The 72,089-nt window shown below is 31.7% G+C and overlaps 4 protein-coding genes, 1 long non-coding RNA gene and 3 other non-coding genes across 13 annotated transcripts; 6 read left to right on the top strand and 2 right to left on the bottom strand.

Annotated features, from left to right (window-relative positions):
• Window positions 1–425: 425 nt before the first annotated feature.
• On the top strand, window positions 426–499 carry TRNAV-AAC (transfer RNA valine (anticodon AAC)). Its single transcript has one exon. It is a non-coding gene; the product is annotated as a tRNA-Val (tRNA).
• A 4,601-nt stretch (window positions 500–5,100) lies between these two features.
• TRNAV-AAC (transfer RNA valine (anticodon AAC)) lies at window positions 5,101–5,174 on the top strand. Its single transcript has one exon. It is a non-coding gene; the product is annotated as a tRNA-Val (tRNA).
• An 80-nt stretch (window positions 5,175–5,254) lies between these two features.
• TRNAV-AAC (transfer RNA valine (anticodon AAC)) lies at window positions 5,255–5,328 on the top strand. Its single transcript has one exon. It is a non-coding gene; the product is annotated as a tRNA-Val (tRNA).
• Window positions 5,329–17,878: 12,550 nt separating this feature from the next.
• Window positions 17,879–19,659, top strand: LOC145631586 (ethylene-responsive transcription factor CRF4-like). The gene has a single exon (XM_081683695.1). It carries the CDS (start codon window positions 18,119–18,121, stop codon window positions 19,328–19,330), a length of 1,212 nt encoding a protein of 403 aa, XP_081539821.1. The 5' UTR covers window positions 17,879–18,118; the 3' UTR covers window positions 19,331–19,659.
• Window positions 19,660–26,135: 6,476 nt separating this feature from the next.
• LOC145631587 (uncharacterized) lies at window positions 26,136–31,163 on the top strand. 5 transcript variants are annotated; one of them, XM_081683697.1, is made up of 10 exons: window positions 26,136–26,340; window positions 26,441–26,500; window positions 27,272–27,569; window positions 27,669–28,629; window positions 28,933–29,516; window positions 29,609–29,783; window positions 29,907–30,038; window positions 30,132–30,269; window positions 30,384–30,575; window positions 30,678–31,163. In XM_081683697.1, exons 2-10 carry the CDS (start codon window positions 26,455–26,457, stop codon window positions 30,978–30,980), a joined length of 2,829 nt encoding a protein of 942 aa, XP_081539823.1. In that variant the 5' UTR covers window positions 26,136–26,340; window positions 26,441–26,454; the 3' UTR covers window positions 30,981–31,163. The 5 variants fall into 5 exon arrangements, with proteins under 5 accessions (XP_081539823.1, XP_081539825.1, XP_081539822.1 ...); XM_081683699.1 differs by having other exon boundaries at window positions 27,290–27,569; XM_081683696.1 differs by having other exon boundaries at window positions 26,136–26,500.
• Window positions 31,164–31,859: 696 nt separating this feature from the next.
• On the top strand, window positions 31,860–35,573 carry LOC145631590 (uncharacterized). Its single transcript, XR_014112405.1, has 5 exons — window positions 31,860–31,957; window positions 32,175–32,315; window positions 32,879–32,934; window positions 35,026–35,106; window positions 35,207–35,573. It is a non-coding gene; the product is annotated as an uncharacterized LOC145631590 (long non-coding RNA).
• Window positions 31,995–33,339, bottom strand: LOC145631589 (protein FAR1-RELATED SEQUENCE 5-like). Its single transcript, XM_081683701.1, has 2 exons — window positions 32,871–33,339; window positions 31,995–32,790 (listed from the first exon to the last, which is right to left on the bottom strand). Exons 1-2 carry the CDS (start codon window positions 33,222–33,224, stop codon window positions 32,047–32,049), a joined length of 1,098 nt encoding a protein of 365 aa, XP_081539827.1. The 5' UTR covers window positions 33,225–33,339; the 3' UTR covers window positions 31,995–32,046.
• A 15,253-nt stretch (window positions 35,574–50,826) lies between the features above and the next one.
• On the bottom strand, window positions 50,827–55,559 carry LOC145631591 (plastid division protein PDV1-like). Of its 2 annotated transcripts, XM_081683703.1 has the most exons (3): window positions 54,808–55,559; window positions 52,177–52,242; window positions 50,827–51,723 (listed from the first exon to the last, which is right to left on the bottom strand). In XM_081683703.1, exons 1-3 carry the CDS (start codon window positions 55,165–55,167, stop codon window positions 51,208–51,210), a joined length of 942 nt encoding a protein of 313 aa, XP_081539829.1. In that variant the 5' UTR covers window positions 55,168–55,559; the 3' UTR covers window positions 50,827–51,207. The 2 variants fall into 2 exon arrangements, with proteins under 2 accessions (XP_081539829.1, XP_081539830.1); XM_081683704.1 differs by lacking the exon at window positions 52,177–52,242 and having other exon boundaries at window positions 54,808–55,540.
• Window positions 55,560–72,089: the final 16,530 nt, after the last annotated feature.

A 72,089-nucleotide genomic window follows, 5' to 3' on the forward strand; every position in this document is an offset into this window, starting at 1 on the left:
AGCTTAGTTATTCATAAAATGTCAAATAATTGTGTTGACTAAAAAGTAAAAAGCTGTGTTTTTGTCTGATAATATTATCTGCAAGGAGCTACCCAAATGATTTTCACGATAATTTTACATTAAATGGAATCCCTATATTAAGATTTTTAAAAAAATAAAAAAATTGTGTGGAAATGAAGTTGATCAGCTTAGACTGCATGCTTAGTGAGTAACTGAGTTGAATGTGCAACTAAAATCATGATTAAATGGAATTCCTATTATTTCAAATTAAATATAGCACAAGTTTTCGTTGTGTGTCAACAATGAGTAGGAATATAGAAGTTTTTTAAAGTGCATGAAAATGAAACATTTTGAACTTAACGGATACATGCAGATATGAGATTATTTAATAATAAACAAATTACAGTATTAAATATAAACAACAAGGTTTCGTGGTGTAGTTGGTTATCACGTCAGTCTAACACACTGAAGGTCCCCAGTTCGAGCCTGGGCGAAGCCATTTTGTTTATCCTTTTTGATACGAGTTTGTAGATATATTTCTTGCGATAAAAAACATAAGGGATTTCTTTTTAATTCTGACAATAAGTACACCGTAATCTTTTAAATTATTTTTACTACTCCATATTATGGAAAATAACTTGTAAAAAAGAACAATAAAAAAACTCTTTACATTTAGGGCTATAAACAATCCAAATTGAGATGTGTTTTGATTTTTCGAGCTAAGCTTGATAACAAATATTGGCATTCGAGCTATCTCGAGGTTGAATGAGCTTGTAAAAATCGTGTTTGATCTTAGCTCGTTAAGGATTTGGCAAATTTGAGCTTTGTGTTCACGAACGTGCTCGTTTGTATAAATTATGAGTTTAAGCGTAATTAAATAAATAAGCTACCAAAACAATTTTCTTAAAAAGTTTTAATACGTCCACTTAATCTTATATGAGGGGGAAGTTTCCGTGTTTTGTAGAGAAAAGGAAATGTTAGAGTTTTCACGTTTAAAGATGAAATAATGTTTTGATTGTTCGAGCTAAGCTTGATAACAAATATTGGCATTCGAGCTATCTCGAGGTTGAATGAGCTTATAAAAATCGTGTTTGATCTTAGCTCGTTAAGGATTTGGCATATTTGAGCTTTGTGTTCACGAACGTGCTCGTTTGTATAAATTATGAGTTTAAGCTTATTATGCGTAATTAAATAAATAAGCTACCAAAACAATTTTCTTAAAAAGTTTTAATACGTCCACTTAATTTTATATGAGGGGGAAGTTTCCGTGTTTTGTAGAGAAAAGGAAATGTTAGAGTTTTCACGTTTAAAGATGAAATAATGTTTTGATTGTTCGAGCTAAGCTTGATAACAAATATTGGCATTCTAGCTATCTCGAGGTTGAATGAGCTTATAAAAATCGTGTTTGATCTTAGCTCGTTAAGGATTTGGCATATTTGAGCTTTGTGTTCACGAACGTGCTCGTTTGTATAAATTATGAGTTTAAGCTCATTAAGCGTAATTACATAAATAAGCTACCAAAACAATTTTCTTAAAAAGTTTTGATACATCCACTTAATTTTATATGAGGGGGAAGTTTCCGTTTTTTGTAGAGAAAAGGAAATGTTAGAGTTTTCACGTTTAAAGATGAAATAATGTGTAAGTTTTACAAATATGTATGAGTAAGTGATATATAATCATACTAAAAGTAATTTAGATATAATAGAGCTGAGATTTTTTGAGCTTGAGCGAGCTATGATCAAGTTATAATCGAGCTTGAATAAACTTATAAATTAATTCAAGCAAGTTGTTCATAAGCATTATCGAGTCGAACATGATGTTGTTCGAGCTTTGTTCATTTATTTGACAAAGTTAAGATTTTTATCTGAGTTTGTTCACGAATAGTTCTTAAACGTATCGACTCATTTACACCCATATCAGCAAATTTTTTTAAACATAGGGAAAAAAACAATATATTAATCATAAAACAAATTACACCCCAAAACATTAAGAGGGTGTTTGTTTAGGGGGATAAAAGGGGTGGGACAAGGATAAAAGGAATGTAGTGTTTGTTTAGAGGGATGGGGATTATAAGGGGGTTAGGGATAGGGATTAAATCACCCACTTATCCCTCCATTTCTATAACTAAGGGGGGGTGGTATAAGGGAAAGGGATTAAAATGGGTTTTAAAAGACTAAATTACCCTTAATGAAATTGAAAAAGTAAGGAGAAGGATAGAAGTTAGTAAGGGTATTTTTATAAAAATTTTACTTATCCCTACTTTCTTTCCCCTACTTACCAGACATGGGATAAAGATAATTTATCCTTGTCCCACCTACCCCTATCTTTATCCTCCCTTTTTATCCCTCTTATTTCCATCCTTCCAACCAAACGCCTCGTAAGGGCGGGACCATACAATAATCTCTTTCTATTGGGAAAACAATTTTAGGAGAACCAAGACGCTCTTCTTTTAGAGCCACTCATCCTGCAAAAACAAGGACTTAGTAATAATACCGGAGAGAGTTTTCCTTCTTTGACAACCAGTTTTAATTCTAACTCTTGAACGGCGGGATGGAGGAGTCAAGTATCTTAGACATATGAGAGGAGCACGTTTTGGGTTCACAATAGACTTTAACTCGGAAAGGGCCGAAACCTCCAAAATTTCTCAAAAAACGTGGATAATTTGACTTTTTTTGCACGTAAATAAAAATTGCCGAAATGTTTACCATGGTACCTAATACCCTCTGGGAGTCCAATTGGATAGGGAGAACTATACAATTTGCCTTTAAACGACCAATTTACCGGTTTACAACTTGCACCGATTTAATTAACTCAAGCCTACCACGAACATTTATGACAACATATAATGATCATATATGGTTCCAAACAACATTATATGACCCCGACATGTATCCCCCAAAATCTCAAGGATTTTCGACACTGGGCCTCGAAACCTCCAAAATTTCTCAAAAAACGTGGATATTAGCCTTAAATTTTGGAATTTTTTGACTTTTTTTCTGACTGTAAATAAAAATTGCTGAAATGTTTACCATGCTCCCTAATATCCCCTGGGAGTCCAATTAGGTGGGTGGAACCATCCAATTTTCCCTTAAATGGTTAATTTACCAGTTTACAACTTGCACCAATTTCATTAACTCAAGCCTACCACGAACATTTATGACAACAAATAATGATCATATATGGTTCCAAAAAACATTATATGATCCCGAGATGTATCCCCTAAAATTTCAAAACTTTCCGACACCGGGCCTCGAAACCTCTAAAATTTCTCAAAAGCGTGGATATTAGTCTTCAATTTTGGAATTTTTTTTACTATTTTTCGCCCGAAAATAAAAACTGCCGAAATGTTTACCATGGTCCCTAATATCCTCCGAGAGTCCTATTGGGGTGAGTGGAACCATCCAATTTGCCTTTAAACGACCAATTTACCGGTTTACAACTTGCACCGATTTCATTAATTAGAGCCTACAACGAACATTTATGACAACTGATAATGATCATATATGGTTCCAAACGGCATAATATGACCCCGAGATGTATCTCGTATAATTTCAATACTTTTTGACACTGGGCCCTGAAACCTCCAAAATTTCTCAAAAAACGTGGATATTAGTTTTCAATTGTGGAATTTTTGACTTTTTTTCGCCCGAAAATAAAAATTATCGAAATGTTTACCATGGTCCCTAATACCCTTCGGGAATCCAATTGGGTGTGTGGAATCATTCAATTTGCTTTTAAACGGTCAATTTACCGGTTTACAACTTGCACCGATTTACCGGTTTACTACGGCTAATTTAATTAACTTGCACCGAACCCGACTTGAACCGAAATAGACCCAAACCCGTTTTAACCAGTCAAAACCCGAATTTAACTCGACTTGTTACTAACCTGACCTGAATTCAACCCGACCCTTATCTAACCCAACCTGTTACAAACCCGACCCGAAATAAACCCGACTTGTTATTGACCTGACCCAAATTTAACATGACTTGTTATTGACCCGACCCGAATTTTACCATACCTATTACTTACCCAACCCAAAAATTCAACCCGATCTGTTACTAACCCGACTCGAAATAAACACAACTTGTTATCGACCCGACCTAAACCCAAATTATTCCTTACCCGATTTCAAATCACCTTAAATGCAATTTAGACCACCTTATTATTGTTGACCCAAGCATTTTGTCTTGGGAAACCAAGCCGGTCCAGGCCAACAAAAGAAAGGAGCATCATCCTCAAATTTAAGAGTTAAATATAGTATATATTTGTTGTATGGTCAAAGGAGATAATTATCTTCCTAAATTATAGACTATATTCCAAAGTTGCGAGTAATTTGGACCGGAGGTAGTATATTATAGTCAAAGGAAATAATTAGCTTGATAAAAATGATAATTACTATTTACTATAGTTAATTGAATCCAAATATGACCTGACTTGGAAATAACCCGACCTAATTGTAACCTGCAAATTATTGACTTGAACATTACCCGACTTGAAAATGACCTTACCTGATTATAACCCGCAAATTATTGACTTGAACCGAACCCGACTTGAACCCGAGAATGACCCGACTTGATTATAATCTGCAAATTATTGACTTGAACTGAACCCAACTCAAACCCGAGAATGACCCGACCTGATTCTAACCCGCAAATTATTGATTTGAAACGAACCCGAGAACTATCCTAACCCGTTGTAACTCGTGAAAACCCGAACTATTGTTCACCTTACCCGAATGTAACTCGACCTGTTATTAACCCGACCTAAACCCGACCCAAACCTGATAAGAAGTATGACCCGACTCAAGCATGACCCAACCCAAACCCGACCCACATAGGTTATGGAATTACTCTGAATTGACCCAACCCGAGTTGACTCGACCCACTCTTACCCGACCTGTTTATTCAAATTGATAGCTCTAGGAATGGTCATACTGGAAGTGGCATTAGCAACAATAAACAAAATTGCAATATAAACAAAGTAGATTAGAAAAAGTATTGAGTATATAGATTCCAGCTGTTAGCATATTGTCTACTCCAATTTGTCCAATTCCGAATTAGATAAAATATAATTATAGTTCATGCAAATAAACAACAAGGTTTCGTGGTGTAGTTGGTTATCACGTCAGTCTAACACACTGAAGGTCCCCAGTTCGAACCTGGGCGAAGCCATTGCGTTTTTGTTTCAAGCAAAATCCAAATTACTATATGTCCAATTATTATTTTGTTTAAAACAAATAACGTTCACAATTGGTTTCGTGGTGTAGTTGGTTATCACGTCAGTCTAACACACTGAAGGTCCCCAGTTCGAGCCTGGGCGAAGCCATTATTTCCTTTTTTACAAAAAAAAAAAGTTTGCAATTTTGTCAACTTTTAAATTCTGCATCAATTTAATGGTAAGTTTTTCCATGTAAGAAATGGCTAGTTGCTTGTTTTACTACAATTTGTCAATTAAAAAAAATGAGGAGATTAAGTAGACATTGCATTTTCACTAAAGATTCTTATTTATAAAGGAATTCCACATTTTTAGTAACTACTTTTCTAAAATGTTTTTGATCTGATTGCATTATTTATTTAATTTTTTCTTGACAGAACTTTCAATCAAATGACAAAAAAATTCTTTTACTAAATTATCCTGATATCCTTTTCACCTTTAATAAAAACAAATATCACCATGAACTAACAAAATTGAATACAAAAAAAATACAGTAGATTTTTTCATGGAATATGTAGTTTACTTAAACTAATTAATTAATTAATTAATTAATTAATTAGAAAAAGAAGAAGAAAATCTTCTTTTCCCCTTCTAAAAATCTATGACAAAGGAATTTCAAAGTATAATGATAAATAAAATTAAATAAGAAAAAAGGTGGAAAAGCCACAAATAGCAAAGTTCTGAAACTTACTTTACTTGGTCAAAAGAAATAGAGTATGAATATTTGACTGCAAAAATAATAAAGGGTTATGACTTATGAAAGTGTGCATGTGATCTCCTACAGTTTATGTTCACTCGATTTACTTAAATTAACTTATCTTTCATCAGTTGAGCGTGGAAATTTGCTCAAGCTTCTTATCACATTATTATTCATGTCTATTATGTTTAATTAACTTGAGAGATAAGTTTCTATATTTACCACAATTAATTAGTAGCCACTCTCTTGATATATGGGTTTAAAGTTTAATCATTTCAACCTATAAAAAAAGGAGTTAATTATATCATTGTTGTAAAATATCAATCACCTATCATATGGTGATTTACATTTTAAAATTATAATAATAAATTGTTATGGCATCCGCTTGTAATGTTGTGGTACACATCTCTCTCTCTCTCTTATATATATATATATATATATATATATATATATATATATATATATATATATATATATATATATATATATATATATATATATATATATTGGTTTATATATTTCCTTTGTTTCATAATGACTTTAATTGACTAATGGCCTGTTCTGAATTACTGAACTGAACTGATTGGAGCTGAACTGAATAGAGTTGAAATGAATATTTTATGAGAGAAGAAAATTAGAGAAACTGAACTAATTGGACCTAAACTGAATTGAATTGAAATTAAGCGGAAAAATAAAGAGAGGAAATGAGGTATTACAATCCAAAGCATAACGCTATGTATTGCTTAATGAATGTTATGTGTGTGTCGCATTTTGAAGTTAAAAGTTTAGTGAACAAGAGCAAGAGATCCAACAAGATTGATCAGACCATATGATCCGTATATACTTGTGTAACGAAGGAATGAAAATTGGATGATCTACATATATATGAAAAATTAATGTTAATTTGTTTATATATATCTTATATTCTTATGTCCTACCATTCAAGATGTTTCAATTTAAGATGATATTGTCTCATAAAAGAGACAAAACTTTTTACTTCCACTATTAATTTTTATATTCATCAAGTTAAAAAGTTTAGGGGTCATTGATATACTGTAAACAATATGAACGTGATGAATCAAATAATATGAGGAAACCCAAGTTAATTTATGAGATTGATATTCCAACAATTTAATTTCTCTCACAATTTGATGCATTTATTTATGTGCCATTTCATTATTTTATTTTTCTTTTATCATTTCAAACTTAATGGTTTAATTAATGGAAAATGTTATACATAGCCCGGCTACATATAAGCATTAAAAACAGTCTTGAAAATGTATAAATTTAAAAAATCATGACAAAAACACACTTATTGCACTGATCTACGCGTGTTTTTGTCATGAATTCTTAATTTTATACAATTTCCAATATTGTTTTTAATGCTTATATATAGCTATTAAGGCTATGTATAACATTACCATTAATTAATATATAGAGTGCACGTCACTTTATCATCATTTTTGTTTATTTACGTGTAATTTCAAATAGTTTTGGTAGAGATGAACAATGTTATATCTTAGGGTTGTTTGTTCATAACATCATGTATTTATCGTTATTATATTCACAAAAGAGATTAAGAGGAAATACAAGGATAATAAAGAAGCACATCAAGTGAAAGGTCATCACAAAATATCTCTTGATTGCTTGTTAGAGACGTTTGACACACAATTATAGATTGCCAAAATATAATGAAACTAATACTCAAATAAACAAAGGCGTCACAATAGTAAAAAAAAAGTTTCTAAAATTAGAATATTATGGAAATAGTTACTAAAATAAGCAAGTTTTTTTACTGTTAAAACGTGGGCATCTTGTGATCTCAGTTACATTTTGATGCCATTATACTTGGGAAGGGTAAAATTTTATACTCCACATTAAAATCCGAGCTAAAAAAATGCAGCTGTCCCAATTTAAACGGTTAAATGAAAAGGGTCCATCTTTTCATAATAGATCTTGTTCGTTAATGCTAGTATTTGTTTGCTTAATTTGTTTTTCTTTGAGATTATTGATCGAGGAAACATAGGGATTAATTCTTGAATTACTGATTAAGAGTAAGAAATTTCTTAATTATATTCAGTAATTTTTTGAACTATTTTCCGTAGGTCCATAAGTCTTCACTACATTATGTTATAAATATTCATCTGTATTTTATGGGTTTCTCAAGATGAAGATTCATTGAAAATATTGTTCTTTTGTTTTCATAATTTTTCTTTGTTGCTTTGCTTTGATATTAGTAAACTACATATATTTGTACCTTAGCTTTAAGTAGGTTAGTAGTGGTAATATTCTAATGGAATTTAATTTGATGGTTTAAGTTATTTATTAGCAATCTATTTAAAATTGGTTATTTAAGAGTAAATAATTAAAAAATAATAAAAAATTCCAATGTGTTATGATTTAAAATTATGTCAGTTCTATAAAATTTTAGATTGATGTTGTTTAACATATTTAGATTTTAGCCCTTATTAATTTGGATTTATTTAAGACCTTGTTGGTCACTTTAACGATTTGGCGATTTAATCATATTTCTCTTTTAAATTTTGATGACTATAATTTTGGGTTAAATTTAATTTAGGTCTATCTTTGGGAGTACTTACGGTTTTGTGAAAGAAAATGTTTTAGGATTTATATGTTTTATAAGTAGGCATTGTTTTGAACAAGAATACTAAAGACTAGCACTTTGTATATTTCCTAATGTTTCTCCATTAAAGAAAATGATTTTATCTTTTCTCCAAACGCAATCCCTGATCTGTTGGTGGATTAGGAAGGTTATATCGACTTAACCAGACAATTAAAATCCTCGTGTAACTTGCTTTTTTGCCTTTTGAATTTATATGTTTAATTGTTTATTCATTGTTTTTGTTCCACATGATAGTAAGTTCCAATTTCATTCTCGTAATTTTTACCTCAATAAAGTTAGAAAGAATAGGATGGACAAATGGTGAAAAATATTTGTATTTGTATTTTTTTTTTTGGATAGGATGAGATTAGATCCCCACCTAAAATCCCTTTGTTCATTGCCAAATGAATCAATGCTCTTCCATCCAATGGGAATAAACTAAAGATAGAACAAATTTAGAACGTACATTTGATTCTCATATCAATATCAATTATAAACACACCAATTAAATTGTACCCCCATAATGCCTCAAAATTCCATGCACCCAAAAATGTGGCTATCCATTCTAATATAATGCCATATGCATCCATATAAATTAACGGAGAAACATGATGAGTATGATTAGCCGGTTTTTGCTAAATTCGAAGCATATTCTAATCTATGCTTACGATTTCATGTTTATTATCTTTTCATTTTGATGGGAGATTATGATTCTCTCTCGAATCAATGCCATGACGCTTAATTTTGGGGTTTGGCGCAATATGTGCCAACTTTTGCACATTTTTGGAAATCCTTATCTATAAACAAACATATAGAGATATATTAGAATCACAAACTTTTAAATAAAACGGATGTTCAGTAATTACTGAACATCAGTTATAAAGTGACAATAAAATGCGCAAAAGTTACACTAAAACGCATAAAAGTTACCCTGATATATATATGAGTTATTTATGCTTCATTGATAAATTTGACAAAAGTGACACTAAATTTGACAAAAGTGACATTAAATCTGACAAAAGTGAACCCGTTGTACAGTAAATTACTGAAAATCGGGTGTATACAAAACTTTTCCTATTAGAATAGGACTATTTGGTTGATTCACCTTATAAAGATAAGGAAAGTGATAAGAACCGTATATATAAAGGTAAAGAGGTCGAACTCACTGACATGTACTGTCAATCCAATTCAAGTTAGCGAGTTAGATAAAGCCATATAGCCATATAGGCAATGAAAAAGGATAAAGGGACACCCTCCTTCTAATGGATATTAGTTAAAACCCAAACTTTAAGGTTGAAAGGTGCTCTCCATTCAAGTAGCTAGGTCAAGCTTAATTTAATTGTAGATCATTTTGCCTAAAGTGAGGTGGTCACTTTATCAAAGAGACCTCTCCTCCGACTTGGAGATGAAATTAGAAAAGGTCTCTTAAGCTTAAATTAGACATGTCTCTTTATGAGTTTTTTTTTTCTTCTTCTTCTTTGAAGTACTAATTCAGCAATTGTACTAATAAGTATACATACGTATTACTCGTACCTACTATAACTCTATTAGTCTATAAGTGCAAAGATTTATTGATGCATGATATGTGAAAAAAAACAACCTTGCTAAAGAAGTAAAAAATTAGAGAATTTAATGGTGCATTGGTAAAACCATATACAAAAGTGAGTACTATATATCATAAAAATATCTTAATATTTTACAATCTATTAACCTATACTAAAAGCAAATCCATCTATAACACTTGTCATTACCTTATAAAAAATTTTCCCGCCTTTCTCACTTATCTCTTTTTCTTTTTTTTTTTTTTTTTTTTTTTTTTTTTTTTTTTTTTTTTTTTTTTTTTTGCAAAATCTTTTTTTTTTAATCCTATTTTATATATACCTAAATAAAATATATTAACCTATACTAAAAGCAAATCCATCTATAACACTTGTCATTACCTTATAAAAAATTTTCCCGCCTTTCTCACTTATCTCTTTTTCTTTTTTTTTTCTTTTTTTTTTTGCAAAATCTTTTTTTTTTAATCCTATTTTATATATACCTAAATAAAATATGTTGAATATATTTTATATACCTTATATTTTGATTGTAAAAAATATTTAACAACCGTGCATTATTGCACGGGATTTTAACCTAGTACTCAATTAAATATTAAACCAAGCCAAATGAAATACTCTGTATAAATTTCTCTAGTAAAGACCTTTCAAGTGTCAAAATTTGAGATAATAGGAAATGAAATTGGGCAATTCGAACAATAAGATGGAGAGCTTGATCCACAAATAAGGCCCAAGAAGAATCTATACTAAAAACAATTGATGATAGTATGAGTAACTTTTCTACCTTATAAATGAGAATATCTCTCATTCTTCTTCAATATGAGATTTTCACAGGCAGGCTTACAATGAATTTCAACAACAAATATTTGGAATTAAGTTAATGACTTCATAAGGAGGCGCTTCAAAGGGATTCGAACCTAAGATCTTGATGCAATTATGTAGTTAGGTTCCAAAGTCGAAGATTTGGTGGATGTTATGGTGTAAATTTAAAACGCAAGAGTATGAAATCAAAGTTTGTCATATTAGAGGTTCACTTGGCTCAAAGTGGGGCCCAGCGTTCAAGGGAGCTAAACCTTTTTTGTCTTTGTTATTGGATACATACATTTTATTTTAGATACGTCGCTTATCTCCACATCAAACACACATAGGATCTAGGCGTCTAGTTGTACCCATTTTTTTTTTATTTTTTTTATTTTAATTGTTAAATATTATAGGTACAATATTTTTTAATTGGGTCGAACGTTTTAGGCAAGGGAAAACCTCTATCTTCCTTGGATTTTTAGTACTTTGTATTTTTCTAGTTTTCTAAATATGTTGTATTAAATGATGTTCTTTTATTTTCAATCATTGTACATAAATAAACATTCAAAAGAAATGAGGAGAGAAAATGTGAAATTGTATTATTTTTTGTTTTTACATAAGAGAGATCATATAATAATGTGGTAGTAATATTGTGAAAGTGTGTAAAATTCAGCTAGTCCAACAAATGAGGTAAGAAATTAAGAGATGATAGACTAGAATAACAAAATTACGGAGCGAATAAATTTAACAACAATTTAAAATAAAAAGTGAACAACAAATAATGATCGAAAAGAGGTCAAGTAAAACTTGGTGAAATTGGTGAGGAACTCACCCTTGTAATTTTGAGGTCACAAGTTCAATCGAGCCCCTACAACTCCATTTACTCCCCAATATAAACCTACCTCCCATTTCTTCTCTTAAGTGTTGACCTGTGGAGTTGGACTAACTTAAATTGTGAAAGATGCTGATTTAATAGGATTTTTCATCTTTCTTTTAAAAAAAATAATAACAAAGAATGAAATGCGTACGTGATAAGCATGGAGAGGCAAGATAGTCCGTGTGGAAAAAATAGGTACCACAACACACCATGCATAATGATTTATGGCTCATACTTTAATAGTTAAATCCCTGGTCATAAATTCTTTTGAACCCTCTTCTTCCCCACCCCTTTTGCTTTTTTCATTCTTCGTATGTGTTTACGTGCATGCGTGAGACTAATATATAGTTGGCGTGGCCCTTAATTACTTTGTATATGGTATAGTACCTTCTCTTCTTTCTTATTATTATTTTTATAATTTTTCTTTATTGATTCTCTTTTTCTTAACAATGCACTTCGTTTTCTTTTGGGGGTGTTTAAAGGAGGGGATGGAATCGTTAATCAAATCTCAAGATTCATGGTATTCCACAAAAGAAATACTCGTATAGTTTATCTTTTTATCTTTTTCGTATAGTTTAATAATGCAAAAGTAGTAGTTTAATTACTACATACATAGTTTACTTTATCAATTTTTAGCCCTATTAGGATTGTATGGATTATTCATAAAACAACATTGTCTCATATACATTACACTAAAATATGAATATATTCCGCGTAATATAATGGATGTTTACTAACTTTATTGGTTGCAGTATTGTTTGCTAGACTTGATATTCTGTTTGCTATTTCTTTTATTTTCACATAATAAAAATACATATAGAATTTTAGAAATGATGATCAAATGCAATCTTACATTCTCTAATCATGTATTCTTACTAAATTAAGTAGCATTGGCATTTACACAATGTTAATTGGTGATTATTTACTGATTATAAATTATTTATGATTAATTCATTTGAAGTTCAAAAAATATGTTTAGATACACGGATCAATTCAACTTTAACTTTCATCTTATTATTAAAGCTTGATTTAATTTTAATATGAATTGATTGATATTTACAACATAAATCTAATGAAAACCCTTTATTCTACATACTCTTAAATCAAACTTTATGCAGGTAATATGAATTAAAAGAGGTCTTTTTATGAAAATCAATTATATTTTTAGAGTCCCTTGGAATCATTACTTAAAAAGCAGCCTCTTTCTGCAAATTAAGTGTCAAACGTTTTACTTTGTCCTGTTTTATACAAAGGTCTGTTCAATTACTGTCTTAACTTTGCATCAAATGGTCAATTAATATAATTAATCAACAAAATAAAGCGTAAATTAATTATACATTCAATGTTAAACAAATTAATTAAAATCATAGAATAATAATTTAGGAAAAATGAATTTAAACATAAAAAAATAATTAGAAATATCACGTGAGAGGAGTCGTGGATTATAAGAAACGTACAAAACTACTAAATTGTGTAATTTGTTTTGATTGAGTTTAAGAAAGATATAAAAGATCCTGGTTGAAAGAATGTTTGCATAATATTAATCCAAAAATAGCTTAATAATCAAGATACTGCTAAGACCCACAGCTGGTGTACCCAGTACGTGAAGAAGAAATGTTAGACAAAATCTCTGGTGCTTTTTTTGTCTTCTTTATTACTCCAACTTTTTATACAACTATTCTTTCATTTTTTTGTGGTGAATCCAAGTGGTCAAATACTAAGGATTTAGAAAATTGCATTGATATTCATACTTTTCCATTGATTATCATGTTAAGTTGAATATTTGTAGACTTTTTAGTGGTTGGTAAATTATGTTTGGTTTGGTGACATACGGGAAAATAAGTACGAATAAATTATAGTATACTGTAAAATATATCATTATATTGACCAATTTTACTTTTTTTTTACTCGTATTTTTTATTTGTAGATGTACATAAAATTGGTCCAAATTCAATTAGACTAAAATTGGAGTTAACATGATAAATGAGTTGCAATTTTGATCAAAATTGTTCATTCAACCGTCATCTTCCAATTGGTTCAAGTCTGATCGTCAAGTCATCAAGTATCAGACTTGTGCACAATCCTAAGGGTAACACATGATTCACGTATCCTACCTCGAGCTTATTATTAAGAATGCAGTTGATATACATATAAATCATTTTCATGCCCTGTTGCAATCAAAAATAGACTAATGTTGGATCACAAAACAAATTAGTGTTTTCTTAGGTGATCCACGTGTTTACACAACTATAAATAGTCAAGTAGAAGTAGCAACACTCCTTCCTCTAACCAACGTATACTTTAAGTGATCCTCTCAATCCATCCCATATATGCTAATTTCACTATAATTTCCCAAACAAAAAAAAAACAAAAATATTAATTTTATGAAAAAAAATTTATATAATATATTATATATATCCATATGAAATACTATTGTTCTCTCCAACTCCAAGACAAGCATGAGTACTTGTACAAAAAGCCTTGAGCCCCAAGTAATAAGGAAAATTTTTGATGATCATCATCATCATTTGTACTAACCATTAAAAAACACACACAATACACAATTACACAAACACAAGAAAAAAATAGAACATTGATGTTTGGAATCACTTATCATTTGGTCCAAAAATTGTAGGTATCTCGTTCAGAACACCATCCCATGTCCATACACATGAGACACTTACACACATCTTCATCAACTTGCACTTACACTTGCCTCGTCCTCCAAAATGTCAAAAACGGCCCTTCCGAACACTATACTTAATTTGAAATGAACAGGTCCCATCTTCAAAAATGTATTTCTCACGCGCTACTCGGAACAATTGGAAGTATCACTACCGTCGGTCAAAGAGCGTGGGTACACGCATGAAGGTGATACGTTGTAGTGGAAAACAAGAAATGATGAAAGGCCGTACATTTTAACCGAATTATAAATGGCGGTAAATTCTAGGTTGCCCGCCACGTTACTTCTAGCTGTAAAAAGTACGAGTAATTTTATTTTTTTTTAAAATTTTAGATTTATCATTTTTATTTGTTGCCCTTGTTAACGGTTCGCCAGCCAAAAATGCACTGGTTTAATTTTTACTTATTTACGAGTATTTATTATTTTGTTTTCATTTGGTTGGTCAATTAAAATGTTTGTTATATTTTTTTGGTACGAAGATCATATTTCCATGAGCAGATTTTGCGCTACAAGTTTAAGAATTTGTAAATACTTACTCGTGTTAAAATAAAATAAAAATACAAGTGCTTAAATAATTTTAAAACTAAATACCGTAGCTCGGTATATATCATATTACAGATGGACAAATTTTAAAAGTATTTTCTTAACATCATTTGGATTTACACTAATGTGGCCAACCATCATAATAAAGGTGTATCGTTAATGTTACAGGAGTTATTGAAGGTCTATTCTCATCAACTTATTTTCAGTTCACTTCCTAATTTTTTTCTCTTATAAAATATTCAGTTCAGCTTAGTTTAGTTCAGCAGTTCAGTTCAGCAGTTCAGTTCAGCCCATTTCAGTCAATGAGAACAGGCCCTCAATCAGTGTTATATAGATTACTTGGTCAATTATAGGGGTTATTCAATCACCGTTACAAGGGTTACTTGATCAGTGTTATAAAGGTTATTTTTTCTTTTATAATTGGCCACACAATGTGGCCACCCGCACACAAACAAACTGCTGATTAGATATATAAACTAGATTATTATTAATAATAATAATAATAATAATAATAATAATAATAATAATAATAATAAAAGTAAATTATCTTATACCAATAGTATAATAATATTATATTTAATAAACTTTAAAGATATCAATGATTTAATAGCGCGTTTTTCGTGCAATTGAACAACTTATATGATCGCATGTGAAAAATAAAAAAAAATAAAAAAATATGACAAAGTAACCTCTTATTATGCTTAATGAATAACCCTTAATAAATAGCAGATATAATAACCCCTGCAACACTTATAGATGTAACCCTTATATTACTAACTATGTAATTAAGGTTATAACTGTAACTGAGTACCCCTGCAATACTAACTGATTAAGGGCCTGTTCATATTTACTTATTTTCAGTTCAGTTCGGTTCAGTTCAGTTCAGCTCCAATCAGTTCAGTTCAGTTCAGTTCAGTTAAGCTCTAATCAGTTCAGTTCAGTTCAGTTTTATGCATTTTAATTTTTCAGTTCAGTTCAGTTCAGCTCCAATCAGTTCAGTTCAATTCAGTTCAGTTCAGCTCCAATCAGTTCAGCTCAGTTCAGTAAATATGAACAGGCCCTAACCCCATGGTGGCTGGGCACATCGTATGGTCAACACATATAAAAGTTAGGGCCTGTTCTCATACGTTGAAATCCAGTTCAGTTCATTTCAGTTCAGCTCCTAATTTCCTTCTCTTATAAAATATTCATTTCAATTCAGTTCAGTTTAGCTGAGTTCAGTCAATGAGAGCAAACCCTTAGTGATGATTAGATACTTTTATTTTATTAAATTTTTTTATTTAAAAAAAAGTGAGGCCATGTTCTTAAAAACAAGTAACAAAAATATAATTTGGTTCAGCAAATATGAATTTAATCTTTAAAATTATGGAGTACTCATAACTTTGTTAAATCAAATTTAATACTCGTAACTTTATTAAATCAAACTTTAATCTATAAAAAAAATTTAAGTTCAACAAAATAATTTAATATCAATATAAGATAGAATACAACAAACAAAAAAGGATCTAATACTTTTTTTCCCGGGGAAAAAAAATAAAAAACTTTATGAGTTATGATCAAGAATAAGTGTAATTATGAACTTTAATGGATTTTTTTTTTTTTTTTTTTTTTTTTTTTACCAATTTTAACTTTTACAACATTCACATTCTCTAGTTTAACCATCTTTTGTGATTTGTACATAATAAAAATAGTAATATGGGGTATTTTTATAACTACACATGTCAATACATATAATAACAAATTAGCAAAATCTAGGTTGTTTAAATTTGACTGATTGAAAACTAAGGATATTGATCTCACAGTATAAATTACTCGTATGTGTTGGTAAGTGTGAAAAATAAAACATGAATTAGACTCCTAAAGTTCCTATAATGTTGCAATAAAACTAAATTTAAAATTTTTGTACAATAGTAAATTAACATTGCATATTATTCAATAGTCTCATGAATTCACAACATAAAAATATCTAATTTTATGTATGTGGAAACACAATCATGATTTTTTGTTACTATTTATAATGACTAATACGTTACCAAATTAATTAATTGTTATTCAAATGATATTGATTGACTGTACTTGATTCATTAATGTCTCAAAGCCAGTCTGTAAAGTTAAATCAATAACCGCGTGATACTCCAATAATTAGAAGCAACGTCATCAGGTCAAATGTTGACCAAACTTACCTTTCATTTTCATTTCTTAATCCTTAATTAACAAAATTTAAAAAACTTGAAAAGTAATTACCCCTTTTAAGTTTAACTACAATGAGAGATTTTTTTGATAGTAAGTGAGAAAAAGTGATGGAGCATGAGTATTGAGTGAAGAGTGACGAAAATATTTTTGACCGACAAGTTAAAACGAAGAAGTCTGGGCATCTTGGTTCTCACGTGATAGGCAAAAACACATAAACCAATGTTTTTTTTTTAAAATTAAAAAAAAAAAAAAAAAAGAGAAAAAACTCATGTTTTGCTGACTCAGCCGTAACTATCAACCTCCACACTACCCAGTTGGAGCTTACTCCATTGGATCATAAACATGATTTCTCTCTCCTTGGACCATCTTCCACGTGTTTAAATCGTGTCCATTCAATAACCCTATGCGGCGGTTCGTATTGTTCTCCTACTTCACTGTGACAAACACCACCCTCACCGCACTGTCACCCTATCACCTCCTCCTCACTATACCCTTTTCTCAAGTAATTTCTTTAATTAGAGATATTTTTGCCCCCTCTCTGACCCAATTATACAAACCCAAAAAAATTACAATAATTATATATTTTTTTTAATTTAATTTACATTTTACCGTTTTCCAATTTCGGCTGATGGTATCCTATATAAAACCCAACTCAAGAGTCACTTGTTTACCTCCTCCTTTTATTGCTCCTCTTCACACTCCCTACTTTCTCTCTCTTCACTCATTTTCTCTCTCCTCTCTTCACATTACATTTTCACAAAATTAAATAAATTCCCAAAAAAATTGAACTTTCCCATTACATTGAATCTTCCTTTCTCACTGTTCCCAAATTTTTCCACCAACTTTCATCTTTGTTGACAATTTGTTCTTCTTAATGCGAAGAACAGAAGTAATTTATATTGTTTGAACCAATCCACCCTTAAAAAAGATGGATTATTCTCACTTGCTATGCCCGGTGAAATACACCGAGCATCGCAGCGTGACAAAGAAGCAGAACCTTATCAAAGTATCAAAGAAATCGATACCGAAACCTCCACCTAGAGTGGTTCGTGTATCGGTTGTAGACAACGACGCAACCGACTCATCAAGCGATGAGGAGTCCGACTTATTCGGCCGTCACCGTGTCAGGCGGTACACGAATGAGATATTGATCGAGCAAACCACCAGTTTGAGTAATGCTGCGGTAGCAGCAACAACAGCAACAACTACGGCTCCTATTGTCGCCCCTCTTTGTAAGAAGGGCGGGTCGAGGAGGAAATCATCAGCAAACACGGCCGTGCCGACCGGTCAACCCGGTGGCGCGTTGGTGACTTCCGGTGGTGTTAGGAAGTTTCGAGGTGTCCGTCAACGGCCTTGGGGGAAATGGGCTGCGGAGATTCGTGACCCGGCGAAGCGGGTTCGGTTATGGCTTGGAACGTATGACACTGCTGAAGAGGCTGCAATGGTTTACGATAACGCTGCGATTAAGCTTCGTGGTCCTGATGCTCTGACTAATTTCGCTACTCCGCCACCGCGTGAACCACCGGCTCCGGTGGTGGTTGAGACTCACGCGCCGTCGACTTCCGGCGGGTATGAGTCGGGCGATGAGTCTGCTTCACACAATATTCTCTGCTCACCCACTTCTGTCCTCCACTTCCGGGGCGGTTCGACCGGGGAAGAAGTCTCCCGGTTCAAACCGGACATTGTTAAAAATGAAAATGAAATGTTGTTTTGTCCGGTTCAAGAAACAAGCAACAGTGTGAGCAACAGCTTGATGAGTATCAGCAACAGTATGAGCAACAGCAGTAGTAGCTGTCACTTGGAGGAATGTCAAGGAGAATCATCATCAAATATTGGCGATTTCTTAGATACGCCGTATTTGAATGATTTCTTCAACTTTGAGTCACCGGAACCCATGATTTTCGAGGATTCCAAGCCGCTGGACAATCTATTTGCTATCGGTGATGATTGTGATAATCAGTTCCATAACCAGTTTGATTTCGGGGACGTGTTCGTTGATTCGTTTATGGATGATTTCGATTTTAGTACGATGAATAACAATAACAACAACAGTTATTCATCGTCTAACTTGTTACAAGTGGACGATTATTTTCAAGATATCAATGAGATTTTTGCAGCGGATCCTCTTGTAGCCTTGTAATCTGACTGAAAAAACAAAAGAAAAAAAAAAAAAACTAAAGAAGAAAATGGGAGAGAGTCATCTTTTTCCGGCCGATTGTTGATTGGCAAGTTTTGTACCGGCGGCGAGTATTAATTAGATTTTTTTGTTTAATTTTATATTAGTAGTACTAATATTATTCTCTGTTAGAAATATAGCGGAGAATTTTTGAGGAATTAATAAAATTAATTATATGAGAGTAATTATTTAGGCCTTTAATTTTGTTTTGTGATGATGAGTTGTATACAGTAAATTCAATTTTGGTTGAAGAAAAATGGAAATACAGATTACAATTTGTTTCCTACTTTTAACTATTTTCCTAGCTGTTCTGCTTGATTTTCTACCATGTAGTTTTATTCCTTTTAACTCTGATTTATTTCTTTAAAAACAAAAAAACAACTGTAATTATTTCCTTAAATTATAAATCAAGGTGTAAAAAATTGTTCAAAGGAACCTGTTTCCATTGACCATTGATTAATTTTCAATCGTCATCATAACTACGAGTGTAGTTCGATGTTAACATTACTCTACTCGTGTCTATATAATGTTCGTTGATCACTATTCACTTGAGTGAGGTGACTGAGGTCAATTGAGTCATACTCGATATGTACTTGCAAGATTTTTGTGAACTCGTATTATAATATTATAGAGTATATTATAATCGCAACATAGAGTGAGTATAATTTAGCAGAAGTATTTAATTCGGTAAATTAAATATTTTCAAACAAAGGTATCTACAAAATTAAAAAAATTGTAAAAGGTTAGAATAAGGGAAGGACGTGGGATTGGCAGCTAAGATACTAAAGGATCTTACAAGTGAGGTAAGGAATTGACTATAGAATGAAAATAATTCCACTTCTAAGTCACGAATATAAATATATGGTACAATATTGGTACATTGTATAATTAGATATTTAGGTAGGAAAATTTCATGTATAAATAATATGGACCCAACTTATTATTATTACTATAACTGTTATAGTAATATTTGTAGTAGGTGCAGATGAAGGAGGAGGTGAAATTAATTTTGGCGAGTATTATAAATGTTATTTAAAAAAGTCAATTAAAAAATTTGGAGGTTGGATGTGTATTTATTTATTTTATTTTATTTATTTACTGAGATTCTGTCCCTCTTGTGTCGTTGTAATAGTGTTAGCACGTGGATTCAAGATTTTACTGACTTTTTTATTTTAATTTTTTTATGAATATTAACTTTGAAAATAAATAAAGAAAATTGAGCAAAAGAAAAAAGAAAAAAAAAAAAGTTGAAAGAACAATAGAAAAAGGAGTGTGGAGAGAGAGTATGGGGATGCCAATGTGGCATTCTTTTTGCCGCTCCAACCCACACGAGTAGGCGCAATTTCCGCTTTTTAGGCCGTTTATTTGACCCTCCAAATAGCCCAACTTGCCAATTTTTTTGTTTAATTACTTTTTTATATTTAATTTTAATTTTGAATTATACTTCATATCAAAAACTCTAATCGTTTAAACTCTTATACACATAAATCTGTTTAAAGTATAGTTTCTTTTTGTTGTTTAGTTCACAGATTAGCCCCTAGATTGAGAGATAGATGTAGGTGGTTTAGTAAAGCTAGTTAGCAATGTAGTTAGATATTAGTTTTAGGTCCTAAATCCTTATATACCCAACTTAGGGCATGTTCACATTTATTGAAATGAGCTGAACTGAACTGAACTGAACTGATTGGAGTTGAACTGAACTGAACTGATTGGAGCTGAACTGAACTTAGCTGAAATGAATATTTTATGAGAGAGGAAAATTAGGAGCTGAACTGAACTGATTAGAGCTGAACTGAACTGATTGGAGCTCAACTAAACTAAATTGAACTAAAATTAAGTAAATGTGAACAAACCCTTATTACATGATGAATAAGTTTCATTAACATTCATTTGATAAGTAAATTTAATGTGTGTTTAGTTCACCTAAAAAAATACTTGTAAATAAGTTTAACTATCAAAGGTTATAAATAACATGACAAAAACACTTGTAAATAAGTTTTGATTCAGAAAAGAGTAATTAAATTTAAAGTTTTGATCAATAATAAAGATTAGTTGAGTGAAGTGTATAATCTCTCCAATTATGAATAATTGATGTAATTTTGACTTGATCATAATAATCAGTGCACTAGTGTAACCTAGGGATGTCAATGGGGCGGGTCGGATGCGGATGATGGTACCTCCATATCCATCCCCACCTAAAAATCTTATATCCATCCCCGCGCCCACCACCCGTGGCAGGTACAATATCCACATCCATACCCCCCCCCACCTGGTACAAGATAGGATCCATCCCCGCCCCATCACCCACTTGGATATTCATACCCACCTCATAACCGCCCCAAAATTGTCCCAAACCCTTTGCCATGATGCTCTATTGTATCACATTAATGACAATTATATCAAATTAGGTTAAAAAAAATTGGGACTTTCACTATTCAAGCTTATTGGGTCTTAGGGGGTATCAAGTTTCGTAAATTCTCAACTCTTCTAAAAGAAATATGGTGCGGGTATAAGGTGGGTACGGGGCGGGGCGGATCTACTCTAAAATCCATACCCGCCCCACCACCCATGGCGGGTACACATTTATACCCATCCCCGCCCCATCACCCGCCAAACCTCCCTCCATCCTCGCTCCACTTGGGCGGGGATGGGGCGGGTTTCCCATTTAACCCGACCCATTGCCATCCGTAGTGTAACCATCAATGTATATACTTTGTACGGAGTATATTGTAAAAATTATAATCCATATATAAAAATAATAGTATGATGTACTGTATACTAATATAGTATTTTATATGAAAACATTTATGATTTATACATTTGTATAAAAAATAAAAAATAAAAAAAAAATTGTCAAACTTATTGTATAAATCACGCAAAAGTCAACCATATCAATTATCAATGATTGGAGGAAATAATGTAAGACATCAAACCTCAATACTACGTTGGTGTGATGTATATGACAAACTAACTTCCCAAACATTTAAATTTTTTTCATCATCAAATTTCATTTGTGTCAATAAAAAAATATAATAATAATTTGATTATATAATCTTCCATTCAGAATAGGGTTTATTCTCATTTATTGAACTGAACTGAATATTTTATAAGAGATTAAAATTGGGAAGTAAACTGAACTGAACTGAAAATAAGCTGAAGAGAACATGCCCTTATTGTAGACGTAACATTTTGCTGTTATAGGGTTATAACTTCTAAAGTTCAAATTAGTCTCAAATTAATCTTTGATAATAAGACTATATATATTGAAGATCAACGAATAAAATTAATCTCAAAATTAGATGCAAACAATCAACTATTTAAGTAATAAGGATATATAGTACCATGCAATTTTAGGGTTGTGTACTACAGTGGTGAGCTTAGTAAAGGCTAATTTATATCGACTTGTAAGCTAGCATAATTGGGGGGCTAAATGGCTCATTATTTTGGTTACATAATTTGATTAAAGTTTAAACATAATAATCTGTAAAGTTATATGTATAGATGGAATGCATTATGCAAACAAATACTACTACTAGTCTATAATTCTATATACTATACTAAATAACAATTTAAGATGTTTGTTTAGCATAACTAATACAATAACTACCTAATTTCATGTTAAAGTAATCTTATTGTCTGCCATTTTGTGCCAATGAGTGAAGAATTTAAGTTCTCATTGGTTAACCAATAATTAATATCATATAATGACAAATTAAGGAGTGAATTGCTGAATTGCTTAGCTCAAAAAGGCAAAAGATGTGCTAGCAGTAGTATCAAATTAGCTACTCCATAACTACATATATATCATGTAGTATTTGTAATTTTGGGTATAAATTAATGTGATTAGTGTATAACATAAAGTTGATTTTGTTTGACCATAGTTGTATATTTTTAGGCTTTTATGAAATTGTCGGTCTAATACTAGCCGAATTATATTAATTCAAAACTTATACTTGTATTTGTCACTAGTCAAAAGTCAATTCGAAATGTTATTAGTAATTTAAACTCCTTCATCTTTCCCTATTTTTTAGGAGATTATCACAACTATCATGAGACTACAAAACTCTTTTTTCCTATTTTTGTGGCTAATCATTTTTACTTGGACTCGAGTATTATTAGTAGATATGAATTGCTATAGTTTGAATATGACTTACCTTCATTCGATGTGACAACTATGTATATGGTATTGATTTTCTTTGATTAATTTTGCATCTTTATCACAAAATTCTTACAAATTTATTATTGAAGACACTCAATTGTGAACAAACTTTATGAATTGATTATTAGATGACTTTTTTCTTATTATTATTTTTTTTTTTAAAAAATGATATTCATAGTATTTTGTATAATCCATAGTCTATAAACTAATAAAAAAATCGACCAAACTGCAACCTATGTCGTATTCAACATATCTAGATGCTTCGTATTACATATTGTTGATTTCATATATAGGCCGCTCATGCGCTCACTAAAATTTGGCCCGACCTACTTGTAATGATAGCCTTGAATAAAAGGATACCCTCAGCTAAACAAATAAATTAAAAGTAATGGATATATATACACGAAGCCAAAGATAAAGGAAAATATAATGGCATGGGCTCCTAAGATATCTGATCTATATTGCCAGAAACCTAACGACTCCGTGATTATCAATTTAATACATATCTCGTATTATATTTTGAAGTTAGCATGATATCTACGTGACACTCAAAATCTCAGACCCCTTACTAGATCCACCTACTATCATTAACACAATTGGTCAATTAGCTTTGTGTTGACTTGTTTAGTTGGAGCTTGAGTATCCATAATCTTCAAATATATGATTTAATTTGCTTCATAAATTATATAGTTGTATATATTGGTGGTGGAGGCCCTAAAAACTTAAGGTGTATGGGATGCAGCTGACATATTATTGAGAACAAGTGTTATGAATAATCTAAGACACGTTATTTTTTCTGTGATTTTCAGTTTGCTTATATTTCACTCAAAGTTGCATGGCATGAAATATTTGTCCCTCCTAATAATTATTATGTCTAAAAAAACAAATCAACAAGATAACGTAATTTATTATTCATATTTATATTTTTAGTAATTGTAGGACATGGAACACCCTACTGAATACTACTACTACACTAGATTACGCTCACGCTTACTGCACATGCTTACTATTTTATCAGAATATAAGAACATTCTACAATTATTATGTTCATTCTAATATATACTCGTATTATTCTACTATTATACTGCAATTACATTAATTATACCTTCCATTAGTTAGCTTAATTAAGATATTATATAAAAATCTTAAGTTACTAACTTTATGTTAATAGCGTGCATAAATTGGCAGGCTAAGTAAAGATTTAGGCAAGCATGTACGATGTACTTATGTATGTAGGGAGCTTTTTTTGAATGTTAGTTGCGTTAGTTAGAACTTATGGTTAGATTTGTAAATGCTAAATAAGCGCGTGATTTTAAGGGCTGTATATAAATAGGTAAGGACTAGATACTTATCATTCATTAATATCAAATGACACTTGATTTTCTAATAAATTTCCAACTAATCTAATCTAGCTAGTGATCTAATTTAAGTATTTGTACCTAGATATTTTTTAATTTTATCACGTTTCATAAATATATAATAGATGTAATATGTAACAAGATCTTAGTTTATTGGTGTGTGTTTATGTCGTCATTCAATTCAATTCGTTTTTTTTTTGTGCTTTATGCATTTATTATTTGAAGATATTTAGATATGCAATATGAAGTAAAATTTGTTATATTAATCTAGATATATTGTACACCCAGGTGTACAGAACAGACTCTCAACATGAAGTTGCTCGAGTGAAAACTAGGAAAAAATGCAATCAATTAAGAAATTAATTCACTCACTAGCTAACAGTTAAGTTTATCTCTTTAGTTAAATCCAATGTCAATTACTAATTCTTTATCTATATTGTACTGTATAATAAATTGTTTGAAAAAGGATTAAACCCCCTCCCCAAAAATTTTTGCTGATAATTGTATATAAATAAATTTATCCCATGTTCTACTTATTAAAATTCTTTATAAAGTACCGCAAATTGGCCACATTAACATATAGTTATAACTATCACTAGCTCGTAACATTATATTTACATTAACAAAAAAACAAAAAAAAATTAATATCCTTGTCCTATGCAATTACATTTATATACAATTAATATGTTGCAACTTAAAATTTCATCCTTAGATCACTAGCTAGTCTATCTTAAATGAGCTAGACACTCTCACCACACTTTTGTAACTTTTAACCTCTTTTACAAGTTAATGATCAAATATTTGGAATAGGATGACTTGCACACACCCCTACCACTAGCTTAATTCCTTGTGTATGTAAAAGCCATCAAATGATACATAAATAAACCTAAACACTCGTTGAATTTTGATAGTCCTATTTTTTTCCGATTTATATATTTTACTATTGTTTAACCATGAATAAATAAAATATCGTCTTAATTCTCTTGAAAAAATGCTAAGCTAACAAAATGGTGTCTAATTGTAGCATTGACTATGTGACCTTAGCAAGATCACTCTACAAATAACTTATCCTCAGTAGTTTTGGGTTTTGCTTATATAAATAATACAACTTAATTTGCTTTCAAAAAAAAAAAAACAATACAACTTAATTAGTGGCGACTAATCAACTGAACACAAATTTTTAAAAAAAGCGGGTGTTCAATAATGATATTGAATGGCGGATTTTAAGGACAAAAAAACTGTCCTGGGCACGTGCTTTCCAAAATTAAAGAAAAAGAACTTTCTCTCTCCTTGATTTTCTCCTTCATTCACTCATTCACGCTTTCTCTCTCCTCGTTTTTCTCTCTCTAAAAACCAGTTAACTGCGATTTCTCTCTCCTCCATTGTTGCTTTTCGAGCTTTTTCGAGCTTTTTCTCACTTTTCTTTCACTTGTGAAGTTGTTTATCGCTTAATTGTGGTTAGTTTACTTATTTTTTTGAGATTTTTGTTAGTTTAAATTGTTTTGGTTCTTCGATTTTTAGGTTTTTTGATTTTGATTTTGTTTTCGTTTTTTGTAGTGTTAGTTTCAGCAATGGTGAAGAAGAAGATTACAAAGAAGGCTGTAGATGCTGAAGAAGGTGTGTTTGTTTAATTTTTCATCATTTTTTCGAATTTTCAATTGAATTTTCGCTTATATATGTCGAATTAGTAGTGCATGTTATTTTTTATTGTTTTCTGTTGATTTATTATGCATATTATGATAATTGAATTTCAATTTTGAAGTTATTATGTTTAATTTTGCTTTATTTTATTGTTCATTGTGATAATTGGTTCAAAATTTGATATATATGTGTTGTGGTGTTGTTACATGTTAAACAAATTTTGCATGTTTGTTTTCAGAAGTTTTATTCATTATTCTTCAAGTTTTGATGTTAGGTTTTAGTTAGATTATGAGAATAGTATGCATATCTGCATTGTGTTTGTGTATATGTGTTTGAGTACCAGTAATATGTGCATTGTGCATTGTGTGTGAGTAATATATACATTGTTATTTATATGCATGACAAAGGTTATTTTATGCTTTGAAAAGGGTCACTTTATGCTGTGAAAAGGGTCACTTTATTCTGTCAAAAGGGTCACGTTTGTATTTAAAAGGGTTACTTGTTGTAGTTTAAAGGGTGACTTTATGCAGTGAAAAGGGTCACTTTATATAGTTAAAAGGGTCACTTTATATAGTTAAAAGGGTCACTTTATGCTTGTTAAAGGGTTACTTTTTTATTTAAAAGGGTTACTTGTTGTATTTTAAGGGTGACTTTATGCAGTAAAAAGGATTTTTATGCATATATTCTAAATTTTCCCCTGAGTAATTTGTGAATTTGTAATTTATGGTTATCCTCTGTATTAATTAGATATAGGTGGTTCAATAGGTGGATATCGTTATAAATCGCCTTCAAGGGGAAAAGGAATGGGTAAAGAGCCTGCTAAAAAGAACAAGACAGGTCCTGAGAAGGACAAAACAGAGTCTAAAACTGGGAAGTCTAACATTGTGAAGGCTAAAACTGTGAAGGCTAAAACTGTTCCTAAGAAGGCCAAAGCAGAGTCTCAGAAGGTTAAAGCATCTCCTAAGAAGTCTAAAATTGTATCTAAGAAGGCCAAAGCAGATGCTGAATTGCAAGTAGTTTCTGATTCTGATTCTGATACTGTTGTGTAAGTATAAATGTTTTTTGTTTTGTATTTTTTTAATCATATATATCATGATTCTGATTCTGATTCTGATATTGTTTTACTTATATTATTATTATTTAGGGAAAAAAGACCCTTGATTGCAAGGTGCAGACCACACACATTGGAATTAATGATGAGTAATTTTAGTCCTAATCAACAAAAAGCTGTTGAAGAAATAGGTTTTGGTGGTTTATTACATCTGAAATTGAAAACTTTGAATCGTCAAATGCTACATTGGCTGGTTGAACACTTTAATGGAGGTAGCTGCATGTTCACTATTGCTGCTGGTAAAGAGTTTGTAGTTACTAAAAATGATATATGTGATGTCTTTGGCTTGCCTATGAGTGAGATTGCTGTTCCTGAACTTCAGAAGAATCCTGAAGAAGGTAGTGTAGATAAACGTATCATTCAGTCATGGAGACATGATTATGGTCTTACTGAGAAGCAACCTCTACATTTGTCAAAAGTGGAGTCTAGGATGGTTGATTTGGATGATGGTGGTGAAGAATTCAAGAGATGTTTTGTGCTACATGCTATGTCTAGCTTCTTAGCTCCTACTACTAATAGGACTGTTTCATTGAAGTTGCTGAAGGCTGTGGAAAATGTTGATGAAATCAAAACATTTGATTGGTGTTCATATGTTTTGAAAAAATTAAAGAAGGCTGTTGTGAATTATAAGAATGATGAAAATGCTCAAAATGTAAGTGGTTGTTTGCTAGCTTTGCAAATTATGTATTTTCATCGATTAAATTTCCAAGGAGAAAAGGAAAGTAGTACCCTTCCTTTGATTCAACATTGGACTGATGCGAAGATTAAGAAGCGGATCAATTTGGAGATTAAAGCTGGTGATTTTGGGCAGGGACCATTGGATACCCTTACATATCCCGTTTCACAGCCTGAAGTTAGGGATCCTATAACTCCTGTTGTTAAGCAAACTTGTGGTCAAGGGGCTTCTACAAGTGGTAGAAGTGGCCGCATTCTTGCATTTGATCTTCCAGAAAGTGTGATGACTGATGATGAAATTAAAGAAATTTCAACTGATGTAAGTGCTCTTTTTTTTTTTTTATTTAGTTATTATCTCTTTATATGCACTAAAGTTACCCTTTTTGTGCACTAAAGTTACCCTTTTTGTGCACTAAAGTTACCCTTTTTGTGCACTAAAGTTACCCTAAATATTCAGTTATAAGGGTTACTTTATGCATTTTAAAGGGTAACTTTATGCATAATAAAGGGTAACTTTATGCATTTAAAAGGGTAACTTTATGCATATATCATGAATTTTCATTTGTTTTTTATTTTTATTTTTTACATTTGTATAGTTTCTTATTGGTTCATATGTTTGCAGGCTGTTCATGAAACATTTCTTTTGGTCAAAAGAAATATGGATGTATTATTGTTGGTTCAGTCACAGGGTTTTCAAACCTTGAGTGATATGATTGCTTCTCGCAGAACTGAATCATTATCCTCTGATGATCCTGTTGTATTTTCTCAAACACAACAGTTACTTTCTGATCCTCATTACCTGAAGCTTTTAGATGGTTTAATTGAGGAGTGTAACAAGATGAAGTCTATTCATGAAATGTTTCGTGATTTTTATGAACCTGAATGTCATAACAATGATGATCCTGATAATGAATCTGAAGAAGATTTGAATTTGAATAGGTCTGAGGATGATGTCAATGGTAAAGGAAAAAGTGTTTTGATGAATAGGTCTGAGGATGATGCTGGGCCTTCTGTAGCAAATGCTTCTAGACGTATCGTCAGAGGCAATAAATCTTTTTGCTCACTCGACTGTGGGCCAGTAGGTGTGGATGTTCCTTTTCTTACTCTGTTTTTGAGGTCTAATGCTCGGATTTTCAAGAAATTGCCCAAGTTACATCAGGAAATTCTTGATTATTGTTTACTGAAGGATGATTCAATGATGAGGAAGTTAAATGTCATTTTTTATAATAATTATATTTTATATGTTTTTTTTCCTTTATTTTTTTGTTTAATGCTTATCTTATTTTTTATTGTTGCAGTGAGAATCTTGTTACTATTGGGATGAATTTTTTAATTCCAAGAGAAGACATGGTATCCCTGGTAGCTCCACTTAGAATTAGATGGTGCATCATTGATTGCTACTGTCTGTATTTGAACGAGAAGGCATGTTTTGATTCTGGTCCTCGAAAATTCTTCTTTGGTGTGAGGCAAAGTGTAAGTAATTTGATTTTTTTTTTTATATGCACTAAAGTTACCCTTTATGTGCACTAAAGTTACCCTTTATGTGCACTAAAGTTATTATCTTTTTATATAAACAAGTTCTCATACTTTTAATAGTTTGCATTCTTGCATGTTTGTGAAAACATTGGCAAAGGTGAAGTTTCACAAGCTGTTAATGATTTGCACGGTTTATGGGAAGGTTGGGTGAGCTATGAGAATCCTGAATGTGATATTATGGATGCTGAACTGGTATATTTCATGATAAATTACTATCAAAACTTTAAAAAAGTTCTGTTTTGTGTTAAACTGTCTAAATCAGTGTTTTAATTTTTTCTGTTTCAGATATATTTTCCTGTTCTTATTGAGAATCACTACATTTTGTTTGTTATTGATCATACAAAAGAGGTGGTATATTATCTTGACAATATCATCTGGCGTGATGATGCTCTTGAATATACCAAAGAATTGTCTTCACACTTGGTATGTTTATGTTGATTTCATTGTTATGTTTCTGTTTACTTATTGTTTCCATTTAAATTTTTTTTTTCTTTTTTCTTGTTTTATTTTATTCTAAACTTTTATATTTTATGTCAGTGTGATCAAATGGGTGTTTTTCTCGGAAAAAGAAATCATCCAAAGAGTGTTCAGCTACCTTCTTATAGGTTTCAAATTGTTGAGTTGGAATGGAGAAAAGAAAAAGTTGACAATTTGGACTGTGGGGTGTTTGTTATGTATCACATGCTCCATTTTGTTGGCGAATCGTTCAAATTAAATGAACTCAAAACAGTAATTATTCATCTATTTTGTATGTATTTTTTCCCTTTCTAATGCTTTTATTAATTACATATTGATAAGTTTTTTTTTTTTTTTTTTTTTTTCTGTTGTGAGATTATTGGGAGAAAATTTCTGCGAGGTGAGATTTGTACGACACTGGTGCTGTGTGATTTGAATGAATCTAGGAATGATGTGTTGTCAGAATTAGAGAAGTTCAATGAGAAGAAGAAAGATCCTGCTTATTGCCAAGAAATTGAAATGAGAAGAAAGGATGCAATTGCTGCAAAGAAGAAGAAAGATAATGAAGAAAGAATAATGGCAGCTGAAGTAGAAGCAAAGGCAGAGGCAGACGAAGAGAATCCCAAAGGAAAAAGGGCAAAAAAGAAGACAGACAAGTACACTCCTTCTAAAGGGTGAAATGACTGTTAGAAGCAAAGGTTGATTAGGTCTAGGAGCATTTTTTGAACAATGAAAAAACTTAATGTTTGTGCATATACATCAAGTTAAATGATGTAATTAAACTTAGTGGTTAGTTTTTTGTTCTTTTGGAATACTGATGTATGTGCATACATTAAGTAATTTGAAAGGTTCTTGTGTATGTTTTTTGGGGTCACTTTTGTGCATAAAAAGGGTTACTTTGTGGCATAAAAAGGGTTACTTTTTATATTTGATAAGGTATACTTTTTTGGGTAGATAGGGTAACTTTTATGCATGAAAAGGGTAACTTTTATTGACAAAAGGGGTAACTTTTATTACTTGAAAGGGTAACTATTAACAAAGAGAAGGTTAATTTAGTGGATAGAAAGGATAAGGTATACTTTTTTTGGATAGATAGGGTAACTTTTATGCGTGAAAAGGGTAACTTTTATTGACAAAAGGGGTAACTTTTATTACCAGAAAGCGTAACTTTTAGTGGATATAAAGGATAACGTTTATGCATGAAAAGGGTCACTTTAATTCATGAAAAGGGTAACATAAGTTGATGTTTCCAAGAATTAAATATCTGCTAATAAAAGTGTCAATCACATTTTCATTAAACTTGTCATAGAGTAAAAAAACAAAAGAAAAATAGTTTAACAATACAAGGTATATTAATTTCAAAAAAAAAATGTTCAAAAAAAGATCTTAAAAGAGTCGTAAGTTAGGTGTTTTTGATCCAAATTCTGAATTTGGAGGTGGCAGTGCTGGTTTTCTTTTTCTCTTGCTTTTTTCAAGTCCTCCTTTTGCTCTCTTGCTTCTTCCTTTTGTTACAGCCGTTTTAGGATCAAGTATTTGTGGTACACTTGTGCTTGTACTCGATGCTGAAGAAACATCAGTATTGCTTTGAGTGCTGTCTGCCACATCAGGAATGTTAGAAGCAGCTTCTGTACTTTCTTTCTAAGCAGCAATAGCAAGTAAGTCTTCCACCATTTTAAGACTGTTTCTGAAGCTTAATAATACAAGGTATATTAATTTCGAAAAAAAAAATGTTCAAAAAAAGATCTTAAAAGAGTCGTAAGTTAGGTGTTTTTGATCCAAATTCTGAATTTGGAGGTGGCAGTGCTGGTTTTCTTTTTCTCTTGCTTTTTTCAAGTCCTCCTTTTGCTCTCTTGCTTCTTCCTTTTGTTACAGCCGTTTTAGGATCAAGTATTTGTGGTACACTTGTGCTTGTACTCGATGCTGAAGAAACGTCAGTATTGCTTTGAGTGCTGTCTGCCACATCAGGAATGTTAGAAGCAGCTTCTGCACTTTCTTTCTGAGCAGCAATAGCAAGTAAGTCTTCCACCATTTTAAGACTGTTTCTGAAGCTTTCTTCCATAAATGCTCTTGTGTCTTCATTTTCTTGACTTTTTAAGATTAGATTGTAGTATTTCCTCATCATTGTTTGCCTCCATGGAATATATTGCTGTTTAGGATCCTGATTCTTCAACCTATCCCATGCCTCTGTTTTTGCAAACTTAGTCCATCTTTTTGAAACATACTTATCTGGTATTCTTGTTACTGAATGCAAATGTAGAATTCTGATGCAATGATAACATAACCATCCAGATGCTTCAAAATTTTTGCAAGTGCACCATACAGTTTGGCTCTCATGTATATAGTTTACTTGATGTGCAGACCATGGCTTGTCTTCTAGTGTTACTTGATAAAGTAGGCATTCTTCATTACTGCCTAACATCTGAACAGTTGTTGCCATAGAGTATCCAAACTCCTCTTCAAAATCTCTAAAGAGTGATAAAGTGAAAACCTGTACATCAAAATCATGTAGGTTCATTTAAATTGCCATATATTAGGTGTAATTTATGTAGTTGTCAGTTAACTTTTTACCTGTGCAGCATGCTTTAGCATTCCAGAGAGAGGCAATGAAGTGAATGCTATTGACTTGCTACAGGTAAACTCATCATATTTCTCTGTGCTTCTCCAACGATTGGTTGTCTTCTTAAATATGGTATAAAATTCTGTCAAAGTAGTTGTTTTACTTGCTCTGAATCCTATAGCATGATTAGTGCTTTCACTCCTTTGTGACGATAAGATTCCTGCTGAAAAGAAATCTCTACTAAGGGCAGGACACCATTTGTCTTTCAACTCATACACTCTTTTGTACCAAGAGTGTTCTGTCAACTCATATTTCTGCAACATTGCCTGCCACTTTTCTTCGAATTCTTGTTCTGTCACACACATCTTTAAGCACTGGTTGAATGCAAATTTGAATTCTTTGTCTTTTTTAAGAGCTCCAAATCTGGTTATGGCATTTTGCTCCAAATGCCATATACAAAGTCTATGCCTTGTATTTGGAATCACCTGCATTGAAAATAAAGGGGTCACTTTATGCTGTTAAAAGGGTTACTTTATGCACTAAAAAGGATAACTTTATGCAGATAAAAGGGTAACTTTTATGTGAAAAGAAAAACTTTATTGTCAGATCTCAAATCTGTAAGATGTCAATATAAATCTTTTACCTCCAGAATTGCATTTGCCATTGCTTGGTCCTGGTCAGTGAATATTGAAGTTGGTTTTCTATCCTCCATAGCTTTGAAGAAGGTTTGTAATAACCACACAAATGAATCTGTTGTTTCATCCCCAATAAAAGCACATGCAAACATACAATTATGCCAGTGGTTATTTATGCCAACAAATGGAGCACATATAAGATTATATCTGTTGGTTCTGTATGTTGTATCAAAGACAAGAACATCTCCATATATCCTATAGTCTTCTAGCATCATTGAATCTCTCCAAAAGATATTGCAAATTCTTCCTTCTTTGTCAAACTTCACTCTAAAAAAGAAGTTTGGATCCTCTGATTGTTCTTGACTTAAAATGTTCACTAAAGTTTGAGCATCTCCAGCCTCAATTTGTTCCATTCTTAACCTTGAGCAGAAATTCAGGTGATCTACAACACTATGGCCTACATTCTGTTCTCCTCCAGCCTCTGTAGCCATGTAATAGTAAGTGTCCATTGTAGTTAAACCTGAAGATTTCATTGTTTTGATTGCTTCAGTTTTTTCCTTTGTCATTTTTCTTTCAGAACGATGCAAATAATGCCACTGTGGCTTTGTTAGCTCGTGGTTATGCTGAATAACATGAGACACCACCTCAAACTGTCCTTCTTTATTCACTTTTGCTCTTATGCATGCCTTGCAATTTGATCTTGTAATGGCTACTTGTCTTGGCTTTCTTGCTTTTACATTTACATCCTCTTCATCAACCATTTCAACTAACTTTGTTTTCTTCTGACCTGAATGTCTCTTTCCCTCAGCAGAACACACATAGTTTTTCTCAGTTACTATTTTTGTGTGTTGTTTGAATCTAGTTGTATGTTTTCTTATTGAAAATCCCAGTATAGCAGCATGTTTTTCATACAATTCCAAAATTTCTTCAAAAGTTTCTCTTACCACACCAACAAATGATCCTCTAAGATCTAAACCAGAAGCATCAATTGGATTTGTATCTGTTATTTAATACAAACAAATCAGATAATAACCACAGCCAGCATAAAAAAGGGTAGCATTCGTGTGAAAATAGGGTAACTTTTATGCATGAAAAAGGTAACATTTAGGCATTCAAAGGGATACTTTCTGCATACAACTTGAATTTTCAGCATACAATTTGAGTGTAACATTTGTGCATAAATAGGGTCACTTTTAAGCATGAAAAGGGTAACATTTAGACATTCAAAGGGTTACTTTTTGCATACAATCTGAGTGTAACATTTGTGCATAAATAGGGTCACTTTTAAGCATGAAAAGGGTAACATTTAGGCAATCAAAGGGTTACTTTTTGCATGCAATCTCAAAAGTTCTGCATTCAATCTGAGGGTAACATTTAGGCATAAATAGGGTCACGTTTATGCATAAAAAGGGTAACAATTATGTATTCAAAGGGTTCTTTTTAGCATACAATCTCAAAAATTTATAGAAATTACCTTCAGTTGCATTTGTTTTGGTTGTTTGTTCTGAATTTGAATCAATTGATTTATCAGGAACCACTTGATTTTCAGCATTGTGTATTGCGTCTTCTGCATTATCAATTGCTTCTGCATTGTCTGGATGGTTGAATATTGGTACGAATTCATCTCCAAAACAATAAGTTTCTTCTTCTTCTATAATCGATCGATTTAAATCGATTTCAAATTCAGTCTCAACTTGCCTCTGTTTTTGTAGCAATTCGTGAATGAGATTGCTGCATTTTGTTGTATCGAAAGTCGAATTCTCCATTGATGATCGATTTCTGCAATTTGTAAGTTTTCTCACCTTTTTTCTCCTCGATTGATGATCGAATTCTTCTATTTGTGCGTTTTCTCACCTTTTTTCTCCTTTATTGATGATCGATTTCTGCAATTTTTGCGTTTTCTAACCTTTTTTCTCCTCGATTGATGATCGTTTTTTGCAATTTTTGCGATTTCTCACTTTCTCTCTCCTCCATTGTTCTGCGTTTTCTCACTTTCTCTCTCCTCCATTGTTCTGCGTTTTTTTGATTTAGGTATAAAATTCCGTGATTTTAAATTAAGCTATTTTAAAAAAAAAAAAAAAAAAAAAAAAAAACAATAAAGAAGTTGCACGTGAGAAAAACCCGATGTACAGTAAAAATACTGTACACCGGGTACATGCAAATGGAGTTGTCAACTGAAATGCTTAAATTCATGGGATAATGTTGTACCATTTGCTAATCCTACAGTATAATGATAAAATTCAAAGTGATTAGACATTAACCAATTTAATCAAATAAAAGTAGACAAAGTTAAATACATATAAAAGCCAATAATCAAAAGGCCGTGTGCGTCTTTGCTGGTCCCGTGTTCCAAATGATAGTGGTTACCGGTCGGCTAAAAAGGCTAACAAAAAAGTTGGAATAACTAAAAAAAAAGTCCCTATCAAAGTATATCTAATATGATCAGAACAAAATATAAATAATTAAGGATATAAAGAAGAAAGATTTTCCAACAAAATATTTATCATTAATAATTAAATTAGGGACCCATAAAATAGGAAAAATGTAGTTACATTAATATTGTCAACTGTCAAGTCAAAATTTCCCAGCCTCATGTAAAATGTGGTGCTCACAATTTGTTGTTGCTTTAATTAATTTCCTTCATTTACACTCAAATTGGACCCCTTCAGAAAAAAATTAAAATGCCACCCTTTAAAAATTGCGGTTATACAACTTGTGCGTGTAATTTTATAAAACATCAACTTATAAATTGAAATTTCTTCCTCTTACCTTTTTTTTTTTTTCATATCGTTCTACCAAAATACGTACTTCGTATTAACTTGATCAATGGTGTATTTGGTTGAAGGCCGATTATTAATTAGATATGTTATATGTACGTACTTTACACACAATGTAGTTTTTATAATTAGTTCAATTTATTTCACTTAGCTTGAGGAATAAAGTTTATAGGAAGTACGGGGGTAATATAGAGTACTCAATACTCTGTACTATTTATAAACATGAGAATTATATTATAGGTAAAACTATGTACTTGATCAGCTCACCCAATAATGACTGTTTATTTCGGTAAATAAAATATAAGTTCAGATAAATATAATTTAGATAATTGAAAACCGAGTGACATAATGCCCTTACACATTACGGAGTAACATATTAACCCACTTAGAAGAAATTTAAACTTTAGGTGTAAAAATTTGTACTCCTACTTCATATTGAATGATTGCAATTTTGAATCTTGATATCTACACTCTTAATTATTTTTTGTATCAAAAAAAATATTATTGAATGAAACAATAACAATTTAAAAATAATACTGTATGTTGTTAGTTAATCATAAATATTTTAAGGAAGCTCCTCTGTTAAATTATTACATTACTTTTAGCAGAATGAAATACAAAACCTGAGCGTAGAATCAGAGATTGTAACAGCATGGTTAGACATCATGAACTTGTATTAAATCATGATCATCATCACAAAATGATTGCAATTTTAAGCGTTACATTATGGTACTATTTTTATTCGTTATCTTTATAGCTTTAAGAATATTACTTTAATTGAATTTTAATATTAATACCTACTTAATTTTAATATTAATTTATAGTAATTATTTATCAGTTATTTGTACATGTACTTATTAACAAACCATATCCCATGCACGTGGAATAGAATGGGAACTATCAGCTTTTATTTTTCCTTTCAGACTTTCATTTATAACTCTGTTGATTTTTATTGGGAGAGGTTTCTTTGACAGAAAGTGTTTTTTTTTTTTTGGTGGATGGGGATTAGGCAATGGTTTCCTCTACCAATTAGGACCTTTTCCGATTTACTGAACTGAACTAAACTAATTGGAGTTGAAACTGAAGTGAATAGAGCTGAAATGAATTGTTTATGCATGAGAGAAAGAAATTAGAAACTGAACTGAACTGAACTGAAATGATTGGAGCTGAACTTAACTGAATTGAAATTAAACTGAACAGAACAAACCCTTAATTAACTTAGATTGGTTTGTGTAAATATGAAATTAACACCTATACAATATTTGTAATCAATTCTGGAAATCAACATAATATAAAGTTAATGAAAGACATATCTATTTCGAAATGGAGGGATTAACTAGCTATTTGAGTGGTTGTATTCAAAAGTTTTCAAAAAAAAAAAAAAAAAAAAAAAACATATGAACAACAATTTTTAATACATGCACTATAATTTTTAGTTGTTGGTATGTACGAGTTACAAATTATGTTTTAAAACTACATTTAATATGAAATTAGAAATTAAAAAGTAAATTGTTGAATTTATAAATACTAGAGCTCTATTGGTTTGACAAAAAAATCAATTACAACTCACATAAAGTTGTACATATGAAATTAGAGTATATTTGTAAATGTTGATCATTGTTTAGATTCATCTAAAAACATCAAACTAATCAAGCATGAAAATGATGAAACGAAGAAGGTAGCAAACAACCAACTAGTATGTTCAAATCTTAATTATTTAGAAGCATTTTTTTTTAATTTTATTTAATTTGTAGAATAGTACAACTTACAATATGTGCTAACCTTTTGTTTAATTGATCCGTACTTGATGTTAGCTTTAATTAACAAAGCCAAAGCATGTTTTTATGTGACTTTTATTTAAGTATTGCTACTAGCCCTTCAATATCTTTTCTAATATTCTTTTAAATGCACCCTTTTGTACCATATGAGATCTTTGAGGATTATATAAAAGTTACCTTATGAAAAAAAAAAAAAAAAGGTTTGACGTAAAGGTTAAAGTGAATTCAATTGTTCAAGATGTTTGCAACGTTTTGAGCATTTTGTTTTACTCCTATAGCTGTAATTTATCGATAAACTAAGCTATTAGGTTCTTCTGTAGTCTATACTACGTAGTATATATATTGTATAATACTCGTAATATAGTTTCAAACTTTCAATGTTCAATTAATTATAAATTCTCCTAAAATATCTAGGCATGCCATTCTTTTATCATATGGTGTTAGCTTTAAAATCTTTACTACTGCATGCACAAAAGTTCTTAATATACTTTTTTGGGTTTTGCTTAATTATATAAATAATAAATTACTTTGTGTGAAGTATATACAGTATACAATGTATATATATAACCCCTAATAATAAATTAAAGTATACTCTGTAATTTTTTATTCTCTTTATAATTAGTATACTAGCTTGAATTGGTGTTGATCATCACCTGTTTTTTTTTTTTTTTTTTTGAGGTAAACCTGTTTATTATTTACTTATTTCTAAAGAGGTGAACTTATCTTCACCATTTTATTACTCTCTTCTCACTTTCCATAAGAATTAAACTCGTACATCAGTCAAAATGTAATCAAAAAATGAAAAGATCGAATTACCACCCCTTTTCTCAAGGTGATCCATGATCACATAAAACTTAAACATACTATACATTAGTGTCTTTTACTCTCAATTAATTTACATCCTTGTGTACGTCATATATTAAACTCTTGATAGATGATTCTTAAACAAAAAATATATATATATATATATATAAAATATAAAAAAATATAAAATTAAAAATTAAAATTAAAATACCTATCATATCAAAACCTAGCATATCATTTCGTAATTTAGAACATGACTCTTAAATAGTCTTACCACCAGTGATGATGTATAACAAAACGTGTCTCATCAAAATTCAAAGATGTTTTGATCATTACATTTGTTACGTGTAATAATTCAAATTACACAATAACCACACAAACACACTCACACACACACACACAGTGAACATACACCTAGTAATGAGTATAGTTTACAATATTACATAAGAGTAGCTAGCTAACAACAACCAATGACCAACAAGTGATTGCATGGTGTACATACATACACCACCAAGCGTACGTGTATCCGAGTATAAATAAGTATTGAAAAGAAATAAAAACAGTGACATAGCAATGACTGCATGGAAAAGGAGGGGGGGAAAGGAGTCACAAGAAAGCAGCAGCCTTAAGAAGAAGCTAAGCTGTAAAATACAGAGAGGGTTCAGAAACGGCTAGATCGGTCGATGTATTGAGGCGGGTACGTACAAGTTGCAATATATGAATATGATCTGCAATAATCTGCAACAATCGCAAAGCTATATTTAAATTAATGGTATAAAAGGGACAACACATTCTACTCTGAAACATATATAAGCTAAGCTTCATTTTTTGGTCCCCCCAACCCACCTAGCTTGTTCTTCAGGCTAAATTCCTAATCACATTAATATGTTGTCCGTACTACAAATCTACAATCCATCTTATACTTATAGCTAGCTTCTTTTTAAGGCCGGTTTTATATAATCGACATTTTATTTATTTTTGTAAAATTGTAACAGCTTGACTTTCATATTTTTGCCGACTCATAAAAATTTGATCTGATCATTTATACGTTGACTTTTTTTTTTAATTTTAACAAATTCAATTATCAAAAGTTGAATTATGCATTTAACCCAATCAAACAACATTTCATATATAGACTACGGGTTTGTTCACATTTACTTAATTTCAGTTCAATTTAGCTCAGTTTAGTAAATGTGAACAAACCCGTAATCTATATATGAAATGTTGTTTGATTGGGTTAAATGCATAATTCAACTTTTGATAATTGAATTTGTTAAAATTAAAAAAAAAAGTCAACGTATAAATGATCAGATCAAATTTTTAAGTGTGTAGTAAAAATTTATGTCAATAGTAAATGTGAACAGGCCCTACGTATTAACTTATACTTGTACGGATTATAAGTTTAAGTGTGTAGTAAAAATTTATGTCAATAAAAATTTAATTATAGTTGTATTTGTTTTAGTTGGGAGTTGTTTGGTTTGGTGTTTGGGGGGTGGGGGAGAAAGGAGAAACACAATTTGTCTAAATGAATTTGCATATCTTTAAGGCAGCTTTTATTGGTTCCCACTTGCTAATGGTCAATTGGCCCACTTTATTTACCTCCTCCATTTTTTTTGTACTTCTAATTTCTGTAGTAAAGTAAATTATTCACTAAATACAAATGGGTACTCAGTACACAGTGACTCAGTGATAACAAAATTCTCTCATATCGAACTTAGCTCCTTCATTTTATGTTACAAGTACAACTTTCATAACACATCCCAATATAATTCCTATAAGTTTAAGGTTAGGGAAGAATTTAAGAATATACGAAATACTTTGTATAAACGTCGAGATACATACATACATGTATACTCGATTTACCATTTACGTAGTATAATTTTTTTACTATGGAGTATAGACTTATTTTAACGAATCAAAGCATAATTTTTTTTTCGTTTATTTATTTATATTCATCAAATTTTAGGGAGAGAAATTGAATTTGGTGTTTTCAAAATAATAGGCAAGTATAGAATTAAATTTAAGGTATTTTCAACCTAAGTAGAACAATCGTAATCAAGAATTACTTAGGGACCCACAAATCAAACATTTGGTAACCTAATTATTAGTCGTAGTCTTCGTAGCCTTTGGGTTGGGAATTTTTGTATGGTGCTTGAGAGTTCCACATGTGAATTTTCCTTTCCACGTGGCATGGAAAAAATTAATTTAAAAATGAAAAAAGAGGTCTAAATAGGGCTATTTTATGGGCTAATCATGAATTGGTCAACTTTAAGCCCAGAATGAATCATAGGCTTTTTTTGGCTTTCGATTGGGGCGGCTATGGAACGGAATGTGGGCCTAAATTGGCCCACCAATTAACCTGCCCGCAAGTAAAGGAATTGTCAAATTTACTATATTGCTCTCAATTTTATTTGGGACCCACATTAAAGAAATTTTTTTTGTCAATGTTTATATTGGATACATTCCTCTTAAAATAACTTTTTACTCATCAATATTTAAATGAAATGATGTCAATGTGTTTGATGGGGTGATGTGAGTTTGTGGCATATCGACATATCATACGTATACATGTTCTCGGTCTTAACAACTAAACCATGACTTTTATTGGTTGGATATTTAATTGAAGTTTTCAATTATGTATTATTTATAAGCTCTAAATTAATAATTATACAATGTTATTGCGAAGTATATAAACTATCATTTTTTTCGTGATTGAATTTTATACGGATGAAATGAATAGTATCACCTTGACTTCATGGCAATATGTTTGAAGAAAATTTCCATTCTTCCTACTAATGAGGGGTCATACAATATAAATGAACGTGGAAATCCTTGAGAGAAAGGGAGATAAGTAAAACACCCTATCTTGCTTGATATACCACAAATAATAAGTATTTATCAATATAATGTGTCATGCATATACTATGAAGTTATATGGCACTATCACCAATTAAATGTGAAACTCTAAATTTTATTTTCTTTGACTATTCTAAGATTGACAATATTAATCGGCACCGAAATGATAAGAAGAAAAATCAAGAAATAGTAAAAAAAGACTACAAAATAAAAGGGTGGCAAAAGTAAAGGATTTGATTGGATACAAATGATGATTCATGAAGATAAAAAGGTGAACAAAACTAGTAAAGATGTTTAGTTGTTGTCTTCTAAATCAAAATATATTCACACTTTTAACAAAACAAAAACAGTTGTTTCTACTCATTTGCTAAGAATTATAGTAGGATCCAATGGTAAGTCAAAAAGGAAGAAAAAAAATGTGATTGTCATGATGTTTACACTTATCAAATTTTTAGCTGTATTATTACTATATTTTGGGCCCTTATTCTTAATTAACAAGGTCAAATTTATGAGTTATCCGACATCATAAGAAGCAGTGTAAACGTTATGTTTATAGTGGGGAATGATTGGCATTTTGAAGTGATTGAAGGCCAAGTTCTATTCTTCCGCCGGCGTTGGGGCCTAAGGCTGCTAAATTTGAATGGATTGTTCTAGTCATGGATCATGAATCTGTCTTGTTTGTGTGCGAATTCGTTCACGGGCCAAACATAGCAGGGTGACAATGCACGTATCTTTCATATTAGATAATCAATAATACTACTATAATAAAAAAGAGTTCGCGTATAATATGAAGAAACGCGATGTAGAAGGTGAAGACTGAAGAGGGAACTACGTGAAGTTTAATAACCTTTTCTAATTTATGTTGTATTAAAGTATGAACTTCTCAAATAACATAAGTAACTATGAAAGTGTCTAGCATTCATAAAAGATAAGAGAGTCAAACACATTAAGATCAGAGTTCACTTTACAACTCCGATGAGATTTTATCCCAAAGTCATAAGAGGAGTAGTTTGAGCTGTCAAAGGTTGACCCGACTCGAAATACCGACTCAAACCCGATTATTAATCGACCCATCTGAACCCGAAAAAACGGTGACCTAAACCCGACCTGAAACCAACCCTAAACCCGAGTTGACCTGAGTATGTGAGACCTGAACCCGAATGTAACCTGTAAATTATTGAACTGAACCGAACCCGACTTGAACCGAAATTGACCCAAACCCGTTTTAACCCGTCAAAACCTGAATTTCATCCAACTTGTTACTAACCTGACCTTAATTCAACCCGACTTATTCCTGACCCGACCCGAATTTAACCCAACTTGTTACAAACCCGACCCGGATTCAACCCGACTTGTTATTGACCTAACCCAAATTCAACCCGACTTGTTATTGACCCGACCCGAATTTACCATACCTATTACTAACCCGACCCAAAAATTCAACCAGATCTATTACTAACCCATCTCGAAATCAACACAACTTGTTATTGACCCAACCTAAATTCAACCCAAATTGTTCCTAACCCGATTTCAAATCACCTTAAATGCAATTTAGACCACCTTATTATTGTTGATCAAAGCATTTTGTCTAGGGAGACCAAGTCGATCCAGGCCAGCAAAAGAAAGAAACATCATCCTCAAATTTAAGAGTTAAATATAGTATATATTTATTGTATGGTCAAAGGAGATAATTATCTTCCTAAATTATAAACTATAGTTTTCTAGTATATTGTCATATATATTATCTATTTATAGTTAGTTGAACCCGAATATATATGACCCGACTTGGAGTTGACCCGACCTGATTGTAACCTGCAAATTATTGACTTGAACATAACCCGACTTGACTTCGAGAATGACATGACTTGGAAATGACCCAACCTGATTATAACCCGCAAATTATTGACTTGAACCGAACCCGACTTGAACCCGAGAATGACCCAACTTGAAAATGACCCGACCTAATAATAAACCGCAAATTATTGACTTGACCGAACCTGACTCAAACCCGAGAATGACACGACCTGATTCTAACCCGTAAATTATTGACTTTAACCGAACCCAACTTGAACCCGAGAATTACCCCAACCCGTTTTAACCAGTGAAAACACAAATTAGACCCAACCTATTGTTCACCCGACCCGAATGTAACCCGATCGTTTATTAACCCGATCCAAACCCGATAAGAAGTATAACCCGACGTGTCCCCACTCAAGCATGACCTGACCCGCATAAGTTATGGAATTAATCTGAATTGACCCGACCTGAGTTGACCCAACCTGAGTTGACCCAACTTCCTGAGTTAATCTGAAATAAAAAAAAAAAAAAAAAAAAAAGTGGATAATAGCCTTTAATTTTGGAATTTTTTGACTTTTTTTCACCAGAAAATAAGAATTACCGAAATGTTTACCGTGGTCCCTAACATCCTCCGGGAGTCCAATTGGGTGGGTGGAACCATCCAATTTGCCTTTAAACGACCAATTTACCGCTTTAAAACTTACACCAATCACATTAACTCAAGCTTACCACGAACAATTATGACAACATATAATGATCATATATAGATCCAAACGGCATTATAACTCCAAGATGTATCGCCTAAAATCTCAATACTTTTCGACACCGGGCCCCGAAACATTCGAAATTTCTCAAAAAGCGTGGACATTAGTCTTCAATTTTGGAATTTTTTTACTTTTCTTCGATTGGATATAAAAATTGCCGAAATATTTACCATGGTCCCAAATATACTCCGGGAGTCCAATTAAGTGGGTGGAACCATCCAATTTGCATTTAAACGATCAATTTACCAGTTTACAACTTGCGTCGATTTTAATTTTAGAATTTTTAACTTTTTTTCGCCCGGAAATAAAAGTTGCAGAAATTTTTACCATGGTCCCTAATACTCTCTGGAAGTCCAATTGGGTAGGTGTAGCTATCCTACTTACCTTTAAACGACCAATTTATCGGTTTACAACTCGAACCGATTTCATTAAATCAAGCCTACCACGAACATTTATGACAACATATAGTGATCATTTATGGTTCCAAACGACATTATATGACCTTGAGATGTATCCACTAAAGTCTTAATGCTTTTCGACAACGGGTAAACCTCCAAAATTTCTCAAAAATCGTGGATATTAGCCTTCAATTTTGGAATTTTTTGACCTTTTTCGCCCGTAAATAAATATTTCCGAAATGTTTACCATGGTCCCTAATACCTTCTAGCAGTCCAATTAGCTGGCTGGGTGGAACCATCCAATTTGCCTTTAAATGACCAATTTACCGGCTTACAACTTACACCCATTTCATTAATTTAAGCCTACCACGAACATTTATGACAGCAAATAATGATCATATATGGTTCCAAACAGCATTATATAAGTTCGAGATGTTTCCCCTAAAATTTCTAGACTTTTCGACACCGGGCCACGAAACCTCCAAAATTTCTCAAAAAGCGTAGATATTAGTCTTCAATTTTGGAATTTTTTGACTTTTTTTCGTCCGGAAATAAAAATTGCCGAAATTTTTACCATGGTCCCTAATATCCTTCGAGAGTCAAATTGGGTGGATGGAACCGTCCAATTTGCCTTAAAATGACCTAATTACCGGTTTATAACTTGCACCGATTTCATTAACTCAAGCCTTCAATGAACATCTATGACAACAAATAGTGATCATATATGTTTCCAAACGACATTAAATGATCCCGAGATGTATCGCCTAGAATTTCAACACTTTTCGACACCAGTCCTTGAAACCTCCAAAATTTCTTAAAAAACGTGGATATTTGTCTTCAATTTTGAATTTTTTTTGACTTTTTTCCCCCTGGAAATAAAAATTGCCGAAATGTTTACCATTGTCCCTAATACACTCCGTGATTCCAATTGGCTTGGTGGAATCATCAAATTTGTCTTTAAACGGCTAATTTAATTACCGATTTACTACTTGCACAAATTTCATTAACTCAAGCCTACCACGAACATTTATGACAGCAAATAATGATCATATATGGTTCCAAACATCATAATATGACCTCGAGTTGTATCCCCTAAAATTTCAAGACTTTTCGACACCATGCACCGAAACCTCCAAAATTTCTAAAAAAGAGTGGGTATTAGTCTTCAGATTTGGAATTTCTGAATTTTTTTTCGTCCGAAAATAAAAATTACCGAAGTGTTAACAATGGTCCCTAATACCATCCACGAGTCCAATTAGGCTGGTGGGACTATCCTATATGCCTTTAAACGATCTATTTAATTATTACCGGCTTACAACTTACACTGATTTCATTAACTTAAGCTTACCACAAACATTTATGACAGCAAATAATGATCATATATGGTTCTAAATAGTATTATATGACCCCGAGATGTATCCTCTAAAATTTCAAGACTTTTCGACGCTGGCCCCTGAAACCTCTTAAATTTCTCAAAAAACGTAGATATTAGTCTTCAATTTTGGAATTTTTTGACTTTTTTTCGCCCGAAAATAAAAATTGTCGAAATGTTTACCATGGTCCCTAATACCGTCCGGGAGTCCCATTGGGTGGGTCGAACATTCCAATTTATCAGTTTACAACTTGCACCGATTTCATTAACTCAAGCCTACCACAAACATTAATGACAACAAATAATGATTATTTATGGTTCCATACAGCATTATATGACCTCGAGATGTTTCCCTTCAAATTTAAGTACTTTTCGACACCGGGCCACGAAACCTCCAAAATTTCTCAAAAAGCGTGGATATTAGTCTTCAATTTTGGAATTTTTTGACGTTTTATCGCCCGGAATTAAAAATTGCCTAAATGTTTACCATGGTCCCTAATACCCTTCAAGAGTCCAATTGGGTGGATGGTACCATCCAATTTGCCTCAAAACAACCTATTTCCCAGTTTATAACTTGCACCGAATTCATTAACTTAAACCTACCACGAAAATTTATGACAACAAATAGTGATCATATATGTTTCAAAACGGCAATAAATGATCTCGAGATGTATCGCCTGGAATTTCAAGACTTTTCGACACTGGCCCCTGAAACCTCCAAAGTTTCTCAAATAACGTGATTATTAGTCTTCAATTTTGGAATTTTTTGACTTTTTTCGCCCGGAAATAAAAGTTACCGAAATGTTTACCATGCTCCCTAATACCCTCCGGTAGTCCAATTGAGTTGGTGGAACCATCCAATTTGCCTTAAAACAACCTATTTACCGGTTTAAACTTGCACCGATTTCATTAACTTAAACCTACCATGAACATTTAGGACAACAAATAGTGATCATATATGTTTCCAAACGGCATTAAATGACCCCGAGATGTATCGCCTGGAATTTCAAGACTTTTCGACACCGGCCCCCGAAACCTCCAAAGTTTCTCAAAAAGCGTGGATATTAGTCTTCAATTTTGGAATTTTTTGACTTTTTTCGCCCGAAAATAAAAGTTGCCGAAATGTTTATCATGGTCCCTAATACCCTCCGGGAGTCCAATTGGGTTGGTGGAACCATTTAATTTGCCTTTAAACGACCAATTTAATTACCGGTTTAAACTTGCACTGACTTCATTAACTTAATCTTACCACGAACATTTATGACAGCAAATAATGATCATATATGATTCTAAATAGTATTATATGACCCTAGATGTATCGCCTAAAATTTCAAGATTTTTCGACACCGGGCCCGAATCCTCCAAAATTTCTCAAAAAGCGTGGATATTAGCCTTTAATTTTAAAATTTTTGACTTTTTTTTTTGCTCGAAAATAAAAATTACCGAAATTCTTACCATGGTCCATAATACCGTCCGGGAGTCCCATTGGGTGGATGGAACATTCCAATTTATCTTTAATCGACCAATTTACCGGTTTAAACTTGCACCGATTTTATTAGCTCAAGCCTACCACAAACATTTATGACAGCAAATAATAATCATATATGGTTCCAAACAGCATTATATGACCCCAAGATGTTTCCCCTAAAATTTCAAGACTTTTCGACACCGGGCCCCGAAACCTACAAAATTTCTCAAAAAACGTGGATATTAGTCATCAATTTTGGAATTTTTTGATTTTTTTTTTCACCTGGAAATAAAAATTGCCGAAGTGTTTACCATGGTCCCTAATACCCTTCGAGAGTCCAACTGGGTGGATGGAACCATCCAATTTGCCTTAAAACAACCTAATTACCGGTTTATAACTTGCACCGATTACATTAACTCAAGCCTACCACGAACATTTATGACAACAAATAGTGATAATATATGTTTCCAAACGGCATTATATGACCCCGAGATGTATCGCCTGGAATTTCCAGACTTTTCGACACCGGCCCCTGAAACTTCCAAAATTTATGAAAAAGCGTGGATATTAGTCTTCAATTTTGGAATTTTTTGACTTTTTTTTTCACTCGAAAATAAAATTCGACGAAATGTTTACCATGGTCCCTAATACCCTCCGTGAGTCCGATTGGGTTGGTGGAACCATCCAATTTGCCTTTAAACAGCCAATTTAATTACCGGTTTATAACTTGCACCGATTTCATTAATTTAAGCTTACCATGAACATTTATGACAGCAAATAATGATCATATATGGTTCTAAATATTATTATATGACTCCGATATGTATCCTCTAAAATTTTAAGACTTTTCGACACCGACCCTTGAAACCTCCAAAATTTCTCAAAAAGCGTAGATATTAGTTTTCAATTTTGGAATTTTTTTACTTTTTTTCGCCCGGAAATAAAAATTGCCGAAATATTTATCTTGGTCCCTAATACCCTCCGGAAGTCCAATTGGGTTGGTGGAACCATCCAATTTGCCTTTAAACGACCAATTTAATTACCAGTTTACTACTTGCACCGATGTCATTAACTCAAGCCTACCACGTACGAACATTTATGACAGCAAATAATGATCATATATGGTTCCAAACTTCATTATATGACCTCGAGACGTATCTCCTTAAATTTCAAGAATTTTCAACATCGGGCTCCGAAACCTCCAAAATTTCTCAAAAAGCGTGGATATTAGTCTTCAATTTTTGAATTTTTTGACTTTTTTTCTCCCGGAAATAACATTTGCTGAAATGTTTATCATGGTCCTTAATACCCTCCGGGTGTCCAATTGGGTTGGTGGAACCATCCAATTTGCCTTTATATGGCCAATTAAATTACCGGTTTACAACTTGCACGGATTTCATTAACTCGAGCCTACTACGAACATTGATGACAACATATAATGATCATATATGGTTCCATACGGCATTTATATGACCCCGAGATGTATCTCCTAAAATATTAATACTTTTCTGCACCGGGCCGCGAAACCTCCAAAATTTCTCTAAAAGCGTGGATATTAGCCTTCAATTTTGGAGTTTTTTTGACTTTTTTTCGCCCAGAAATAAAAAATTGCCAAAATGTTTACCATGGTCCCTAATACACTCTGGGAGTCCAATTGGGTGTGTGGAACAATTCAATTTGCTTTTAAACAGCCAATTTACCGGTTTATAATTTGCAATGATTTACCGGTTTACAAAGGCCAATTTAATCAATTTGCACTGAACCTGACTTGAACCGAAATTGACCCAAACCCGTTTTAACCCGTCAAAACACGAATTTAATTCGACTTGTTACTAACCTGACCTGAATTCAACCCGACCCGTTTATAACTTGACTAGAATTTAACCGAACATGTTACAAACCCGACCCGAAATCAACTTGACTTGTTATTGACCCGACCCGAATTTTACCATACCTATTACTTACCCAACCCAAAAATTCAACCCGATCTATTACTAACCCGACCTTAAATTAACACGAATTGTTATTGAGCCGACCTAAATTCAACCCAAATTGTTCCTGACCCGATTTCAAATCACCTTAAATGCAATTTAGACCACCTTATTATTGTTGATTAAAGCATTTTGTCTTGGGAGACCAAAACGGTCCGGGTTAGCAAAAGAAAGGAGCATCATCGTCAAATTTAAGAGTTAAATATAGTATATATTTGTTGTATGGTCAAAGGAGATAATTATCCTCCTAAATTATAGACTATAGTTCCCTAGTATATTGACATATATATTATAGTCAAAGGAAATAATTAGCTTGATAAAAATGATAATTATCTATTTATAGATAGTTGATCCCGAATATGACCTGACTTCTTAATTACCTGACCTGATTGTAACCTGCAAATTATTGACTTGAACATAACCCGACTTGAATCCGATAATGACCCAACTTGATTATAACCCGCAAATTATTTACTTGAACTGAACCTGACTTGAACCCGAGAATGACCCGACATGAAAATGACTCGACCTGATTATAACCCGCAAATAATTGACTTGAACCGAACCCGAATCAAACCCGAGAACGACCCAACGTGATTCTAACCCGTAAATTATTGACTTGAACTGAACCCAAGAATTACCCTAAGTCGTTTTAACCCGTGAAAACCCGAATTAAACCCGACCTATTGTTCACTCGACCCAAATGTAACCCGGCCTAAACCCGACAAGAAGTATGACCCGACGTGACCTGACTCAAGCATGACCCAACCCAAAGCCGACCCGCATAGGTTATGGAATTAATCTGAATTGACCCGACCCAAACCCCGCCCGTATACCCGAATCGGTAGCTCTAAGAGTAGTCCTTCCGAAAAGCTATGCTTCAACATGTTCGAAAACAATTCTTCACTAATGATTTGCCATAATACAAAATGTTCGATTAAACCCTGAGAGTTAAGATTACCCTGTGGAAGAGAAAAAGAGTCGGCTCCTTAAACATTTTTTTAATAGACAACGGCCAATCACAACATCTACATTGCTAAGGGCCTGTTCTCATACGTTTATTTTCAGTCCAGTTCAGTTCAATTCAGTTCAGTTTAGCTCCTAATTTTCTTCTCTAATAAAATATTCATTTTAATTCAGTTCAGTTCAGCTTATTTCAATCTATTAGAACATGCCCTAACTCTATGTCCACTGAACATAGCATAAGAGTTGCATCTGAAGACACCATTAATACAATAATAGCTTGTATTGAAATTTACTGAACTTCTAATACTCTCAAAAATAATAATGAAATTCAAAGGACTGGAATTTCAAACAACCAAAGGCATTTTCACATCAAAATGGATACATGCAGTTTCCAAACTTCTTTAAAAATCTTTACCAAGCATATATTTTCTACAAAAGAAATCTTCAGAAAATACCACACAATTTCCGTTACAAAACAAATTCAGGGAAAGACAACTTCGTCGGGAAAAAAAAAAACTTCGTCGACAAAAACCCATTGCAGAGCCAAGTATACCAAAATAAATTCACTAACCTAAAGAAAAAAATTAAATAATAAACGGATAGCCTGATACGTATATACAAGCATCTTGAAGAAACTACAACGCCTACAAAACCCTACATATACCAACAATTCTTAGCAAAAGTCTTGTTGAAACAGCTATTACCTACAAAACCAAACGAGCAAAAAGTTGGGAGCTCGTATTTAACCTCTTGCCAACCGTACATCCAAGGGGTTCAATTGCCCAGTAGAGGAGGAACCATCTCGTTGCAGTAGTTTCTTTACCGTTCTTCTATCTTGGTTCTGGGCACTGTCTAACATATTGTTATCCTTAGATGTTGCTTGCTGTAGATGGAGTAGTGCAACCATGCTTAAGGCAAATAAAGCAGCATTCCCTAAAACTCCACCTAATTTGTCCAGCTGAAGTGTTCTTTTAGCAGAATCTAGTCCAGAGAACAAAAATCTTACAAAAATGTTTGAGCTGACACCTTTTTTCTGCAATGAATGTTCAGCAGGTGCACTTGCAGGAGGATTCGAGAAATTATCAGGACCGACAAAGCATGTCGCATCTCTAACATTTCCCACAAAATCCATAGCCTCATCTATAACCTTGTATCTTTTCCCATGGTGTTCAGCCAATCTCAATGCAAGAACAATTCGGCTTTGCTCTAATCGTGCAAGTGCTGCATCCCTTTCTGCACGCTGCTGGATTTGCACAGTCTGACAGTATAAACATACAAAATAGAAAAGCTTAGTCCCGATAAGATCAATAACAACCAGATAAAGAGCAGACAAATCACACAACCAAATAGAAGCATAGAACAAGATGGCACTGATACTGATACCCCATTTAGAATATCTAATCAACCATAGATAACAAAAACAGGTTCGTTGGGTTGGGGAAGAGGTGGGTAGGGGGATTTCTAAGGCCACAGTGCAACACAGCCAACATTAGCACTTGCTGATTAACAATTACATTGAAATGGGCTTAAGCCCACATAAACTAAGTGAAACCATCACAGCATATGAATAAAAAAACTGCCAGTGAAGGGCAAAGTTAAAAATTCCCATTTGAAACTTTCTTCTCTAAGAGGTAGGACACACAAATTATAGTCTAGGAGATGAATTTAAATTTTCAGAGAAAACTTTTACTCGTAGATACAATACCAATACCTGCCACTTTTTTCTCTTTTCCCAATCTTTTGTGCAAACAGGAAAGGTCTCGATTTCTCTTTGACCCTGTAATCATGTGAAAGCCTGTTTCAGCTGGGTTTGAATGCATAATAGGGCAACATTGAGTTTAACAATATAGCTTCCAACTTCAAACATGATCTCTCCATCATCTAACTGCAAAAGTTCTTCAGGAATTCTCCAAAAATCCTTAGTTAAGTTATTCCAAAATTACTATGTGGTTGCAATATATAAATTTCACTGATTATCACCCAACCAATACCTTGGTAAGTAATCCACCATGCACTACCTTTCCATCAAATCCTCTGGGAGAAACAAAAAGGTTCTAATTCCTCATACTTCGTATATGTTTACATCTAGTACTCCCTGCTGCTTGTCTACCCTCCTAAATAAATAAATAGGCTATAGCTCTCACATAGTCGAATTCACACATATCTTAACGAGTATGTAGTAATTTGAGGTTTTGCATCAGAGTCTCAGAATGACACAAGAAATTGAATGACAGAAAAGTGGGTGATGCAGGACAAAAACTTCCAAAGAAAGAATGATGCAACTGTTATTCTACATCCTTCAGTTGTACATTATCCACAATAGTTTATAGCAGAACAAGTGAATAAAGTTACTAATTTACTATGAGTGTAGAAGGAACTAAGGAAGCAAAACGCGTAGGAACTCCTTATCCATATAATTATAAAGAGTATTTCCAGGTAACTCATAATGTGATACACAATAACCATCATGCTCTTCCAAAATAAATAAGAAATGTACAGTTTCAAGAGCAACTGTAGTTAAGTCTATTAATGTGATATTCCCATCAAGCTCCTCACTACCCCTCAAGGAACATATTGAAATATACAAAATACAAAAGAAGAGCTCTCGCGTAAATTAATGTGAATAAACAAGAAAGTTACCCCCATCTTTGCTACCAACAGTCGTCTTCCAAACCCTCAAAATCAATGAAATTAATTTTATTTTTTTTAAAAAAAAAAAAAGCAAATCATACCCTCAATCACATTCACTGGGTCGCAGACTTAGCTAAGAAGGAAAAAAGTGGCAACCTTCAAGTCACTTGACTTGCTAGAATAAAGGTAAGACCACAAATATCTGGGATGTCTACAGATCACCAATCTGAGGTAATATAATCATAGCAAATGCTGTAGGTGGTCGAGTTGATGAATCCAACCTACAAACAGCATACTGAACCACAGAAAGCTCTATCAGAAGGCCAACTACAACTCTAGGATACTGTGGACAATCTTCTAACACAAATTGCACTCTTAAAGTGCCAAACCCAAGGAACTTAAAAAAAAGGTATCCAATCAATTCAAGTTATGAGATTGGTATGGAACTTACAGATGTTCAATAGAACATGTCACCAATTACAATTTACAACTCCATCCATCTAGTCACTATCATCCATAATCCATAATCCAAAATCCATATGCGGGTACAAAAATTACACAATAAGCATACTTGAAAATGTAGAAGCTAATATACGTATAAACCTAAACCCCACTTGATTAGTCCTAATAACCAAACTCAAGCAGCATATACAAAAAATGTAATATACACTACTCATACTTTCTATTCATTGTAGCAAAGAGGGACTTAGTGGAAAGAGTGTCCATTTTAAATGAAGACAGTTGTTTAAAGATGTGTATTATTAAATACTAGTAGCAAAAGAGAGTAATTTTTGCAATTCAATAGTAGAAAAATCAATTAAGAACACACCTAAATGGAAACGAGGGGAGTACTAATTGACTATCCTCCAATCAATATCTTATTGATTACCTAACAGGATCCAAATCACCACAATCCAGATATGTAATATTATGAGTAAGCGCCAAACCAAATCACCTATCAACTAAACACACAAACAAATAAAAACAATATATTAATTTCACAACAATCATCCAACATACATTAGGGGGTTTTACTTAAAGAGAGAGAAAAGACAATCATAACAACCAAATGACAACAGAATCCAGCAATAATTCGGTTGCTACATCACCTGGATTAGATTCATGACATTATAAAAACAATTAAATAGCTCAAAACTGACTAGGCTGTCACAACAATATACAAGTATACAGACAAATAATTCTCCAGGAGAAAAAAAAAAATTCTACATTAATCACAGTCGAAACATTAAGCTCAATTTCTTAAAAAAAAAACCAACATTTCACATTAAACCAATCGTTAAATCGAAGCCCAGAAAATAAATTTACCCAATTGTTCTGGGTAACCAAAAATTCATCCCAATGGGGTAGCCCAAAACCTAGGATCAAATCCCGTCTACATCATTATCGGCGTAGGCTTTCTATTCCCTACATTATCCGTTAACCATGTTCTGGGAAAAACATTTCAAACCCTATATATTGATATTACCCACCTTAAAATTTCGACATAATTTCTATAAAAATCATCAATTGACCTTAAAAATCAGAACCCAAGTTCTAATAATCCACAAACACATATCAAATGAAGAAAAACCCATCAATCTGGAGCTGAAAATCAACAATAAAGGAATTTCTCCTTCATTTTCGCAAACCAATTAAAATTCCCAGAAAACATGAACAAAATAAAAGCAAAAATAGAAAAAAAATAACTAACATGGAAGAATTCGAGCTGTTCTTCGAGATTCTCGAGGGCAGAACGGATTGAATTAAGACTCTTAGCCTCAGCAATGGCGCAACTCTTATCAAAATCCTTGAAAAAAACAAACCCATTAGAATTAATATTGTTGTAATCCTTAAAATCATGATCAAAAAAATGATTGTGAGGCTGAGATTGATGTTTGATGTTATTGTTCTTGAAATTATTTTCATGGGTGTTTGAATTTTTGAGGGATTTAGTGGAATTAGCGAAATGGGTACGAGAAATAGAATGAATTTCATCACTAAGTTTGTCATGTAAATCCCAAATCTTTTCTAAAACAGCTTCAACTTCATCCATTTCAACCTCTCGTTTCATTTTCAGAGTCACGAAATTGGAGGGAAAATCAACAGATTATTTGGTAAATTTTTGGGGGGAAGAAGATTGCTTGTTGTTGGAGGTTAACGAAAAAAGAGAAAAGCAAAAGAGGAGAGAGAAAGCAACCCAGGAAAAATTCTCTCTCTTCCAAGAGAACTGGCAAAGTAGGAGAGAGAAAGAAGTGGTAAATTGAGTGGAAATGGTAAGCACGTTTGAAATTTGGACAATTTTTTTTGTAATTTTTGAGTAGTGAGTGAGTGAGAAGAGATTGTATGAACATTCTATCTTTACTTTTATTATGTGGGCTTTTCAAATGTTTTGGCCACTTTTGGCAAAGATGTTGATATAAATTGTGTTTTTGGGTTTTGTCCGAATTATGAAAGGTGGTGGTAGTGTTGTTGTGGGAGGAGTCATTGTTAAGTCATTAATCTCTATATCATTATTGTATTATGGACCCGGTTTCATGGAGAAGGATGGATGGTAGCGGGCGAGTTTACGTATGCACCGATGTAGGGAGCGTGCAGATGTTACTGATGTGAATACCTAGTTTAAAGTTGGGCACGGCCGCACGGGCTACACTATATAGGTTTAAGTGTGTGTGTGCATCGTGCTTATGCTAGTTATGTTTACAACGGGCTAAGAACTAGTCGTGTCGTTCTGAATGTGGTAGGCTCGGTGACGCTCGGTGTGAATTAGGTCATTTTTATGCGTGGTTAATCGACCCTTGTGAAATGGTAAGGTACACAACTCTAAAGGTCATCCTACCACAAGTTAAGATCGTAAGACCAATTGAATCTAAAAGTCCCCATTTATATTAGCACAATAGATGAGTTGTTTAGAGGTACTTAGTGTTTTAAAGATATACTTGAGAATATTTTTATAAAATTGTGCATGATTAGTTTTTGACATTTTTGTCTTCTTTGTAAACTATTAAGTGGTTTGAAATGAATAAAAATCAAAAATATCAATATGCACAATGCAAACATATCAAAATTTACAAATACCAAGTACTATCTAATAAAAAAATATACCGTTTGTAGAATGGAAAATATAAAACACCAACTAAATATGACATTAGGTCGGGCTAGGCCCATGGTACAGCATGGCACGACATACTCTTTTTTTGGGTTGGGTGAAGCATGACATAGACAAACAATCTTCAAATAAGTTACATTTAGCTTAGGCATGCAAGCATAGCATGAATGCATGACATAACAACATGTGGACTTGGATCGTGCCTTGATTGCCTTCCCTTTTAAAAGATTTGGTGCGTAGTGAGAGAGCTTAATCATGGGCCACGTTTAATTAGCCCCAAAACACTCAGGTCCAGCACGAGACAATAACCAACACGAGCACACAACCCACAACAACACAACATCTTTAATCCTGACTCAAGTCCTCCTCCCCTAGGACACACGAAGTTATCAAATCAAATGTGAATCTAACACCATGAACTAATCCTGGCCCCATAGATAACTGTATGTTCGTCTACCACATTTTGTACTTGCTAATATGTACCATCCATAGATAATTGTTTAAACAATTAGTCAATATAATATTGTATTATTTACCAAGCATGTTTAAATGTGAAATATAAAGTATCTTAATGTATAAACTTCTATATCGAAAATGCACCCTACAGATATTAAAAAATAAAAATAAAAAAAAAATCGAAAAATACAATAACCTTACAATTTTCCAAAAAATTCTTAAAATCGAGTAGCATAATTTTGTCTTTGCATTGCATCGACTAATATGTCACTCATGTGCACAATGTTGTGTAAAATAATAATCTGCACGTTGCAACATAAAGCTAGATGAGGGATGAGGCCTGAGGGCAGCCCATCCACAGCCCTACATACTTGACTAAGTTGAGCATTACCACAAAAGACCCACTGAATTCTTGTTGTTGTCAATTCTCTATGCACCTTATATTTAGCATCTTCTTGATTTCGACCATAAATATTACCGAGTACTTGTGTGATCGCTAAAAATAAAGTAACAAAAGGCAATAATTAAGATTTGTTTCGAGCATGTTTTAGCTCCTAAATTCATCTAATTTTTTTTTTTTTTATTACGGGACTGCTACACTAAATTTCAACATATATTTCGTATTTAAGTGGTCCCATCATCTAAAATCGCGGAATTTTAATTTTTATTATTATTTTTTGGTGTGAATGAGGATCAAAACTGAAAACGGAATTTTAATTTGTGTACTCTATACTATATTTATCATAATTATTATGAAGAATATTAACATGTTTAAAGACATATAGTACATTTATAAATAAAGTTATGATTTTTAAATTGGGTGTAGATTTTTTAATCAAAGAATACAGTACACAATCTCTATTCTATAAGCTTCCTCATTTTTTTTTCCTTCCTTGAACAATTAAAAAGTCCCCTTATAATACCTAAATGCCCTTATTTTTAGGCACGCACTCTTTTAAAAATATAATTTTGTCATCAAGCTTATTTATAATAATAATAAAAAAATAAAATAAAATAAAATAAAAAAGTGAAGGATGTGGCCATCCTAGTTATTGCCATTTTAGTAGGATCTCGATTAGATAATTTATAATTAAGCAAAATTTCCTTCTACATTGTCAAAAATTTAACAGATTATAATTACATGGACTAATAACACTAATTACAATTCTTTAAGAAAAAAAACACTAATTACAACAACTCAAGTGAAAAATAAACAAATTAATTTCAACAACTCAAATCAATTCTTTAATCCATCATTAAAAAATAAATGCCGATTTAATTCTTGAGATCTAAAATTGATTGTTAATACTTGTACGTGTATCTTATTATATTCATAAATAGTACATATTGTGGGTACTATAGAATTCGGCTAGGGATAGTTTTATTATTTTTGAATGCTTAATCCATTAATTTATATTTTCTTTTGGATTTATGAATAATTTCCAAGAGTAATAATACATGCGAATTTTGAGTTGAACATTAGTACAACCCATTAAAAGGATGTTTTTTCTTACCTCTTTTTGGTAATAAAGGGTGGCATTCAAGTAATACTATATGTCTACAAGAATATATTCTGTTTTATGGAAGAAAATGCAAGCTTGATGTTAATTGGTACTATACCACATTATATTCGAGGAAGTACTAATGAAGGTTTGATATGTATTTGCAAATACATATCAAACCTTAAAATATTAAAAAGTATTGTAAGCACATGGGAGTGAGAGAAAGGATGAGAGAGATTGGCAAGTGGGACCAATTTTTAAATGTACCACTAAAAGCTTATAATAATATCATTGAATATGTAGTGATATTATTTCTATACGTAGTTGGTACCACTAAATGAATATACAGTACCATTGAATGAATATATAGTACCACTGAATGTTCAGTGATACTATTTGATCATCTAGTGATACTATTAATCACCCAGTGGTACATTTAAATCCAGCACGTGGGGGTGAGAGAAAAGGAGGAGAGAGATGGGTAAATTTCATGCGAAATGTCTCAAATGCCCCTTGATATGTATATACAAGTACCTATCAAACCTCCCTTTGGAAGGCCTCCATTATATTCAAATATATAGTACATTTACAATTTAATATATTCGATATGTACCACATGCAATAGTAGTTTTCCCTATATATGGCTCTTTGTATAAAGAAGTAACGCATTAAGATCTTGACATACACTATTGCAATCCAAAATCCAAGAGTAGATCATAAATTTAATGGTTTGCAACCGAGGGGAGAGGAGATCGATAATGTGTGTGCGCATGCGCGTGTGTGTGAACCCGTGAAGGGAGACGGCTTACATGAAAATGAGAGTGATACGTTGAGTAGCCAAGGATGACTTGCCTGCACCTCGGCGTGGTGAGGGTTGTCGTCTATCGATGCTCTCTAAGAGGTTTCAGGCAGTCTCCTTGGCTATCTTAACTGCCTCTCATGTCTCTCATGCTAGCCCTCTTGACCCTTCTTCATTTCAATGGCCAAATTTTACATCAGTTTGTCTCAAAATTACCTTTAAGGTACCATATACTGTCTCCGATTCCTTTTGTTCTTCCCATTTAGAATCTTGACACTATTTATAAGAGAATATTTTATATTACTCTCAATATAGAAATATATATCATTTCCTTCATTTTTTAGTCGCATCACTTTTCTAAAACGAAAGTTTAATCACAATTAGTTGCATTGATCACTTTTTTTTAACTAATAAATTATCCAAAAACTTTTGTATACATCCGATTTACACTAATATTAGTGTACATCGAGCAATATAAGGATAATTTTTAGCTAATTTTAGGGTAACTTTTTGCCTGTTTTTGAGTAACTTTAAGCATAATACAATTTTTATATAAATAGACAACAAGAAAAGTTTTATAAAGGTAATTTAATTACCTTCAATCACTAATAATTGATTTTTAGTCATTTAAAATATGATTCTTTACTAATAAGCGTAGATAATTTTTATTTGTATTGGGCTACTTTTATGCATATTGGGGTAACTTTTATTCATTTCAAGGGTAACTTTTAATCACTTTAGACTATCTTTTTAATGGATGTACAATAATTTATTGTACACCCGATTTTTTTAAAAGTTTGTGTAAATTATCTCTATCTATCTCTTATTGCTACCTCTCTTTCTACTCCAAAATTGTGTAATAGTTCGTGAAAACTAAAATGATTCAACTAAAAAAACGAAGGAAGTAATATCAATATCTCTAGACATTATTCTCTTTCTTAAATATTTCTCACATTTTCATGTTCTAAATTGCTACAGTAAATGAGAAGATTATAAAAATAAAAATTAAAAAAATATATTAAAAGTAGCCTTTTGCCCTCATAAAGATAACCAAGATACATTAACTGTATAATTAGATAAAGTATTATAATTTTATTATTTTTATGATAAAATAAAAAATTATGGAGAGGAAGGGACAAATATTAAGATATCATCATGGAAATTTGAAAGTAGAACCATTAAATACTTATATTTAATTATCTATGAGATCGAGAGATAGCTCATGCGATCAGAGCTTCTCTGTCCATCATTTGGCCTTGTAGCTCTCATGCTGTTGTTTTCTACCGGTCCTTGAACCCTAGACCTGTGGTTTTAAGAATCTTGAAAGCCACCACTAGAGCCAAAGAGGACTAATGGCCTTGCAGCTCTCTAAACCACCCCCACCCCCCCACAAAAAAAAAAAAAAAAAAAAAAAAAAAAAAAAAAAAAACAATCTACACATACCCCCTAATACAAGTACTTATTAATATTATTCTGTAGAATTTTTCCTTTCACAACTTTTTGGTTTATTTTGTTAATTATTTCCTTATTATTTATAATTTGATTACGCATGATTATCATGATTCAAGAGTTAAACTTTGGCCTCTTGGCAAAAGGTTGGTGTTAAGTGGTGTAAGTGTAACCAAATTAACAATGTCACTTTTTAAAAAAAAAGGGAACAATGTCACCTTAATCTTAGTTAGATATTCTCTAAAATTTGGTCAAGGCCTTAGACTAGTTGATGCTCGGCCTAGCCCATATGCAATATAATTGGGTCAGTCATATTCAAGTTCCTGAGCGTACATTTGGGCCAAATAACTCAAATGAAGCCGATTTTTTTGGCATTATTATACTACATCCATTTTACGTAGTACGGAGTATATTTTTTGCAAATACTTTTTGCTAAAGATGGATGATAGTAACTAACGTTTTTTTCTTTCCTTTTTAGGTTGTCATTTCGCTCTATCACTCTTCTCATCACATGCATTCATATATTTCTCTCTCTATCATACACTCACAAACAAATTTTGTCTAGGAGTCCGTACACCCTTCAAAGTTGCAAAAAATGTGAAACAGAGGTAATATAATAATTCACTAGAATCACCACGAAATCAAAGAGATACAACCTCCGTTTTACATAATGTGGAACAATTGAGTATTTTTGTGAGATAATAATGTGAAATGGAGGTAATAAATCAGATGTTTGATTTATTTATTTCTTTTTTCAAATAATAATTGTAATATGTCCCTAACTTGTTAGCTCTTAAGGTATAGATTAGAATTGCTTATACAACCTTATCATTTTTTTTTTGTGTTATAATTGTGGGGATGTTGCAATCTAAAAAGAATGAAGAAATAGTAAAATTGGACTATCAATTTGAGTTGACATGTGTGAAAATTGAGAGGAAGTTTTTTTTTTTTTTTTTTTTTTTGACATTATTTGCATGTTGTATTTCTTTTGTAACTTTTGTGTAAGCGTCTATGAAATGAACTGAACTTAATTGATTGGAGCTGAATTGAACTGAACCGAACTGATTGGAGCTGAACTGAACTGAAATGAATATATGAGAGAAGAAAATTAGGAGCTGAAGTGAACTGAAATGAATATTTTATGAGAAAAGGAAATTAGGAGCTAAACTGAACTGAACTGATTGGAACTGAACTGAACTCTAATGAACTGATTGGAGCTGAAGTAAACTGAATTGAAATTAAGGTGAAGTGAACATGCCCTAAAAACAAATGTATTTGCGTGAGATAAATGGAAGACCATTTCATTATATGGTAAGATATCTTAAATGGAAGACCATTTCATTTATACAAAAGTAAGGTCCGGCTTGTTCTTTTGAGGTTCTGGGTAAGCAGAGCAAATTTCAGCATAATAAAGCAAATTTCAGCGGAGTAGAGCACTAAAAAAAGTAGGGCTTAAAGAATCTTGACCATAAAAAGTATTTACATTAATAGTTTTTAGATTTTTCCACTTTTATATACATGGAGTATACTTTTTGACCAAAAACTTTTATTATATACTAAAATATTTAAACCTTTAAAATTTTGCTATAGCATAATTACACTTTTAAAAACCTCTACACCCATTAAGGGCCCAAGGGGGATAAGAGGAAACACTCAATCGAATACTTGTTTTTAAAAAGTTATGCCAAAACACAAACACATTGAACATTGTCTTTGCTGCTACAAGATTGAGCAAATCAAACTAAAAAAAGTCAACTTTTTATTTACAAATTAGGGCTAATGTTCGTTGATTTCTTAGTCATTTTTATTTTTTTTTTTTTTTTTTTTTTTTTTTTTTTTTTTTTTTTTTTTTTTTTTTTATCATGCAAGATCACTTTTTTTGGGGGAGATTCGTTACTCTGACATGCTGTCCACGTTAAGATCAAATAAAATGGAATTTATTCCATTATGCATGGCTTATTGGCTTGCCATGCAATGCAAATAGTTAGAAATACATTTAATAGATATCATGAAGAAAAATAACAAAGAAAAAGATACTATAAGATAAGATCTTATAATATATACTTGCATTATATATGATACCCATTTTTGTGGGCTATATGTAGAAACATATTGCACACAATACTATCATACAAATTCAAATATAACTAAGTACTTCTCCTAGAATGTATTGCATAAATAATGCATGAAATGTTCGTTACGATTTTGGTGTAGTCATGAAGAAGAAAAGGCCTTACATGAAGGTGAGAGTTCGATAATTGTTTGGTAGCCAAGGATGACTTGCCTGCTTTTTTATCTTTTTGGTTGAGATCGAGTTTTCTCGACCAAATCGTAGATGCCAGGCAGTCTCCTTGGCTATCTTGACAAGCTCTCATCTTTCATGCTAGGCTTTTCTCTTCATTTTACAAGCACGTACCACCTCGGAGCATTAAGGTAAGTCAAATCCTTTCTTTTCGAGAGAAATGCAATGCATATACGGAGTATATCACATTGATTAGCTGGATTCAAGACGGTTCAGACCATTAATAGGAGCTAAAAACTCTGTTAACACAACCTTATTAATAGTTATGTTATGGTCTACTACTGCAAAAATTTATTATTGAAAGATAAATCCAATAATTTGTATGGTAATAAAAGAGTTGACCACTTTAATTAGAAGGAATGAAATATCAATTACGTTGAAATTTTGAATATTATTGCATTGTAACACGTACTTAAGGTAACACTACATGCATGATGCATCTGTTGAGAAACAAGATTGCTACACTATTTATCTATTCTACTTTGTTAGTGTGGAATAACGATACATTGACCTATTGTATAATACGCATGACAATTTACGACGACATCAGTACATCAAATAATGTTTAAAAACCATGAAAAAATACATACACTGAAAATATTGGGTTAATATATATCCAAAGTGTACCAGACTACCAACGATGAACAGCATACTTACGTACGGATTAATCTCTAACAATTAGTTGCTGGTTTTTGGGTAAAAGACTAAACAGTAAATATCCTAAATGACTTCTAAGCTTCGCTTATTTTGTTGGGCAACTTATTGTGACAAGTTTGTTAATTGTTTTATCAATATAATTATTCGGGAATTCAAAAGTAAGATATGATATCAAGCTTACATATAAAGATAAAAGATTAAGAAATTATTGAAATTTTTTATATGCACTCAGGTTCACTTAGAGAGTTAGAGTTAGGTGCACTCAAGAATATTTTCAACTCATTTCACATTTATAATTATTGCTAATTTCAAAATAATGAATTGAAACTTTCTTAAGGTGCAATCGCACTTACCACTACGTGCATGCACCTGTCATTGTGTGCATATAGATACATTATTTCATGACGGTTAAAGCCCATAATTGGCTTATGTAATCTATCACGCCCTCTCATATGATAATTCGTTGAGCTAAAAGTGTGGATACAATATAGGCTTCACCATACCCAACATTTTATTAACATTCTACTTTGAAAAGATGGGTGAATGAATGATACTTAAACTAGTGACCTTTGTGTCACACTGACTCTAATACTATGTTATAAATGACCGATTCAACTAAAATTTTAAGCTGATGGTGAAACGCAACATAATCGATTTATATATTCAGTCAACTGTGAACTAGTGTTATGTTTACTTTTACTTCATTTTTCAACGATGTAACCAGAAAAATTGCAATGGCTTATTGATCCACATTATAACACGTGGCTTCAGAAATGTCTTAGTTTTGCTTAGTTTGGCCCATCAAATTAAAAGGAAGTCAATGTGCTTGTATATGTAAATTGTACGAATTGAAGCATAGAATAATTGTGTAAATAAAATTAAAGTTGTTTATATTTGCTAGCAAATAAGAAACGTTATACCCAGTTAAAAGTTTGGGATCTGATTTCCTTCAAACTGGATTATTCTATGTTGTTGTCAAAAATCATAATCGCAATCAATATATTTTGGGTCAAACCATTGGTCTATGCGCACGTATTACACTTTATAATCTATATGGAATATATAGTGCACTATTTTACTGGCATGATAATATGATACGGAATTTTAAATTTTTGTAAGGGTAAAGGAGATAAACAGAATGATGCAGGGTAGCAAGCATGACAGCTGATAATTTAAAATCAGGATAAAATCTACTCGTATCAAAGTCAATATATTTCAGATGTTTTTACATTGATCGTTTGAAATACTATCTTCATTTCATATTATTTGTAACTTTAGAATAATTTATATCTCACAAATAAACTCTAAAGTTGCAAATAGTATGAAACTAACGGAAGTATTTTAGTATAACTATCATAGTATTTTGATGATAAAAAAAATATGATCGGTTCATTTTTTCACATTATAATATGAACATAATTAGCCTTTTAACATATGTACAATGCAAGTATAATTTTTGAAAATTTTAATCCAACCTATTACAAAAAAAAATTAGTTTTTGAGAAATTATAGAATAAAAATAAAAATTACAAACATGAAACCAAAAATTGGATAATTAGAAAAATGCTTTTTTTTTTTTTGAGGGAAATTAAAAAAAAAATGTTGATGACACTATTTTATACCAAAAACAAACAAATATACTTTAATTGGATAATCATTAGAACATTGTGGTAGTCATAAAACGCCCACTATAAATTTTTAATATTTCATACGATCACCTCACAAGGTAATGCATTTCAATGCCTACCTGAATACCTTACCTGTAATAGTTACATACTTACATACATATAGTAGATGAATAAATTCTAAGATTCTAATAATTAAAAAAAGTTGATGATTGAAAGGGGATTGAGCAATTAACCTCTACTCCTATTCTTTTCTCCTTCGCATTATTTTATTGCTATCGCATGACATGTCGACATATAAGAGGATGATTTCAATTTTCAATTAGCAAATAAATGTACAAATTCTTGTTGAGTTGACAATTTGAATTGCTTTCCATAAATAGGAATAATATGTCAAGATCATCAAATGATTTTGAGTCAAAATTTTGTTCTCGACACAATGACAGAATATATCTTTACACAGAATAAAGATAAGATGCACCTTGCTAGATAGCAAAGTCGTACACTATATGGATCGCATACACTATCAACCATGACTTCATGAGGCCGATTTATTTGCTTATATATAGCGTGTTCTTTCGTCGAGCAACTCATCAAACAAAGACACATACACGTACGTGCATTATATAGAGTATCTATTATACACCCGAGTTAAAGAGGAAGAGGGGCCTTACATGAAGTCGAGAGTCTTATTGTTTGGTAGCCAAGGATGACTTGCCTGCTACTTATTATCTTTGATTAAGAGTTAATTTTAATTAATTAAGCTCGTAATCAAAATAAGTGTGCCAGGCAGTCTCCTTGGCTATCTTGACAAGCTCTCCTCTTTCATGCTAGGCCTTCCTCTTCTTCCTTGGAAAGTTTTACGTACAAAATTAATATTGTACGTACGTTTCAAGGTAAAGTTATTTGAACTTAAGCATTGATATGATGTTTAATCTTGAATTAGAATTGTATAATCTGTCGATCTTGTTCGATGTCTTGATCTCAAGTAGTACGGTACCGTTCTACGCACTTGAAAAGAAAATGATGGATTCATTCAAGATACATCCACAATGCCAATGTTACATGATGCATGAGGCTCACAATAACTTAATTATTGTTAATCTGTCTCACTTAAGTACGGCTTGACGGCCTTTCTACTATAGTTGCTATATATTTCTTCTGTTTTTTTTTTATTATTATTATTTGGATGTTTCTACTATGGTCACTTTTATTATGACCATTACTATTCTTGAATCCTATTGGTTGATTTTTTCTTTTTTTTTTAAATGCTTGGTCAAACTTCTTTTTTATTTTATTATTTTTTAAATCATTTTCTTTTTCTAGAAAATAATTTTTGATTTTTTTTTTTTAAAAAAAATTTTGTAATTATTTTATTAAAATCAGTTTATTATAAAATCTGAAATAAGATTAAATTAAAAAATCAAAAATCAAAATTTTTTTCTTCATTGTTCTTTGTTATTTTTCAACATTCTTCAAATTTCTTCATTCATGGATGAAATTAATCACCAATTCATGATCTTTGTCTCGCAAACACAATCACACATCAACAAAGATTAAAAATATGACCCGATCTACACAACATATGCAAAATTTTACATTTTTCGAAATCGAGGTTCTAGCGGAGCGAATTTGGGTTTGTTTTTAATCCTAGAATAATAGATTTTTATTGGACAATCTCAATCAAAGGATGCAAAAGTTGAGATCTTATGTAATCGAAATTAAAAAAATTAAGTTTTTCGTTAATGTGGGTTCGCCAGGAAAATTCAAGAAGAAAACGTAACATATTTTCCTCAAAATCCTGTTTGATCGAAAAAATGAAGATGAAATTTTAAAACTTGTTTTTGTATTAGGTTTTCACCAATATGCTAATAGGACATTACCTATAACAAACAGTTTTACTGTTTATTCGTTTGCGAACATAAAGAGTATTATAATCATATTAAATGCTATGATTATGACATTTAATTTATGATTATATTTATGTTATCATCAAAGAAATTCATTAGATTATCAATGCAAATTTAATTTAACTATTAATAATTGATTTGAATTACATTGAAGACTTTAACATATTAATTATCAACAAAAGGTTATGACCGTGCACATTAAAGGTCGTTACATTATGAAACGATATAAGCCAAGCTTATGTCATGAACTATTTATATAGAAATGTAATTCTACTAGTTAAATATCAACTAGGGTCGTGATTTTTGCGAATTCAAAAAATAATACTATAATATTGTTTTCCAAAAAAAAAAAAGAAATTCAACAATTATAAATATGGTTAACTTAACAATTGAAATCTAAATGTCTTTAAAAATTTGATAAAAGTTTCTAGACAAAACTTATGTTACAAATCTTACAATATGTCAATTTTAAATATCATGCCTTCAATAAATCGAGTTATTATAGTTAATTATTTATCATCATTAATTGTATTCCATATATTGATACTATCGATATTTAACTAGTTGGATCACATTTCTAAATAAAAACTTTGTGACATAAGTTTGGCATATATCGTTTCATAATGTAATGACCTATAATGTGTATGGTCATAACTTTCTATTGATAATAAAAAATGTAAATAATGTAATTCAAAACAATTATTAATAGTTTAATTTAATTTTTATTGATAATCTAATGAAATTTATTTGATGATAACATAAATATAATCACACATTAAAACTCATAATCATAGCATTCAATATTATTATAACACTCTTTATGGTCGTGGACGAATAAACTATAAACCTACTTGTTATAGGTAATGTCCTATTAGCATATTGGTGAAAACCTAATTCAAAAACAAAATTTAAAATTTTATCTTCGTTTTTTTGGATCAAAAAAGGTTTCGAAGAAGATATTTTACGTTGGCTTCCATGATTTGTTTCACGAACCCAGATTATCGACAAAGTGAATATTTAAGATTTTCAACTACATGTAATCGCCAATTTCGCATCCCTTAATTGAAATTATTCAATTTAAATGTATTATTCTAGGATTAAGAAACAACCCATACAGATTCGAATGCGTATGAACTCCAATTTTCAGAAAAACAAAAAAAAATAAAAAATCGTACATGGTGTGTAGATCGGGGCATGTATTCATTTTTCGCCCGAAGCGTGAGTTAATTTAAGAGACATAGATCATGAATTTGTTGTTAATTTCATCCATTGATGAAGAAACTTGAAGAACTTTGAAGAACAATGAAGAACTACGAAGAACAATTTTTTATTTTGATTTCTTTAATTTAATCTTATTTTTGGATTTAATTAATAACTGATTTTGAGTAAATAATTTCGAAAATCAAAAAAGGAATTTTTGAAATCAATAATTATTTTTTGGAAAAATGAAAAAGAATTAAAAATGGAAAATTCTAAAAGTAAGGTTTGACCAAGATTTAAAAAAAAAGCAAAAATTAGCTAATCATAATTAACTATAGTCATGGTCATAGTGAGAGTGACCATACTAGACTAGAATTTTTATTATTATTTATATATACTTTTAATTAAGAGGTACTCCCTCCGTTTTTAAATAATTGTTCCATTTTTCCATGCGCGGAGTTTTAGGAGAAATTAGAGAAAGTAATATAATATGGAGGTAGTGGGCTTGGTGGAAGAATAAAAAATTATAGAAAGCAAAAGTAGTAGAGAGAATTGGAGGAGAGAAAATATATGTTGGTACTACTAGGTGAGAGAAATTGATTAAATATTGTAAAAGCTTTCCAAATAAGAAAATAGAGCAAGTATTTAAAAACGGCCGCAAATGGAAAGTGGAGCAAGTATTTAAAAACGGAGGGAGTAACTTTTTATAATTTTATATAAGTATAACTAAATATATTTAGGACCTAAAATATGCATTGATAAACATGGGAAAATCTCAACGTTACAATTTTCATTTATTTATTTTTTTAATTAATTTATTTATTTTTTAAAAATAGACACTACAAAAATAAAAGATTTTTAGCAACTAAGTTTGGCAACAGATTTTTAAAATGTTGCTAAATAGCAACGAATCTAAATTTTTTCATTGTCTAATTAAAAACGACATTTTATGCTTTAGTTTTTAATAAACAATGGCTACATTATTTTTGATTTGTTGCTTTTTAAAACAAATTGTCTTACTAGTTGTTACTAGACGGCATCATATTTTTCTCTTTTTGCCAAATAGTAACAAACTATGACAACAAATATTTTATTTGTATTGATTTAGAAACAAACAAATACAATGAATTTTTGAATTGTTTCCATTAGAAGCAAGTCTTCTAAATTATTGTTGCTAATTGATAACACATTATTTTGTTTGTTGCCATTGGAAACGAGTTGTGTTACATATTGTTGTTAATTTATATGTAAGCCACTTTTTGCTGTAATGTATAAAATTATTTGTTGCTAAAATGACATCAAATAGAGACGGATTTGAATTTCGTCTCTAATTTAGAGACGTATTTTTGATTTTGTCCCTAATTTGGAGACAAATTTTTCAATTTCGTCTCTAATATTTTGTTCACTTATTATAAAAATATTATATGCATAGAAGTAAACAAATAGTACTTGGTATAGTTGGTAAGAGATTCACCATCTGATTTTGAGGTCGCAAGTTCGACTCCTACCAAATGCGATTCTTGAGACTGGGGATTCAAAGAGTCTTACATGCAAAGTCGAGCCGAGTTGACCTAACCCGAGTGAGATTTCAGATTGGTAAAGGCCGAGATCGGGTTGAACCGAATTGCTAATAGGGATTGGGTTTTTGTCTTGTAGTGTTGATAGCAACCAATATTAATTAATTTGATGTTATTTTTAGGAACCAACATTAATAATTTGTTGCTATTTTAAAAACTGACATTAATAATTTGTTGCTAATTTTAGCAACAACCAATGGTAATCTGTTGCCAAAGTTGGCAACGAATGCACCAAAAACAACAACAATTATGGAAATTATATTTAAATTGATGCAATATTGCAACAAAATTGCTTTGCAACTGGTTTCCAAAATCCCATGGCAACAAACCTTTTAGCAACAACAAATTTTTGTTTCCAACCCGTTGCTAAATAGAGTTGGCAACAGATTTTTAGTGAATAGCAACAAATTTTAGTTGATACAATATTGATTTTTTTTTTTGTAGTGAGAGGAGTTATACAATCTTTGATGACGTTCCGTTGACATGCTTGCTGCTCTATCACTTTATTTTATGCCCTCACAAGCTCTCCGGCTTCTAGTTAGCTAATAATATTTGTGTAAAATTGTACAAGTGTTAATTGTTAATACTTGTATTTTCACAAACAAACATGTATGTGAATGTTCATTATTGATATAAAATGACTTCATCATTGATATAAAATGACTAAATGAGTGTTAAACCGTCATTTGGCTTTTTAAAGTGGATTATCTCTCTCCATAATGGTCCTTTTATACTCTGGACCAAATTAATTAAAATGAAACTCAAATGTTAATGAGACAAATGAAAGTGGCCTATTTTAACCAAAAAAAAAAAGTGGCCTATATTTAATAGTAACTTAAGGATTGGGCTTTGGCTTTCGATTTGAGTTAAAATAATGTTTTGTCATACTTATGGGCCAAATAGGCCCAAATCCACTTTGTTGCCTACTTGCCTATTGAAAAAAAATAAATAAAAATAAAATAAAAATAAAATACTAATAGAAAACGTAGAAAAAGGTGACGTGTTAGCTAGGTTTTTATTATTGACTTTTAAATCGAAAAATATCAAAATTGTTAGAAATAGACATAAAATAGAAATAAGACCATGGTCTAATGGTCTATTGACGGAATGTAGCTGAAATAAACTAAAACGAGAATTTTTTTTTTTTGAAACAAAACTAAAACGAGATTAAGTTATTATTATTGTTATGATTAGTTGAGTTGAATGTAATAAACAAAAATGGCTTTATGAACTACAATAAACAAAACCGGAAGAAGAAAATCGGCAGACTAGTTGGCAAATCAAGGCGTTAGCCGGAACAACTTTGTAGAGTTGATTTAAGTTCCTCCTTTAGCTTTAGGAATAATTTTGTATGATGATGTAGTAAGGGTGGATATGCCATGTTTTGGTTCCTCCTTAGTTTGTTTTTTTTTCTGCTTTTTTCTTTCCCGGGGTCTAATCCGTCGTGTGCACCCAAAAAAAAAAAAAGGAACTACGCCTAAGCTACATGTTTTTTTTTAAAATAATCCTGCCATGGAACGAACAATCTTGGTTATAAATAGGAAGTTTGGCAAAGTTGTACACTATGCGTTACGATTTACGGGTATTAAGAGTGTAAGACCGTAAGAGTATGTGATGTGAATAACGATTATTAAATGACTCGTCGGAATATATCAAACAATAATTACTGTATATACAAGTATTTCAAATGAGTTTACACTTGATCTGATAAATAGTTATTTCTAAATTCTGATTACATTTAATTTATGTCTATAGAGTTATCATAGTTAATTTTTTTCCTTTTTGTCTATGAACATTGGGACAAATCACAGGTGGACTTAATCACTAATCATTAACGTATCAAATTAAGCAAATAAAAAGTTTTCAAAAAAAAAAAAAAAAAGCAAATAAAAACTCTTCCGTGGAATCAGGTGGTTCGTTGTGTTGTTTCATTGTGATAAAATGATTACTTGATTATGAATGGTAAGAAATACTCTCAACTACGTACACACATTTACAAACTCATGGCAAAGGTCGTGGTTCATTAGTTCGTTGTGCATTTTCAGCCTCAAGCTGAATCACGTCCAATAAACTTTAAAAGAACCAAAATAAATAATTAAGACAAACAAAAACAAAAGATATGACGCACAAAATGATGCACAAATGCAAGTCAATTTTTGCTAGTATGCATGTACACAGTAATACACTAGTTAAAGTTAGGATTTATTCCATATATTCTATATACAAAATTGCATTCCCAATCGAAAATATTATTTGCTCTGATTTTATTCTATATCAGCTGTCAAGATCACGTATTATATGAATGAATTATACGTCAAAGTTTTGGTCTATATACATTATGAAATACTCTTATTATATCTCAATAAGGGCAATTATTTTAATATGGTATAAAATTATGATAATTATTAAG

Source organism: Chenopodium album, chromosome 5, assembly GCF_948465745.1.
Source record: "Chenopodium album chromosome 5, dcCheAlbu1.1, whole genome shotgun sequence".
Classification (NCBI taxonomy): domain Eukaryota; kingdom Viridiplantae; phylum Streptophyta; class Magnoliopsida; order Caryophyllales; family Amaranthaceae; genus Chenopodium; species Chenopodium album.

What these genes read in the sequence shown, in the direction of transcription:
- LOC145631586 (XM_081683695.1), top strand. Translation starts at nt 18,119, where the DNA reads ATGGATTATTCTCACTTGCTATGCCCGGTGAAATACACCGAGCATCGC.
- LOC145631587 (XM_081683696.1), top strand. Translation starts at nt 26,455, where the DNA reads ATGGTGAAGAAGAAGATTACAAAGAAGGCTGTAGATGCTGAAGAAG. An exon ending in ATATTATGGATGCTGAACTG is followed by an intron (nt 30,039 to 30,131) that starts GTATATTTCATG and finishes TTTCTGTTTCAG; the next exon opens with ATATATTTTCCTGTTCTTAT. An exon ending in AATTAAATGAACTCAAAACA is followed by an intron (nt 30,576 to 30,677) that starts GTAATTATTCAT and finishes TTCTGTTGTGAG; the next exon opens with ATTATTGGGAGAAAATTTCT.
- LOC145631589 (XM_081683701.1), bottom strand. Translation starts at nt 33,224, where the DNA reads ATGTGTGTGACAGAACAAGAATTCGAAGAAAAGTGGCAGGCAATGTTG. An exon ending in TGCTAAAGCATGCTGCACAG is followed by an intron (nt 32,791 to 32,870) that starts GTAAAAAGTTAA and finishes TTTGATGTACAG; the next exon opens with GTTTTCACTTTATCACTCTT.
- LOC145631591 (XM_081683703.1), bottom strand. Translation starts at nt 55,167, where the DNA reads ATGAAACGAGAGGTTGAAATGGATGAAGTTGAAGCTGTTTTAGAAAAG. An exon ending in AACAGCTCGAATTCTTCCAT is followed by an intron (nt 52,243 to 54,807) that starts GTTAGTTATTTT and finishes ACATGATTACAG; the next exon opens with GGTCAAAGAGAAATCGAGAC. An exon ending in AAAAGAGAAAAAAGTGGCAG is followed by an intron (nt 51,724 to 52,176) that starts GTATTGGTATTG and finishes TTATACTGTCAG; the next exon opens with ACTGTGCAAATCCAGCAGCG.